The sequence below is a fragment of the Mesoplodon densirostris genome, chromosome 16 (assembly GCF_025265405.1).
Source record: "Mesoplodon densirostris isolate mMesDen1 chromosome 16, mMesDen1 primary haplotype, whole genome shotgun sequence".
NCBI classification, from domain to species: domain Eukaryota; kingdom Metazoa; phylum Chordata; class Mammalia; order Artiodactyla; family Ziphiidae; genus Mesoplodon; species Mesoplodon densirostris.
This window is the reverse complement of record NC_082676.1, coordinates 61,883,768-61,955,856: the sequence shown is the minus strand read 5'-3', so window position 1 is coordinate 61,955,856 and position 72,089 is coordinate 61,883,768.

The window sequence follows — 72,089 nt, the reverse complement described above, 5'->3', positions numbered from 1 at the left end:
TGCAAAGTATCTGAACTTTGCCTTTTGCTAAGCAGAACCTGACGGGTTCAGTTAATATAGCACACGCATGTGATTCACCAAGACCTTTTTTCTGGGTCGGCAACAGTGCTTATTAAAAAGTAAAGAGACCTTTAGTGCTAACGTGCCAAGCAGGGTTCGAGAATGACAAGCCAGCCATCTCAGGAGAGCATTTCCCAGAGGTTAGCCCTGGAAATGAAACAAATCATGGTGCGTTCACATATTTGTTGGATGCAAATACAGTGTGATGTTTAAATGTATCACATTGCCCTTTGGATGTTCATGGAAAATTTGGAATTACAATCTGTTTTGGTTCCTGGGTGACTGGGCATCCCACACACAGTAATTTGGCACTTAAGAGGCCAAAGAGTTTCTCCCTGGGAGGGCACATGATGACATTGGTAGTAGCGGATGGAAGAGACTACAGGGACCTTGACCCATCCCCTGTTGTCTTGGTCCTCATCTCTGATACCCTGTCTTTGTGCCCAGGTAAGGAGCCTTTGCAACCCACAGTCTGATCTGGAAGCTTCCTGGGGGATGACGTAGGTGGTGGGAGCTTCAAAAGGGAGGGTCAAGCTGACTACTAACAACGCAGAGAAGAAAATGCAAGTGCCTGAAGCATTTGACATCCCCAGGGACTCAACTGAGTGGGCTGATCATTTTCTCTTTTTCCGTTTCAGTGTGTCTTTTTTTTTAAGGAGATGATAAACTAATTAACATCGTTCTTAAGTGGCTTCAATTAACAAGGCAGATCTAAAGACTCTAAATTCATTAATTCATTTATTCCTGAAAACAGTCTTCTTGAGATGAGTGGTATTCCTACAATTCCCATATTACAGATGGAGACCTTGAGGCTCAGAGAAGTTGAGTAACCTGCCCCAAGTCACAAAGCCAGCCAATGGTAAGGCAGAAATAAAAGGCCGGATAAAGTGGTTTCAGAGACTGCATTTTCCAGTAGCTCCCTGAGCCTCTGTCTCCACCTTCTCACTTCCAGCCCTTTCTGTGCTGCGTGGCCAGTTATTCTCCTAAAAACACAGGTCAGAATATGTCCTACTCTTCCTCAGACATCCTTCCTGGATCCTTCATGCCCACCAGTTGAAGCCTAAACTCATTTATTTACAGTGGCCTAGAGCCTGGCCTTTGGGGTCTGATGGGTTTCATTTTTTTTAAAATTTATTTATTTTATTTTATTTATTTTTGGCTGCGTTGGGTCTTCGTTGCTATGTGTGGGTTTTCTCTAGTTGCGGTGCACAGGCTTCTCATTGTGGTGGCTTCTCTTGTTGCGGAGCACGGGCTCTAGGCGCGTGGGCTTCAGTAGTTGCGGCACGTGGGCTCAGTAGTTGTGGCTCGCAGGCTCTAGAGCGCAGGCTCAGTAGCTGTGGCGCACGGACTTAGTTGCTCCGCAGCATGTGGGATCTTCCCGGACCAGGGTTTGAACCCATGTCCCCTGTATTGGCAGGCGGATTCTTAACCACTCTGCCATCAGGGAAGCCCTGATGGGTTTCATTTAAGGGCACAGCTCCCCTTTATATCACTCAGGTGTCTTTCGTAACCCTCTGAGCTCGGTTTCCTCAGCTGTGAAGCTGGTGTTAGAAGCTCCTACTTCACAGATTTATTGGGGAGACTCCACCCTCTGTTAGTCTATGTAAAGCATTAGGCACAGTGCCTGGCACGTAGTAGGTGTTCCTTACACTGGTGCTGTTATTAGGTACATCCAGTGAAGCCTCCTCCATCTGGTCTCATCTTTCCAGGATCACTCCCCTCACTAACCTTCCCACATCCATTCTGGCTCCTGAAGATGGCTCAGGATCCCCCCAGGACACCGTGGAGTGCCATGCCTCCACCCGGGGAGCCAAAGGCTCTGTTTAAACTGCAGTATTTCCAGTTCTTCAGGCTCCCCTTGTCTGACCGCAGAATAAACAAAACCTAATTATTCTCCGTGAGTCATCTCAGTTGTCACTTTACTGTGTATGTTTCCTCCACCACCACCGCCCCCCCCGAGTCAGAACATGTCCCTCCACCCTTGCTCTGCTTGGAACCTGGTTTTGCTGTTGCTTTCTATCAGCTATTATTAATGTGAGCTCGTTTAGAAAATGGAGCATCACATTCATCTCCGAATCCCGAACTGTACCTGGCCCCATGCTTTGATGGTTTTCACAAAGCGGGAGCTCAGCAAATGCCGAATGGATTAATGAGTGGATGCACACATTTAAATGAATAAAAATAACTTACATTATGTTCCCTTTAAAAACATTTACTTCCTCTGAATTGTCACTGAAAAAATCCTTGAGGATTAGAAATAGAAGCTGGAAACTTTTGGAATGTAGATTTTTTTCCCCTTTTGCTTCTTCAAGTTGTAGACTTAAGATGCCTACATATTTTAAATCTGAAGGAAATTCTGTTCACCCAGACTCTAAACCCATGTGGAATTACCAGGAGTTTCATATGTATGAATGCAGTATTTTGATGGCTGTCACATGGTCTAGAAGAATACGGACCATGGGTGGAAATTAAATGAACCATTTTTTCCTGGCTGGGGGTTTGCTTTAGGATTAAGGACTATTTTCTTACTAAGTGATACAGACCTTATTAAAGCAAGTACCTTTCTTAACATGATCCTTTTCTAATTTTTGTGAAAGGTTGAAGCATTTAAGGTAAGTTGGAGCATTCTCTGTGAAGTGAGTCAAAGTAACGCATGACTATTGTTGTGAAGATTCTTCAATAAGAAAATATTACAGAGAAAGTTTAGAAGAGGGTCTGGAACTTATAGTAAATGGTCTATAAATGCTCCATCTGAGCCCAAAACATGAGGCTTCACATAATAGAAGTTGCTCACATTTATCAAAGTCGTACGTGTGTGCAAGCATTTTGTGAAGTGTCTTACAGGCATTATTTCCTTCAATCTTCAGACAAGTCCTCTGGTGTAGGTGCTGCTCACCACATGCCAGAGGAAGATGCTGAGGTTCTGAGAGGCCCGTAAATGTCCCAATGTCAGACACAGAGGAAAACTAGAACCCACGTTTTGCTCACTTTAGGTCTTGAGTTCCTGCCATTAGACGTTATTTTCTCTCATGACAAAAAGCAGAGAAGCAAATATTTTTGTCTTGAATACTTTGCCCTATATCTCTTGTGGCTGAGTCTACAGTATTTATCACTTACTTGAAATCATGCTGTAAAGAAAATATCACCCAAAACAAGTTTGGATAAGGTCTCACATTAAACACATAACTTTAGATGATGACCTGATGTGGCCCTCGGAACATTTACCAAACTTTTCGTGACTTCGGTCTGGTTTTACGACATCCCCTTTTCCCTCATGGAGATGCTGAGCGCTGTATTGATCCACCTTTCTGCCTGGCTGTTTTTCCTTCATTTCATTGTCTTTGTTTTTCTGGAACATTGTGCCACATGGCTTGGTGGTGCTTTGCTGTGAAGGCTTGGCTGTGGGGACTTTTCTTGTATCTTCAGAAATCCATTGCATTTCTTTTAAAATTAGACATTTCCTTCTGACTAGATGTATTTTCTCTATTTTTGTTTAATTTGTGTGTGTGGGGGGAGTTTCATACGAAGAGGTACACGCAGTATATTTTACCTCGCTATCGACTCCTGTTGAGACTTAGATACACTTTTTAAAAATTGAAATATAGTTGATTTAAATGTTGTGTTAATTTCTGCTGTACAGCAAAGTGACTCAGGTATACATATATATACATTCTTTTTTTATATTCTTTTCCATTAGGGTTTATCACAGGATACTGAATATAGTTCCCTGTGCTATACAGTAGGACCTTGTTGTTTATCCAGTCTACATCTACTAGTTTGCCTCTGCTAATCCCAAACTCCTACTCCATCCCTCTCCCACCCCCCTCCCCCTTGGTAACCAAAAGTCTGTTCTCTAAAGACTTACATACACTTGTAGGGTGTCTTTGCTGATGCACTCATTCATTTTCCTTCTCATGAGAATGCACGTGAACCAGATCATCTGGAGAAATAAAAAGAGCAATTAAAATCATGAAGATCCAAACCCTTTCTTTTGCAAATGAGGAAATTGAGGCTCAGAGTTTAACTAATCAAGGCCAAACAGCTAGTTAATAGCAAGGATGGGGTTAAAACTCTGTTAGTGAGTACTTGAGGAAACAATCTTTTTAAGCCTTGTGTTTTTCAGAATACCAAATTTAGGAGGCATTTTTAGATGGAAAGAAGGTAGCAGTGCATCTTTGAAAAGTACTCTCAGCCCTAGAAAAAAAATAAGTTAACAGTATTATCAGAAAAGGCATGTGATGTATTTTACATAGAGGTCTCTCCCAGACTTGGGAGCAGCCCCTGCCACAGTGCTTCTGTTGGAATCTGATGCTTACTGTTCTTACACATAAAGATAACTGCACCAAGCTTGCCTTGATAGTTTTACTATTTCCTTGAGATTACATTCTTGAGATGATGAGACCAGCTTGAATTTTCAGTGTAGTTGTGAGACCTTTCTGAGGTTGAAATGAATTCTCGTAAGCTGATTACCTCTCTGAAGAAAATATGATGTCCACATTTCACAGCCTAGTTCCTATCATGTTAGTGCCGTTTTTATTCTGAGACATCTCCCCTGGTCTGAATTAAATAAGGTAATAACGCGCTCTGGAGTCCCACACATATTAAATAGAATTTTTTTTTTTAATTGAGACTTACAGAAAAAAGGATGGATTTTCTTTATGGTACATTTTCTTGCTCCATGTTGAAGTACGTGTTTTTCTTTTATAGAGCAGTGAGTTATGAAGCTCAAAAATAAAGTGTTCTCAGTGGTGTAAATAAAGGAGTAATCTGAGCAAATATTTCACACCATGTAGTAAGGGTTTTTTCCTTACCTTTTGTTTTGGTTTCGGTTTGGGGGTCTCTTTTCCCCTCTTCTCCACGACAGGCTGGTTTATGCAATGGTTAGGGTTGTGTATTGTTGACACATTAATCATGATAATAGAAATGGAAAGCTACTTTTCATTGAGAAACAGATTCAAAATAAAAGGTGATTAATGAACAAAAGTGTCATGCATTCCCAATGACGTGATTCGTACCCCAGCTCTGTAAATCTGTTTGTATCTCAGCCTCTTGGGAGCTTTCTGATTCCTATATCCTTTCTCCATTTTACATCAATCGTTTGTTGATCCACCCCCCGCCCCCAAACTACCAGGTGTCTTGGAAGGAGCCCCATTCGAATCATGGGAGGATCTTTCTCGTGCTGCCATATGTCTGATGGGACTCCAAAGGCAGGGGAGCAGTGGTTGCCGTTCAGGGGGAGAGACTGCTACTTCGAATCACTATGTCTGAGAGACCTCCCTTTGTAAGCCCTTTGCTTGTACCTGCACAATCTCTCTCTCCAATGACAAAGATCAGCAGAATTAGTGAGAGGATGGATAGGAACCAAGGTGGATTGGTGGGGCGGGCATGGTTCATTGTGCTGAAGCTTCTTCTGTGAGTGACAGCCGATCGTGGCATCCTGGCCCATCTAAGCTCCCCTCTTGTAAAACCATATCACTGTCTCTGTGACATCACCCACCCACCCCCGCCCCCCGCCCAGGTCCTGAGCCATCACCAGCAAGCGATGTTTGCTTGGAATGGGGAACATTCTCTCTGAGAGCAAATACAGCATAATTGCCATTCAGATCAGGGTTGAAGTTCTAATTTCTCCATGGGAACTTGCACAAATTCTTAAGCTCTCTGAGTATCACACTTCATCTGAAAATTAGAAATAATGATGCCCACAGCATAGGGATATCATGGGAATGCAGTGGAATGCCGCGTGCAGATGGCTCATCACGGTGCATGGCTCAGAGGGGGCGTCGGATACTGCTTCTCCTCCTCCTCCTCTTTCCTATTATTATTATTACTGTTCTCCTGTTATTATTATTGTCTTGATATACACTCACATACGTATGTCTCTATTTGTCTCAAATCGATACTTACTGAGTTTCTTTAAGTTACAATATTTTTTCTTTTTTTTTTTGCGATAGGCGGGCCTCTCACTGTTGTGGCCTCTCCCGTTGCGGAGCACAGGCTCCGGACGCGCAGGCTCAGCGGCCATGGCTCACGGGCCCAGCCGCTCCGCAGCATGTGGGATCTTCCCGGACCGGGGCACGAACCCATGTCCCCTGCATTGGCAGGCGGACTCTCAACCACTGCGCCACCCGGGAAACCCTAAGTTACAACATTTTACATCACTTTACTTCTTTAAGATCATCTTCAGCTTGGGAGGAGGACTTGAGTATGATTACAGTAGGTACAGCTCTTTGAACAAACACCCCGTGTAATTACACTCTAAACCCTTTCCCTGTGTTATCTCATTTAATCATAGAAAGAATCTGCAAAGAGTCATTGTCATTTCCACCTTATCCACGAGGGAACTGAGGCCCAGAAATGTAAAGTAATTTACTCAAGGTCACACAGCTAGGAAGTGCTGAAGCCAGGATTTATACCCAGGTGGGGAAAACTGTCAACGTCAAAAACCCTTCCTTCATGCATACACTGGTCTCTTCAGATGTTGTCATGGGTCCTCTAGTGACCCGTCACAAGCTGGATAAGGGATCTATGGGGAAATTGGGCTTAAAGAAACAGCTTTCAGTGATGTGATGGTTTAGTGAAGAACACTTGGGTCTCAGATGGAGACCCTTGCAATGCCAGAGGAGAACGTGATTTCATACTAGAATTATTCACTCATTCATTCATCCATCCCACAGATATTTAATGAGCACCAGTTTTGGTCCAAACCCTGTGTTAGGTGCAGAGCATTCAGTAGGGGACAAAACCCTCTGTGTCTGAGTCCTTGTGGAGTATTCAGTGGAGCAGGAAAGGCAGATGCTGATCAAATGGTTATGTTTTGCTGTGTGAGTTATAAGTGATGATAAAGGAGCCGGTCCTGGATCTGCTGGAGAGACAGATGGAGGAGGCTTTGCTACAGAAGCGATATTTGAGCTGAGAGTTGAAACCACACAGGGTAGAAACCACAAGGGGATGGTCTCCTTTCTCTCTGAGCCCTGCTCCTGGAGCCTGGCGAGTTGCAGGTGACACTGAGCCCTCTCTCTAATCAGTTTACATGCCTTTGAAGTAGCAGAGTTTGCTGTATCAAATTTCTGCAGACGTTGGTCCTCTCTGTCCATCTCGAGTCTTTTATGTGTGAGGTTTGGTGGTTTGTACATAGATGAGATCCTTTGGTCTCCTTGATACCAAGTATGTACCAGGCCAGCTCCAGACACTGATGGATTTGGGTAAACTCAGTTCATGTGAACTCGTGAACATTTGCTGAGAAGCCTCATTCCTCTTGGTGGAATGAACTCGCTGGCTGTTGGTGCTGTGATGGGAAGGAACATTTTTGTCTCCCAGACAATTTTGTGCGATGCCAATAATCAGCTCGCAGTCCCCATCCATTTCTGCTAGTCTTTTATCATTCAACCCGAGTCTGTCTGCAGGAATTAAAAATCATTCCTGTCTCTGGTTTACTTTGCCCATCCTCCCCTCCAGTACCTCTAAGAAACCTCATGGCCCACAGTCCCCTTTAAAGGGTGGAAATGTGAAATTCTCTAGGTTCATGGTAGGAAGCTGCTCCACAAAGCTGATGGTCACACTTTTTCTCCTCCTGCTAGAAATGAGCCTCAAGGCCCTGCCAAAAAAGCCATACTGGGCAATTTCTCTACTTTTAAAAAAATGATAGGTATACCAAATATTGGTTAAAAGTATGAATTTTACAGCCACACAGAACTGGATTTGGATCGTGGCTTTGCTGATTACTAGCGGTAAGACCTGGGGCAATTTCTTTCAGATTCTTAAGTGTCAAGTTCATCATCATAAAAAGAGAAATAATGGATGTTGTGCCTGGGAGGGGGGTTTTGTAAGTAAAATGCCTGGTAAGTGGTAAATGCTTAGTACTGGATAATGATCATAGCCATATTACTATTTATTATTATTATTCATATATTTATTTATTTAGATCTTTGTGAACGTGTCTGTGAATCTGTGTAAGCTTCTATATCAAGGGTGGCAATCTTTCTCGATAAAGGGCCAAGTAGTAAATATTTTGAGGTCTGTGAGTCAAAGAGTCTGTCACGACTAGACAGTTCTCTTACAGCGTGAACACAGCCATGGATAATACACAGATAAAGGAGCATGGTTGTATCCCAATAAAACTTTATTTACAAAAACAGGCCATGTGTTGGATGAGACCCACAGTCCATCTGGTCCACAGGGCAAGCTTCAGTGGCACAGTTGCCTGGTCTTGCACAGCCTGCCTGTGTGGTCCTGAATAGGTCTCGCCCGGATCACCCAGTCACCAAAACATGAGCCGTAAGCGACAGAAACCCACCCACCATAGGCTCGGCCAGCGGGGCACCTTCTCAGGAAGGCACCCCAGTATCTCGTGCTCATCCTCAGTGTAGGATGTTCAGCAAGGCATCGGCAGTGAAGGCAGAGACACAAAGGTTGTCTGGAACCCAGGCGGCGAGCGGAGAGCTCCGGGTGGGTCCCTCTGCTCCCCTCTGCATCGGCTCCATTCTCCCTGCTTTCCAAGGGTGGACTTGCCCTGCTGTGCTGTCTCCTTGTCCCCCATCACTTCTCCCAAAAGGTGCCCTGGCCCTCAGTCTGTGTCCCCATCCAAGTGCCATGTCCATGAGCTGACAGCAGCATGTTGCCCTCATGTCCAAGTTGTAAAATCCTAAGATAAGGGTCCTAGTGCCCATCCCAGTGTCAGGCCTTGCCCTCTTCCAAACATCTGTCCAGGGAGAAAGAAGGTGAGTAGGAGCGGGACGAGACACCCCCATTCCTGAGCAGGTGCCCTTCTTAGAAAAAGGGATGTGGGTGCAGAGACACAACAAAACATCCCCCTCTTCCTTACTCCCAAACAAACCTTTGCTCAGTAACGCCTCTAAGTGACACTGTTTTGGCTCCGCACCATATTTCAACTGCCTATTCTGGGCCTGGCCACAGGGACGGCTCCTCTCTGCTTTACCCAAGAAGAACCTGGTGATATTTCCCAGCTGAAAGCACATACCTCTTTCCCTCACTCTACACCCAGAAAGTTTTAATTTTATAGAGATTGAAATAATCAGGTCTCATGTGTATATTTCCTTTCACAGAGTTGCTATCGCATGCTTTGAATGCAATGTCCTGTCTTATGTACTTGGTGGAAAAAAAATAATATAAATACACCTTGAAATTTCCCTAGAGTTCAGCTTCCCTGTTTCATACCGAGTCTAGCTAAAGTTTGGAGCAGAATAAAAAGCGCCTCGTTGCCTTACACCCTGTTATCTCTGGTGGGTTCAAATACAGTTTCTCCAAGAAGGCTGTGGTACTTTTGCTCTTTCTGGCCTTGATTCTGAGAGTCTGAGGATTTCTTTGGAGTACACACAGAAGCATCTTTCTGACAGACAGTGCAAATTAAAAGATCCTGTGCGGCCCAGGAACCGGGGACCCAAACGTGCCCCTTGGGTTTTCATTTACGGTTAGGCAGTGCAGACACAATTATTGCTGACAGGGAAGCAGAGGCTGGTGGCAGAGTGCATGTGACAGGAGGCTCATGCCAGCCCATAATTGGGAGGATTATTTTTAATCAGAACATACCCTACAGCCCAAACATTAGAAATCTCCTGTAATGCCAAGACAGGAAATTAAACACACCAACAATAAGCCTCAAAGCGGGGTGGCGTATAGGGTGTAATATCGTTAGTCTCTCAAAGGTCCCTGGAGCTTTAGGGGGAAGTTTGCTTCCCTGGGGAGGGAGACCGGGAAGCATCTTCCCACGGAGCAGCCACTGATACTGTACCTGAGCCCTAACTGGACAGGGTGAGTGCAGCCAAATTAAATGCAGCAGACAGACTAATTGATGCTTATTGCATTTAAACGTATGACAAGTCAAATATAAGCCTTGGAGCAGCAGCTACAATTGTATTTCATCAGTAAGGGAAGAGCCCCATTGGTTCTTTAGTTTGGGAAATCTTAAAGGACACCTACTATGTGCCAGCTGCTGTGTTGGCCAGTGGTCTACCTGGGCTCTGCTGTCAGAGTCACCTGGATAACCTTACTTACTTGGCACAATTTTGCAAAGCATGTTTCGACTTTATGTATTGGAAGGACTGTTGTTGACCAAGTAGGCATCATTGTTGGGCGTCTGGCATGATGAACAGGTATTGACTACCCATGCCAAGTAGTTATATTGTGTAATCCTCACACCAGCCCTCCAAGGAGCAGGGCATTATTATCCCCATTCGATAGGTAAGAAAACAGAGGCTCAGAGAGGTCAAGCAGCTTGCCCAAAATTACATTGCTAAATGAGTGGGGGAACTGATTTCGAACCCAAGTCTGTGTCCCAAATGGCTATAGCACCATCATTCATGAATAAGGTAAAGATGGCCTGGGGCTGTAAAGTGCTGATGATCCAATGGAGAGGACAGATCAAGCCACTGATGCCCGCGAGCCACGAGTGCTCAGAGGTACCAGTGGAATTCTGAGAGCAGGGAGGTGGGAGCTCTTCGCTGTGCTTGGCAAGGGCGCCCCAAGGATGTGAAGACTAGGTCCCTGTTCCCGAGGCAGACGAAAAGTGAACAGACTCCTGAGCAAGGGAACCAGCCAGGGCAAAGGCTGGTGAGGTTGGACTGGGGTGAGGATTCCATTTGAACTTAGAACTATTGGCTGCTGGCCTTTGTTCTTGTTCAGCTCAGTGACTTACATTCACCAAAGGCAAGAGGGGAAGAACAGGACCTTTGGGGGGAATACTCAATACAGAGACCAGGCATCGGATGTGGGAACGGGGTAGGATGCAAGAAGAGATGGTGTTGGACAATCAGCTCAAAGAGTGTCCCATGCCGGCCTTGCTGCATGGGTGCTCATGCGTGATCGCAGTGGGAGATGGTGCTTTAACCCACGGCACCCCTTAGAAAACAAACTGCAAGTTCACAGTAAAATGATGCATTGGTCTTGAGTCTGGAGCTCAGGTGCTTAGATCCTGCAGCGAATCCAGGGACACGGCAAATCATTTGCATGGCCGAGCATGGCTGGGCAGATCACTACTGCAGTGGCGGCCAATGGTCTGCAGCCTCATGTCATATAGCTGCGAGTCACTGGATTCCCTTGGGGAGGGTCACCGTCCCCACCCTAAGGAAGCTGCCGTGCCCTTCCCGTTCTGGCCTGCTTGCCTCCCATCCCAGGAGTGACTGGCGCCTGCCCCTCCACGCTCCACCATTGCCAGATCGCACATTATTAAGCCCCTATGGTACCAGCTGCATTACTCTGTGCTGATGCGGCTTCAGGGCCCCTTTAAGAACAGTTAAGGTCCAGACACCCGAATAAGGTCAGGGGCCGCTGAGAAGCTTGCAGAGAGCGCACGTGGTCATGATCATCGATGTGGTCAAGAGACAGCGGGCGTATTTGAAGGCAGAGCTGGTGGAGAAGCCCCCCAGCTGGGGGAGATACCACCCTTTGAGACACGTGACTCTTTTGTTGGCAAGTAACAGAGACCCACTCAAAATAGCTCAAAAAACGGGGACATTGATTACGCAGCCCAGAGTGAGTCTCAGCCGTGAGAGTCAGGAGGTGCGGTCAGTACCAGGAGGGTCAGGCATCCTGAGCAGCTAGGTCATCCGTCAACGAGGCAGCCCCCGCGCCCAGCCAGAGCCCCCTGCCTCGGGGCCCCTCCGCTCTTGCCTGTTTGCCTCTCTGCTCTGCTCTTCCTGCTCCAGAGCTTGGCTCCTTCCCTTCTTGCTGAGTACGTGGCAGGGAACAGTGACCCCACAATAAGCGAGTTCTCAGTTCTGGGAGCTGGTGGAAACTTCGCAGCGCTGTGCAAATTCCAGAAGAAAACTGAACTTGGATCAGGTGACATTTCATCCCTACTCAACACAGCCCTAAGGGAACCAGGGTCGGGTACCTCAGACCTGATTTCTGGACTGAGCTAGGCGGAGATGAGGTGGGGGAGGGGAATAGCTCTTAGAGAAGCTGGTAGTCACCGAAAGTGTGTCTGAAGTTAGCCACGGGGTGAGGAAGCCTCCCTCCCTCCCTTCCTTCCCTCCTCTCTTCCTCTCTTCTCTCCCCTCTCCCTCACTCACTTTCATCCTTCCTTCAGCAAGTACTATCACATGCCTTCCATATCCACTGCAGTGTGGTCAGAGGTAGAGTTAAAACGATGAGCAGACACACGTGGTCCCTGCCCTCATGGAGCCGACATGCTGGTGACACAGGCAGACTTGAATTAGAGCCTTTTCAGCTGACTGTGAAGTGACAGCTGTGAGATGCAGTATGAAGGGAAGACAATGGGCTCGTGAGACCGTGTGGCCGAGGTTTCCATGAGGAAGTAACGATGAGAGTTAATTGGGTGTTAAGAGCATCCCAGGTCAAAGGCACAGCCTACAAAGCATCCCTGTGGCTGGTGGGGAGTAAGGTGGGACCCAGAACTGGCAGGTCCCTGGGGCTGGTAACACAAGGGGTCTGGAGGGAGGGTGTGCCTGCTTACTAACTAACAAACAAGGCTGAGGCTGTGGCCAGGAGCACACCATGTGGGGCGTCAGCCTGTGTCCCCCACCAGTGTGAGCTCTGTCTTCAATGGAATGGGCAGCCATCCACCTACGGTTGTAACCATCAAGTAACGTGGGTACATTCATAGCTTGGAAAGATTGCTCTGCCTGCTCTCTCGAGGGCTGAGAGGGGCAGGTGTGGAGACAGGAGATCTCAGCAGCTCATCATGGTCACCCGTGTGTGGGAATCCATGAAGCAGTGCGTGGCCGAGTCTATGGAAGTAGAAATGTTGCAGTAGCCAGACCTGTTAAGAGAGTCCGAGTTAGAAGCTTAAACTACACACTGCCTGCCCAGGGGTCATCAACTTCAGCATCTTGGAAGTAATTGGTTCGCTGTCTGTGCATCCATTTGGATGGATTGCCGAGGTGACTGCAGCTCGTGCACGGAGCGAGCAGCTCTGCCTGACTTTGTTCCGAAGTCCTTTCTGTTCCCTTCACTCACAGCTCTTTAGCTGGTGCATAGTCTCAGTGCCATGAAAATTCCATCCAATTTCACTGGGACCCAAGATTCTCCCTGGTCACAGATTGCTCTTTAGGTAGTTTGTGAAAGTAATTACAAACTCAGGACAATCTTAGTTTTGTTTTGTTTCATTTTAAGTGACATCACTGCTTTGGAACTCTAGATCCTTAGATTTTCCTTGCTGTCTGGTGCCATTGCTAATGACCATTTCTATTCTCACCTTGTAACAATAGTTCTCAGCCTTTGTTTTTGTAAAACAATCCACCTAAAGGATTTGACAGATTCTTATTAGTGTAAAGGATGGGGGGGTATAAAATTCATTTCAACTGCAGGTTGGATTAAAAACAGATCCAAAAGTGTGGGCATGAAGCTGACATGGATGTGAAATTAATCTTATCACTTGCATGCCAAGTAGGGGAGCACCATAGAAGGCCATGATGCTCAGAGAAAACTTCTTTGTGGAGTAAAATTCAGTGCCTTTCCTTGGTGCTGTAGCACTTTGCGTCAGTGAGCTTCCTAGGCTTTCCAATGTGGTGAGCAGCTGCTAAGAGGCTGGGCACTGTGCCAGGCGGCAAGGCTACTGGGTTGGATAAAACATTGTCCTTGCCCTCCAGGAGTCCACAGCCTGGACAGGCCAATGCTGCAGTGGGTTAGAGAGAGTGTATGATTCTTGTTCAGATAGAGGAATGTGCAAAAGGCCATGGGACACCTAGAAAAAAATCAGTCCAGCTGGATGGGTCAATGAAAGTTACAGAGAGAAGTTTACATTTGGGTGGACCTTGAAGAATGAGTTCCAATTGGGCCAGGTGATGGGGAGCTCTGGAAGGAGGATGTGGCCACAGGGTTGGAGGTGTATAGTGCTACGTGTCTTTCAAAGTAGTTCAATTTAGCTGGATCTTCAATGTGAGTGAGTATCTTAGGGGATGGAGGAAACAACTGGAGAGGAGGAGGGGCAGGGGTTAAGAAGGTTGAACTGGATCGTAGGACCTATAATAAGTATATCTATGGATATATGATCAGTCTACCTAGGATCTACTACTACTACTATTTCTATTATCAGGGCACAGATAATTCTCCAGCTGAGACATACTATGAATTTATAGAAGACAACCGTATAGTTTGACTATTCATTTCCTAACTGTCCTAACTCTTCTTTCCACTTCTTCTGGTTGCGTTCTTCTCATCATTAAGATCTCAGCCCCACTGCCACTTCCTTGGCGAGGCCTCCCCCAGCATCCCTGACCAAGATCCATCTTCCCCGCTAGACTGGAGGCATCAGGAGGACAGTGTTAGGCATTAAAAGAGACTTAATAAATAATAATAAAATTTTAAGCGGCATCGACTTTGTACCAGGCACAATGCTAAGTGCCTTACAAATATTAACTTTTTAAAAAAAATAAATTTATTTATTTATTTGTTTTTTATTTTTGGCTATGTTGGGTCTTTGTTGCTGCGCACGGGCTTTCTCTAGTTGAGGCGAGGAGGGGCTACTCTTTGTTGTGGTGCACAGGCATCTCGCTGTTGTGACCTCTCTTGTTGTGGAGCATGGGCTCTAGGCGCGCGGGCCTCAGTCACTGTGGCACGCGGACTCAGTAGCTGTGGCTCACGGGCTGTAGAGCGCAGGCTCAGTAGTTGTGGCACACGGGCTTAGTTGCTCCATAGCATGTGGGATCTTCCCGGGCCAGGGATCGAACCCCTGTCCCCTGCATTGGCAGGTGGACTCTTAACCACTGCATCACCAGGGAAGCCTCCAACTATTAACTGTTAATACTCACCTCTATCCATTGAGGTAGGTACTATGTTTATTCCCATTTTACTGAGACAAAGAAAGGTTAAGTGACTTATCTGTGGTCACAAAGCTAGTAGGTAGTGGAGATGTGGATGGAAGGAAGCATGGATTGAATGAAGGAAAGAAGGATGGAGGGTGCTTGGATGGATGGATGTGTCACTGAACCAAACTTCGGTCCATTCTCCCACTCACAGTAAAGCCAATCTGCTGACACTAGGTTGTGGTGAAGGGAAGTACCGCATTCACTGTGGGCACCAGACAAGGAGGGCAGCTAATGCTCAGAAAACCCTAACTCCCCTTATGGATTTCAGGGAAGAGTTTTTAAGGGCAAGATGAGGGAGGGAAGTCACAGGGTGTGTGATCAGCTTATGCACAATTCTCTGATTGGTTGATGTTGAGGTAACAGGGTGGTGTCACAGGGGTTAACGTTATCAATTCTCAGGCTCCAGCAGGTCTGGGGGTTACATACTCATGGTCATCATGTAGTTAACTTTGTCCATTTGTTGGGGGTTTTAGTACCTGTAAAACAACTCAGGAATGGGCATCAGATACTATTATCTAGGTACTTCAGGGAGGAACTAAAGATTCTGTGACTGCCATGTGATTGATTTACTGTTTAAATTGTTTCTAGTGTTCCTGGCCCAACTCTACTTTTGTCCCAACATGTTTACAACCTTTCAAACATTAATTCTTAAGCCAAGCCTTTGTGACTCAGGGGAGACCTGGAAGACTAGAGCTTTTCTACAAACAAGAAGCAGGCAGAGGACATGGTGGGGGTCTATCCTGGGAAGGCCCCATAGGGTCCTGCTTGGTTACAGATGGATAAGCACTATTACCACCATCCTCAAGCTTCATAGCTGTCTATACCCTCAGGCCTCCCCAGCCACTGGTCTCTCTCTTTCCAGTATTTTGGAACCTATTGATGTTATCAGATATTCTAATTTATCAACACCAGTGCTAGTGAAGTTTAAAAAAAATGGTTCATATTAAAAAGGGGAAGAGTATTTTTTAAACATATATCTGCCAGTAATGTTTATAATTGAGCTCTGAAACTTGTGAATTGCATTGAGTCTGGGTATAAGTTATAACCCTACTTTACAGGAGTAATTGAAAGAGCACTGAATCAGGATTCTAGAACACTGAAAACCAGTCCCACCTCTGCTACTTAAGTTTCTTCCAGAGAGGGAGCAAGTCAGGGCCAACCCTCTTTGGTGCAAGGTGCCGTATACATCTTTCAGATTTATTAGTAAATTTTTATTTTTTAATTAATTAATTAATTAATTTTGGCTGCATTGGGTCTTCGTTGCTGTGTGCGGGCTTTCTATAGTTGTGGCGAGCAGGGGCTACTCTTTGTTGTGGTGCATGGGCTTCTCACTGTGGTGGCTTCTCTTGTTGCGGAGCACGGGCTCTAGGCACGTGGGCTTCAGTAGTTGTGGCTCACAGGCTCTAGAGCGCAGGCTCAGTAGTTGTGGCACACAGGCTTAGCTGCTCCATGGCATGTGGGATCTTCCCGGACCAGGGCTCGAACCCATGTCCCCTGCATTGGCAGGCGGATTTTTAACCACTGCACCACCAGGGAAGTCCCTCTATTAGTAAATCTTGATTTTTCTGGTTGAAGTTGACCTTTCCCCCTACTCACTGAGTTATATGATATTATAATGGCCATTTGCAGCTCAGGTGATATTTGGTTTATTTAAATATTAATAAAAATGAATCTTCCTCCCTCTGATTGGGTGACAATAGCCATGTTTATAAAATTTATTATTGATGGGACACCTTATATCACAATTTTATTCATTGGAAAATGAAGTCACTTGGAACCTTAGCTATCACGGGATTGAGCATTACAGAATCTTTGAGTTCTAAAACTGAAAGGAAATTTAGAGTTGGTTTCATTCTCCCTAACTCAATTCAGGAGATTCCACAATAATGTCTCTGAAAGATCAACCTCCCATCTTTCCTTGAACACTTCCTGTGACAAAGGGCTCACTGTGTAAGACAAGAGTATAGCAGAATGGTTCTAAACTTGGTGCCCAACTGCCCAGGTTCAAATCCAGGCTCCCCTACCTGTATGCATACTTTGTTCAACTTACTTGAGCTGTGCGAGTCTCAGTTTCCTCTTCTGAAGTAGAGTAAATAGTAACGCCTTCCTAATTGGAGTGTGAAAGCATGCTATGAAAATATATTTGAAGATTTGCTGTTAATCATTTTCATCATCATCACCACTGTCATTGTTAAATTTACCTACCGTATAAATCAAGCACCTATATTAGAGGTTAACCAGATATTACTATGACAAGAAAAGATACAGACACAATTCAAGGATACCTTCCTCAATACTAAAGTCTTCCCTTCTCTTACTCCCTAGGAAACTGCTCAAAGAACTCATGCAAGTGGAACTTACAGCTTCCTTGATCAGACTCAACATTCAGTAAGTGCTACCGCTTTTGGAAGGTTATTACAGAATTCCATCCATTGCTTTGATCCTGTTTGTGATGAAAAGCCTCTTCTGCAGGCCTGGGGTTCCCACAAACACTTTGCTGCCTGCCTGTGTCTTTCTTTTTTGCACCACTGCGTTGGATTCAGAGATGAGAAGAGGCTTTCTAGGTAGAACCCCGGAAAAGAATAGAGAAAATGTCTGAGAGTGTGGATGGGTTAAACCTACCATTACTGCCTGGGGGTTAAATTAAATGTGCTTTTTGTTTTCTTTTTGTTCCCTAAATTTTTCTCATCAGGAGACATTGTCCCCCTCTCCCAGTCACAGGACCCTGCAAAGTCAAAAGAAATGGCAGCAATCAGAGGAGTTAGTGAGACCATATATTTCTTGAAGCATTTAAGAACAGTTCATTTTGCTTTTTCTGAGCCAGAATATATTACTCCGATATAGAAATTACTTCAAAAAAGAAATTCTGTACTTTAAGATGCTGGGGTACATTTTGGAAATTTCATTTGTTTTTAGCAAGTAAGCACTTTCCGCCGTCTGCCTGTCTTATTGGACGCAAGGACTTTATTTTTGGTGAAGCTAGCAGTATTTTGTCCAAGTTCTCCAACTCTTATTTTTTCTGATACACCAGCATTCGGGGTAGTGGTGACATTGCATCTCCATAAAGCCTCTGCCATCAGCTCTCCTCTGCAGGAGTTCTGCTGGCGAGCAACTTCTTTGGGGAAGAAATCTGTAATAATGTAACCATAAATATCAAAATTGAAAAAGACTAACTTAAGGAAAATTTTAGTTTTTTCCAAGATGTAGCTTCCTTCATAGGTTTCAGCATTTCTTAACGTATTCTACTTCTGAGAGTGGTGCTGAGTAATTTGACACATCAAATATCATAAAGGGGCAGGTAGAATTGGAGGCTGTGGGACTGCAGGCCTGGGAGAGGCTGATCAAAGGGAATTCTTTCACCCTCAGTGGTATTTCAAGGCTCCCTTATTGCTATGGCATTTGCATATGCGAAGGGAGCTGGGGAGGAGGAGACGGAAAGAAATAAAAAGATGGTGTATTCGCCGCTCGGCACATCAGAATGATTTCCTGTAACCCTGATCAGCTAAAGCTTGTATCACACAGGAGATTAGACCCACAGCTTTTGTTCCCAATAAGAAAGGAAACTTCATGTCTAATTCCCTACATGCCACATCTATTCGTTAATGCCTTTGAATTTCAGGCTACAGCATTTCTTGAAAACTGGGGGATTTTGTAAGCGAAACAAGGAGGGGGCTGTTTGGCATGCAGTCTGTTCAAATCTATTTGGTGTGAAGTTAAATATGCATGTTGCTTTAGCTGTTCCTGTTTCAAGTAGTTTCCTTCTCCTGGATGCCTCCGTGGTGCTGGAGCGGGCGGGGGAGGGGTACAGGGAGGAAGGCTTTGAGGATGGGTTTTCTGATGATCTATGATCCTCCCACCTTTCTCTTTACCTTCTCGACATGATACAAGTTACTGCTCTTAGGAAGAAACCCATGTGCCTTTCCTAGATTGGAGCTAATGTTTCTAACCCAGGGGAGGCTCTAGTCCCTGAGATAATTAATACAGTGTTGTAAGGAACTCATGTTAATTTGTCTTTGGATATGGTATTTCCATATCTAGAACTGCAGTTGGAAGAGAAAAAAAATATTAATTTGCTGCTCCGAACCAGTGTGCAGATATCTGATAATTTTTTGAAAAATTAAAAAGGAAGAAATAGAGCACCTCCTCACTGGGGATATTTAGAGCTGTTGCCCAGTCTCTGTGCCTAATAGAGTCCCATGCTTTCCTTGTGATCATAGCTCCTCTAGCACAGAGGATCAACTCCCAGGGCCAACAAGTCACTTCTCCTAGAACATAGATGGAGTTCTGGGAGGTTGCTTAGTTACCAGGAAAGCAGATGATCTGTCATCTACGTTGGGCTATGTGCCTGGTCCTTGTGTCCTCTTCACCAGTCACATGTGTGGTACCTCGTGGGGTCAGGAAACTGCTCCAGCCCCTCATGGGATTTGATGGGGAGCAATGACTTTGCAGTTGGAATTTGCTCAGATCTAACGCTGTACCTGGACTCATGTTGTGGCTAAAATCTTCTCTTGCTCTGAGACAGGGTTTGATGTCTCTGTTGGCTTCAGAAAATCAATGTCCATTTCCTGCTTCGAAAGTTTAGCTATCGTGTGTTATTTATTTTTTTTCCAGAATGTTCCATCTGTACTGGGGCCCTTTGGACACAGATTGGCCAATGTACGTGATGCAGAGAGTTAGCTCACAAGACCCTACGTCTATGTAGGCTTCTAGCTCCCCACATCCCTTTATGACCTGTGTCTAGAAGGAAAGCTGCAGGAGGCTGGTGGTAGTAGGGTCATTTGTTGAACTTCAGCCTCAGAGTAACTTCCTACAACTTCATTTGTTTTTGTTTTTTTTGTTTGTTTTATTCGGCTGCGTTGGGTCTTAGTTGCAGCACGGGGGATTTTCATTGAGGCACGCGGGCTTCTCTCTGGTTGTGGTGCGCAGGCTCTAGAGCGCACAGGCTCAGTCGTTGCGGCGTGCAGGCTTAGTTGCCCTGTGGTATGTGGGATCTTAGTTCCCTGACCAGGGATCGAACCCACATCCCATGCATTGGAAGGTGGATTCTTAACCACTGGATCTCCAGGGAAGTCCCAAACAACCTTTAAATTTAACTTGCAGTGGAAGCCTTCCTTTGACCTCTGTCTCCTGTCAGATTACACTTTCATGGCATGCTATATCAAAATTATAATTAATTCCTTAACTGAGCAAAAATTAATCAAATGTTTGCCTTTTTCTTTAGTCCAGTGCCATCCAATAGAATTTTCTGTGATGTTGAGAATATTCTTTATCTGTGTTGTGCAGTACATTTACCACTAGCCAGATATGGCCATCAAACACTTTAACATGTGGCTACTGCAACTGAGGAACTAAGTTTGTGATTTTACTTATTTTTAATTAATTTGAGTGTAAACAGCATCATGTGGTAGTAACAGCCTACCATGTTGGATGGAGCATCTCTAGATCATAGGCCCTCTGAATACAGGGGCCAGGTCTAAATTGTCCATTCTTGCACCCAGGCTGATAGTAATCAGCTGTTATAGCTCAGTGTGGACATGGGTTGGTAAACTCCTTCTGTCCCAGAGCCCTAAGCATCTTTCACACCCTGCAATTCCATATGCCTTATCCCCCCACATGGACCCTTGATCCAGAACTAAAGGGTTAATGACCCTCCTGCACCATCCTCCAGCATGCATCCATTCTAACTGGTTGGTCTGGTGCCTGACTTATGCTGGTTGTTAAATAATATATATGCTCTGACTATGTCCATAATGTCTACTATAGTAACGGCCATAACAGACAGTCAGTACTTGTTGGATATAGTGATGGGTGAGCACATGGAGAGATGGGGGGATGAACAGATAAATGAATGCATCTCACCTTCTGATGGAGCATTAGGTAAGTGGGAGAAACAGAACTGACATTAGAACTGGGTCACCCTAATGGCTATTTTTTGTTCTCTACTTACCACTCAATGTTCTTCTTCAAAGCTTCTACCTCTGCTTTGTCAACTGCTAGACCTAGAACAACTGGCTCCAGATCTATCACTGAATTCCAGTGCCACGTGCAGCACAGATTGCTGTATCTCTCCACTTACTTCTGGCTGTCATTTCTGACTCCAAATGCCCAACCGTACAATCAGACCAAACCCCACTCACTCACCCAAGGACACCATTCTCTCCCCAGGTACCCCAGTCCCAGGCTTCAGTCACCACTGACTTTGTCTTCTTCATTCACCACCAAGAGAGGGATGAGTCTTTGATCTGGGCCTCCTAAAAGCCTCACTTCCACCCCCTCTGTTGGCATACCACTCCACAAACTCCTTCTTTACATGGTCATAAACTCTTCCTAAGTGGTCCTCATGCTACCTTCCCCTGGATTCCATCCTATATATTGAAGGACTAACATTCCTGAAGCATGAATATCATCTAGTTACTTTTTCAATAAGCTAGTTCCTACCTAACACTTCAGGGATCTCTCCAAGGATCTCTAAAGACCTTCTGTTCCAATTGGGCAAGTTGATCTCTTGACTTCTAAATGTGTCTATTTCCCAACTCCAAGCATCTGCTATCCTTGGTCTCTCACCTGTGCTCTTAGTATAGAGACATCTATACTTCTGTATACACTTCTGTTAAGACCTCCTGGTGAAGGAAATTTTCCCTGTGTGCTTGAGTTCCTTGATTCCCCTTTGTAGATAAAGAAAATACGAAGTCTCTTTTCTGTGTAGAAGGATGACTCCCATGAAAATATTTTTAGAATCTGGAGCTCAGTGGAGCAGACAAGAGTAGAACAGTGCAAGGGTGAATAGGAAGAGACAGAGCAATGATTGTCACCCAAGGAGGTGGAATTCTCTCGAGTTAGAGAAGTCAGCAGCTTGGCTGGAAATGGGAGAGGTCATGCATCATTTGGAATTCAAGAGGGGGAGGGGAAGCAAGAGCAGGAACAACATAAGAGCATTAATTTAATTGATGGCCAGGCCTAGGGTGGGTTTCATGCCAGTTGATTTGGAGTCCCATGGTCTAGAGGGCACAGAAAAAGATGCTCACTGACCTTCTCATTTGCTTTGTCGTTTGACCAACCACCAGCTACCACCAGACACCCTTTTTCACACATTCCGTATGTGTCTCTTGTCTTTCTTAAGCTGCTGCAAAGCAGAGCTCTGATAAATTCTTCCTTCTCTCCCTATCTCCCCTCTGCCAGATTGGGAGTAGGAACTCAGCGGATATTTTTGATTTAATGAGTATATGCAAATGGGAGGCAATAGAGGAGAGTATAGGCAGAGAAAGAGAAGAAGAAAAACATCTCCTTCTGCTCCCTTATTGTTGGAACAGGGGAAGGTAAGAAAGAATGAAAGTTACAAGGAAGATTTGTGTGATAGTAGGATTTCAGGACCATGGATAGAGAAGAGAGAAGGCTGAAGTGGCACCCGCATCCTGCCTTGTGATTCTTCATCATTTCACCTAGTTTAAATCTGCCATGGCACTCATCAGGACTCCAATTCTCAGATTTATTACTTGTGTATTATCTTGTCTCCTCCATTGGGCTGGAGGATCTAGAAGGCATGGTGTGTGTCTGTCTCACTTACTGCTCTATCTCTAATACCTCCCAAATGAGAAGTACATATCTATTTTGAATGAATTTTTGAGTTGCATGGATTAATGCTGTGCAAGATGATCAGCCTATTTGAACTTTTAACCATTCTGTCATCCATAATCCCCCACAGCCCACCTCCACCCCACATCCCAATCTAGACCAATCTTTGAAAAATCAAGAGAGCCAGGCTCGTGTCCTGGCATTATTAACTGACTGTGATTTTCTTTTTAAGACTTTTTTTTTTTTGATGTGGACCATTTTTAAAGTCTTTATTGAATTTGTTACAATATTGCTTCTGCTTTATGTTTTGGTTTTTTGGCTGCGAGGTAAGTGGGCTCTTAGCTCCCTGACCAGGGGTTGAACCCGCACTGCCTGCATTGGAAGATGAAGTCTTAACCACTGGACCACCAGGGAAGTCCCCGACCCTGTGATTCTTAACAACGCATTTGACCAAATTTAAATTTCCTCATTAAAATAATACTACTAATAATGAATTGAACCAAATAGTCTGTAACTAAGGCCCCTTCTAACTTGGAATTCAGTGAAAAAACAAGAAAGATAAAACTAGGCCACAGAAGAGAAGGCTGAAGGGGAGTGTCATTATCTCAGCAAGGCAGAGATTGATGAGTTATGACCAGCAGTGGTTCTTCCCTGCCCCCACCTGCGGGCAGAAATGAGCCCCTTGTCTCCTGGACAAGCAAATGCACCAGGTAGGTTTGAGACTAATGCAGTACTGATATTCTGCTTTCTCTTTACTGCCTTAATAGGTTGATATAGTTTGGTCCACACTCACAGGGTGCATTAGAGGAAATAGAAGCAGGTTTTGCCTGCAACCTCTTATACTGGCTTGAACACCTAAGAGGCAGAATCTTTGTATTCATCCTGATTATTCATCAGTTCCCAGCTGACTGACCCAAGGAAAACAGTGACTTGGGATTTCTGCTAAATCCCTTTACTTAAGCTGAAGATTAGATCTACTTGTTGTTTCTATTCAACATTGTAATGTGAGGTTTTTTTATGTAAGACATTGGTGAACCTGTAGTAATGGTTGGAAATTGCAAAGGACAAACAAAAAGTTTGGTAAAATGGCTGGTTAATAAATTATGGAAACAAGGAATTTGGTTTCTCCAAATGGAGGAGGCTACCGATTTCTTCAACTTTTGAGAAGCTCCAAAACAGAAAGATAAACTTTCTCCAAGTGCTGATAGCCAGAATATTTTTTTAAACATGTGGCTAGTTTCTTTTGAATTCAGGTAATTATTCCCACAAATGAGGATTCTTGCCTCAGAAAGTACCAATCCCAACTCTGGCCTGGCATACAGTCAGCACTAAATAAATGGTAACAGTGATTACCATTTCTGTTATTCAGAACAATTACATATCTGAGAAGTTATCTCTTCTCCTGCTGACTGACGTGTGTGCATGCATGTATGTGTACATTGGCAGGTTCTTTAATTCACTGGACCTCAGTCCCCGTATTTAAGAAGGATATATCATCTTGAAAAACTGTATCGTGGTACATTGCAGATCAGGATGCTAAGACAGTGACATATAAGTGAACATTCTTACCCTGCTAATGTCATTATGCACTCATTCATTGACAGATAACTGAAAAAATTGGATTCTTGCTGGGTGCTAGGGATATTACAGTGAACAGACAGACACAGGGCCCTGAATGCATGATAAAATTTTAAGATAAAATTTAAGTAAATAAAACAATCTAAGTTATATTAACTATCCTGGAGCAGCCAATCACAGAGAAGAATAGATGTTGGACTCAGAACGCAAGGGCATGATTAGATCCATCTCAGATGTGGGAGAGGCCAAGAGTTAGCCCTGTTAGAGGGAACCTCTTCTCTTCCATCTTCCCTGGCCAGGTTTGTTTGTTGTTGTTGTTTGTTTTTTCCTTTTGGAGCTGGCTGGCCTTCCTCCTGGGCCTTCCTTACCCTTCCCCAAAGTATCAATATGATGCCCTTGCAGGGTGCTTGCTCCCCCAGAAGTGACCACTGACACTGCACAGGGCTGGGCTTTCCCGACCAGTAAACCATAAACCTCCGTATGCAGAATCAATGCCCATTTACAGCTGCTAAAGCATTAATAACAGAAACGTCCCTGGCCATGACCTACCTGAGTCATTACACACTAATCATCGGAGGCAATTTCAAGCAGATTGACTAGTGATCGGTGTCCTCCCCAGTGTCCAGGCAGGAGGACACATGGCTGCCTTCACAGCGCCTGAGCAGATGGCCGAGAGCGTTGATCGCTCACCACAGCCGGTGCGGCTCTGGCTCCAGGAAGGGGAATCTCCACGTCTTGCATGCAAAGCTGGGCTCTCTCACCCAGGGGCTCTGTTCCAAGTGCCCGCCTTCCATTTCAGAACAGAATCCAAGCTCTCCCTGACCTTCTTTGTGCCCATTTGAAACTTATCACCCAAATAACTCTCTAAAGATGGCGAGGAAACAAGGTTTACCTGCCCCTCAATCTTATATGCACCACTGCCATGAACCGTAGCAGTGAATTCCTTCCCCACTTTTCTGTGTCATGCCTGTCCAGATACATGGTCCAGTGCCATGGCCATCATGGGCTTGTGAATTGGTGTTATGATTTCTTCATTTAAGTTTTAGCTTGGGCATTTGTTTCCATGTTGCTCTATCACTTCCTACAATGGTAACTTTGAGGGTTACACGATGTATCAGCAGGATGATGCTTTACTTTATGATGGAATATCTGGAGGTTTCTGTTCTTTTCCCTAACACCATTATTGCCAGAGTTAATTACTTAGGATCTATAGAGTTTTCTTCCTTAGGATAACTTCCTGGGGATATACTCCTGAGGGGAATTACACAGTCAGAGGATAAGAGCATCTTTATGACTTTGGATGCATATGGCTAAGTCTTTTTTTGTTTTTTGTTTTTTTTTTCGAAATGGATGGTGTTAATTTACAACCAGCTCATTGTATTTTGGGCTTTCTACTCTTAGCTGCCTATGTTTTATTAGCCCATAAAGAAGATTCGGATTATATTTAAGAGGAGCTAGGCAATGGAGTTGGAAATGTGAGTTAGATCAAATCTTTACCTTCAAGGAGCTCACAGAGTAGAGGGAGAAGCCAGATTAGGAAATAACCCACTACTCTCTGACACGGGAATGCCCCAAGGAAAATGGAGCTTAGGAATCCATGGATTCTGGCACAAGACATTACTTCTGAGGCTAGCGTAATTCAAGAACTTCTCCCTTTGAGTAATCTGAGATGAATGTCATGTTATTTCTTGACAAGGGTTTAGAGATTCTGGAAATCAGGAGTCTGATCGTTCTCCAGTCCCATGTATCCTTGTTATATCCATAAATTCATTCATGAGAACTCTGTTACATGCACTGTGTTCTCAGTCTAATTTTATGGGACATCCACACCAGTACACTCTGAAAATTCTGTGGGTAGAAGTTCATAAAAGTTGTACATTGCTAGGCCAAATTGTGAGCCTTTTGGCTGTGTGTGCTCAGTAGACCCAGTGGGTTACATCCAGTAATCTAAGTGCATTTCGATTCAAGTAAGGGAAGCAGGAGTCATGGTGGAAAAAGCACAGATTTTAAGACAAATAAATGGGGATTCAAATCTTGGCTCTCTAATGATCAGTTCCGCAAAGTTGGGAAAAGTTACGTAATCTTTGTCAGCCCCAGTGTCCTCTACGATAACGAGGACAACAATAGTAACCCATAGGTTTCTTGCGAAGATTAAATAAAAATTCCTCTTGCTGGGGAGAGGGTGTCTGCTTGGGAAAAATCTTTGGGCTGGGGAGTGGGATGCTGAGAGCAGAATCCTGGCAGCCATCAGTTCAGCAAAAGATAGCAGCAAAAACACTGCTCTGTTTTAGTTGGGGGAGACCTGGTTGTGGTCTGATGGGCAAGAAGCTGGGAGGAGAACTGAGGCACAGGATCCAACCAGAAAGCATGCGGGGAAGGCCCCCAAGGAAATCAGTGGCTCGTACAAAAGTTCAATTTGAAGTCGTTTGCTTTGTCATAATCCAGTCGTCCACTCTGTCTGCCCCGTTCCCCTGACTCCAAAGAGTAAAGCTAACCTCTCCCTTCATACACTTATATATATATATTTTTTCTTTTTGTGGTATGCGGGCCTCTCATTGTCGTGGCCTCTCCCGTTGCGGAGCACAGGCTCCGGATGCGCAGGTCCAGCGGCCATGGCTCACGGGCCCAGCCGCTCCGCGGCATATGGGATCCTCCCAGATCGGGGCACGAACCCGTATCCCCTGCATCGGCAGGCGGACTCTCAACCACTGCGCCACCAGGGAGGCCCCATACACTTATATTTAAAATGTTTTTGAGAGCGAGATCTTTATGGACGTTTCATGAAGTGCTCAGTTCCTGCCTGGGTCCTTGCCGAGGAAAACAGGTATTGTCCTCAATCATTTTGAAGGTAACAGCTAAGGTGTAGGACATTTGCTTACATGCCAGGCCTTGGGCTAAGTGTTGTGTGTGCATCACCTCATTTCATCCTCGTGAGGACCTGTGAGATGGGTTCTGCTAACTTCTGCGGTTTCGCACATGAGGAAACCAACCCTTGAAGAGGTTGCTGGTACTCAGATGACCTGCCAGTGGTGGGGTTGGGTTGGACTCCAGCCATCTTGAGTCTGGAGTCCACACTATTTTTTTTTTTAAGCCTTTATTGAATTTGTTACAATATTGCTTTTTTTTTTAATGATTTTTAATTTTTTTGGCCATGAGGCATGTGGGATCTTAGGTCCCTGACCAGGGATCAAACCCACACACCCTGCATTGGAAGGTGAAGTCCTAACCCCTGGACCACCAGGGAGGTCCCTGGAGCCCACACTCTTGGCCACTGCACTAAGTTCTTTCGATGTGCAGGACCCTGGGTCAAAATTGCCAATGGGGCTGTGCATTTTCATCCAAGAAATAGTGACAAGGACTTTTGGCTTCAACAGGGATTGGAGGCTTGTGGTGCCTGAAGATCTCAGCTAATGTTTAGGTTGTTTGTATAATTCTATAAAGTAGGTGACGTTGATGACTGGTATGATTAAAGATAAACTTCTGTGGAGCTTTCCTTCCTCTTCCTCTTTCTCTCCATGCAAAGAAAGAATGAGAAGCATCAAGTATACTACACTGTGAAAATAGAAACTGAAGCCTTCTCTGTGGTTACCCTGTGGTTACCAGGGACTCTGCATTAAACAGAGACTCTTGTTAGTCAAGGAAAAGTAGAGCCACCAAGAGCCACAAGCCTAAGTCCTTCTGATGCTCAACCTGCTTGTAGACTCAAAGTGGTCTGACTCTCCCATCAAAGTTTTCACTGGGTTGCAACTGAAGTTCTATTCTGAGAAAAAAACAAAACAAAGGTGGAGGACTAACAAGCAAGGAACTGAATTGTGCCTTTGAGATGTTATATGTAGTACATATATAAAATATACATATATATTGTTTAATACCATGAATATTCATATGTGTTCATAAATATTTTAAAACAGAATTATGGGGATGGGGAAGTAAAGAAGGATTACATCTATTTCAGTCTAAAGTAAAAAAGACCTTGTTATTCAGAGCACATGGTCCTACCTCCGCATGGTGGTGGCTGACACAGGTTACAAGCTCCTTTCTTAAGGCTGACTCTGCAAATGTGATTTTGAAGAGCCAGGAGGTGCCACATCTGCACAGAGCTCCTGAGAAGTCTTGTGCATCTTAGCATCCTCCTCAGGAGCCCTCACAGTGCTGAGCTCAGAGTTGCTGACGGTACATGTCAAGCCCTCTATTCCCCCTGTGAGAGCTTTGATGAGGGATGTGGTCAAAGGAGAGGCATCAGAACTGGTGTCCCACTGTCCCTGTGATCCTTGTCCTCATCTCTTCCCTACAGGAATTGCCATCTCGCTGTATTAAGCAGGTGGCTGGAGCCGTGCTTTCATGCACTTCGACAGATACACCTTGAATCCTCTTCTATGCCAGGCATGGTGCTAGCTGCCAGGGACATAGTGATAAACAAGACAAGCAAGTTTCCCAGACCCGTGGGAAACAAATATAGACAAACAGCCATACAAATAAATGTATAAGTATAAATGGTAGTATCTACTGTGAGATCAACACACAGCATGTTTTAAGCGTCTGTACAGAGTATGGTAACTTAATTTGAGTGATCAAGGAATTGATATTTAAGTTGAAATATTCTAGGGAAAAGTCTCTGGGGGTAGGGCAAGACATTTGGGGCTTTTGAAGAATTAAAAGAAGGTGTGGTTGGAATGAAGTGCTATCAAAGGGGCATTTGATGGTGTTGAAAGAGTGGACAGGGAGAGAGATCCATCAAAGTACAGATTTCAGATTTTATTCTAAGTGCTGGGAGCTGTCATTAAAGGATCTGGAAAAGTAAGGAACACGATTATACTTGTGTTTTTAACAATATTGCTCTGGCTACTGTATTGAAGATGGCTTGGACGGAGGCAAAGTGGAGGCAAGGACCACAGTTAAGAGGTGTGTTGAAATAGTCTAGGAGAGAGGAGTGACCTTGGCTTGTCATGGGGTTGTAACTACGGGGATGGAAAAAAGTTCAAGGATCCTGTCCACCTGTCTATCTATTTATTTGCCCATCCGTCTGTGTATTTATGCAACCATCCATCCATCCATGCATCCACCATCATCATCATCTATTCCACGTTGCATAAAATGCATTTGCTCAATTCTTTCCTGCATCAGTGAGCAGCACCACTATATTCTAAGTCCTGCAGAAATCACAAAGCTGTTTTGTTTTGTTTTTGTTTTTTTTGATTTTCTGTTTTGCCCCAGGAATGGGTAAATAGTTTCTTCTTCCCCTATTAAAGTCTGCTTGGAGGCAGTCCTGCTGGCTCCTCCATTTCCCTTTGCCGCTGTCACAGGTTTTACCTCAGATGACACCATTTGCTTTACATAAGTTCCTCGTGCATTGAAGGCTGACATTCTTAATCGTTCTGTCACCTATGTTACAACAGGCTGCTGAAAAGATACAAGCTATGCCTGCAGGAGATAGGGCTGTCGCAGCAGTTTGTGTAACACCAATGGAATGTGACGTAGCAGGGAAATAATTAGTTTAGTGAGATGTAAATGGAAGAAGAATGAAGACACTACTAACATGTGGATTCCTGGGAGGAGGGGTGGCCAGCTTCATTTCAGATTTGAGGAAGAATAATTGAATCAATAGCTATGAAAATGAAAGCAGTATTTAAGAGACTTTTATGGCAACGTATAAGGCAGGAAGAGCTAAATTCAATCAACTTGCATTTACTGAGTGCTTATTATGTACCTGTCACTGTGTGAGACATTTTAGCCAAACAAAGGGGAAAATAATTGCAGGACATAAATAAGTCTTTACACTCCGTGGGAAGTCAAGATTTCTGAATGTGTGGATGCTTCAAGCATGTATTAGAAAGGTCGAGTAGCAATTATAAGCTATGTTAATAGGCAGCATTGTTAGAGATAGCCTTGACTATAAGACTCTGTGACTATGACTAATTTACTTAAGCTCTCTGAACATCAAGTCTCTCCTTTATAAAATGTTCATATGACAACATGGAGTGCCATAACATATATACATACACACACAGACATGCACACACATACACACACACACACAGATGCTGGTTAGGGCTCCTCAGGACTGCATGCAGGTACTGGACCAGGAAGGCAGGTGAAGAAGATACCCTTCACCAGCCATTTGGTTTTTCAGAGTCTACTATTTTAGTGATTTATTTAAAATATTTCACTTTTTTAGAGAAGAGTAAGTCAGCATAAACCTTGACATGGACTAGAAAAGTTAAATAGGTGTTGAAAAACATAAAAATAAGGTTTTTCTGAGGATGCCCATTTCTTTCTATAAAAGTTATGGAGTGTAGGGCTTCCCTGGTGGCACAGTGGTTGGGAGTCCGCCTGCCGATGCAGGGGACACGGGTTCGTGCCCTGGTCCGGGAAGATCCCACATGCCGTGGAGCGGCTGGGCCCGTGAGCTGTGGCCACTAAGCCTGCGCGTCCAGAGCCTGTGCTCCACAACGGGAGAGGCCACGACAGTGAGAGGCCCGCATACCGCAAAAAAAAAAAAAAAAAAAAAAAAATGGAGTGTATACAAGTCAGTATATTAGCTGGACTTTTCCAAAGCCTGGGCCATTCTAGTAGATCTTAGTAGTTATGTGAAAACATGCTAAAGTGTTCATTGTATTCCATCATTGACTCCATTGCCACACACTGAGGTTCTCAAGGTCCTAACTTGTCTTTCCTGTGGTGTGTTCTTGCATGTTGCTTAAAGCTGTTTTTTCTGTATCTGATACTTCTCTTTTTTAGTCCTAAGACTTCTCCATTTCTAGTCTGCTTTTTTATTCAGTTCCTCTTAAAAAAGTCTCTCTTTATCATCCTAACTTCTCTTTTGTCTCAGTCATTTCTGTCATTTGTCTAATTTTTCATTAGCTTTTCATTCTTGATTTTTTTCATAATTCTCTCTGTAGAATGGGTCCAGTCATTTCTACACACCTGAAAACTCTTAAAATTTTAATTTAAAAATACAGACATTTTCTTGCATGTCTTAAAAATAAGACAACAGACCCTAAATGGAGTCACTTAGCTAAGCTTCGGCTCTCCTGGAAATGGAACCTTAAACAAGTCAGTCAGAAATTGCCTGATCAACACTTGTTAAGTCATCTGACTGATAGAACCCCATCCCCTGAAGGAAGGTAACTTTGCAATAAGCAATCCCCTTTTTTGCCTAGTATAGCTGCCTTGTTTCTGCTCCCTCTGCCTATAAAAGTCTTTCATTTTGTACAGCTCCTCAGAGCTCCTTTCTGTCTGCTACATTGGATGCTGCCCAATTTATGAATTGTTGGATAAAGCCAATAAGATCTTGAATGATTATTCCATTGAATTTTTAAAATAGTTTCATTAAGTGTAAAATAGGTGACACATATTTAAACGTATAATTTCATAGGCATTATAACTTGGTTTCTAAAATATATTTTATAAATGAATGCTTAGAAACTTGGAGTGTTTTTCTTAAAAAAAACAAACCTACATATCACCTGTCAGTTTCATTATTTATCAATTAATAGAAAAGGGATTTTTTCACATCACTAGATGATTTTCTACTTCCTCATTTGTTGGAGAAATAAAAGAACACCACCTTATGCTAATCCTCAGAAAGGCATAACTCCTTAATAGTTATGAAGGCTAAAGAAAAATTTAAGTGAATTAAAATTACTTTATTTTTAGAATGGTGGAGTAGGAAATGGAATGGTTGGACTCAGAAGGATTTTTCTAGAGGTAGATTTTAACAGTTGAATAGATTTGCCTTGATTAAAGAAGGAAATAAGAACTTGGAGAGGAAATGCAAGTATTACTTTAGGGTTATTGAGAAATACTGGCTAGGGGTGCTGAGGAAGGTAAGAACAATTTGTCAGCCACTTGAGAGAAGTAGTTTTATTAAAAGTCAACTGAATGTTTCAGAGTGGTCATTATACAGTGAGAAAAGGTTCAAGATCCCATGGATTTAGGCACTGAGTATCTGGATTGAGTCATAGGGAGTTTTGTGTCTAGGCTTAGTGAAATCAAACTTTAGACAGAGGGCAGGCAAATAGATTTCTTCTTGCTTGCCAGTTCTGATTAGGAAAGGCACCCTGTAGTTTTGTTGAGAAGAATGCATCTGAGCTCAGCAGGAAAGTGCTGTGATTGATTAGCAATGTCTTCCAGGGGTACAGGAAGCGGGAGTGGTAGCACGTGTGCCAAGTATTACCATTCTACCCTAGACAGGAGAACATTTTCCCCTGTGGTCAGAGAGGGGAGCTGTTTGCTTCTGGAGACTGTATCTACTTGACTTGGGGAGTAAATATTAAGATGATTTCATTTCATATTACTGTCAAGCAAAAGGGAGCAATGTCATCCTAGAGCCTCATGAGGAATGTGACAGTGCCGTTGGCGATACCTATTAGGATTTCTAACCAAATTCCTTTTCAACACAATGGTTTAATTGCAAGAAAAGTTGTTTAGGGAATACCATTTGATGGGGTTTAATCAATTTATGCTCTTGGATCCTGTTGCAGATTATACTGTTCAACACACAGGGCGGACTGGGAGACTTGGTTCCATTAATTTCAGGGAAAGGCAATTTAGAATGGAATATGATGGCTTTGAAGCTGATGTTCTCATTTTCGAATTTGTATGGGTCCCAGGTGGAAGGCCTTGGCACTGTGTGCTGCTGAATCCTTCCTGAATCTCTCTAAGCAGATGCTTTATCAGAGAACAGAGCCAGCAAAGGAAGTTGTAGAGATGTGCTGTTGGTAAATGCGTCTGGGGAGACATTTTCTTAACCACCCCTATTAATTATAATAAAAATGGAGTGAATTTGAAAATTTAAAAATAAATAAAAGTGGAAAATATGTCATAAAAACATGTAAACTGCCTTGTGATATTTTACATCTCTGTCATTACTCTATGCGCATCACCTGGTTTTCCAGGTGCATAATAAGCATCAGTGGTGGGTGAGGAAAGCAGGGAGAGCCAGGGGAGGAGAGCTGATGGACGGTAGAATCAAGCTGCCGTCTTTGAAACCAGCCTCCAATGGTTGGCAGCTTCTTGTCCTCTCTGAGCTTTGCTTTTCTCACTTGGAAAATGGATCAACCAATCCGAAGGCTCAGTGACTGTTATTGATCCTTAGTTCCGGTTGCCGATGAGGACACTGGCTCAGAGAGGTCAAGACCCACAGGTAGAAAGTGCCAGAGCTGGCTTTGTCCTTCGGAGCTCCTGAAGAGACAGTACATCATGAAGTGCTGTAGAGAGGACTGGATTTATAACCCACAGATGGGCAGGATTTTGAGTCTAAAACTGTTGCTCCGGCTCCAGCCTCAGCACACAGTACCTGTGAGATCTTTGCCAATTCCAAACTTCCCTCAGCCTCAGTCTCCTCATCTATGAAAGCCATAAGGTTTTCGAAAGAGCTGGTGTGAGAATCAGATGATACAGTAGAGGTGACAACAGTTTTCCTAGCAGAACACACCATGCAAAGGGAAGGTAGCAATATATAAGCAAGACCAGATGCGTAGCTGCAGCAGAAGGTCAAAGCGGACGTAGAAGATCCTTTAGCCCATTAGTGCAGGTGATCTAGAACAAACATTTCAAAGCTGCTTGGAGCCCAGCCAGTGTTATATCATATCCGATAAATATCAGATTCAATAAATATCATTTATTGAAAGTCTACTACGTGCAAATCACTGTTCCCATTTTATTTTGTGATTAAGGGCAGCTTCTAACATAATCCCTATCTTAAAGGAACTTAAAATTGCATTGAGAAAAGCATTTTTCAATCTGACTCAGTTTTTGAAACTTAAAAGCTTAGAGCTCTTCTTATTACTCAACAGTTTCTTTCCATGGGGGCTATTCTAGAAATGCTTTATATTTATCTATATAATGAACTTGCACGTTTCTCAAGAATGTACGCTCAGACACATTGATCCCCCTTACCCTCACTCCCCAAAATACCAAAAAAGGATGTCCCTATGATGTCTAATGGTCTTCTTAGTGATGCATTTAGAGTCAAAGATGGTGATGCCAAGTCTTGTCTGTATCCTGCTTTCCTGACAGGGATAGTTTCTGAGAAGGGAATCTGGGGTGAGAGAGATGAATCACTGCCATTTTTGTGAAAAGCCAAGGTTGTACCAGGGCGACCCAACCTGAAGCAAATCTAAAATATAAGCAAATGATAGAATGAGGATACAAATATATGCTGTGGGCTGAGAGAGTCAAGATCATAGAGAAGTTGAAGTGTATGGATGGATGCAAACAAGTGATTCAGAAGTAAGTCTCTGAGCAGAGTGTATAGCGGATACCACTCTCCTCCATGCAGCCCGGCGGAGGTAGGCATGCAGGCTAAAAGGACACATGCTGTAAGGCAGCCAGTACCACTTATTTTTTCCATTTTCTCTCTAATTAATAAATGTCTTAGAAAGGACTAAATAAATATTTGGCATCATGCATCTTTATAAGACCATCTCTGTGAAAGATGTTTTAAAGTAGCACTAGCAGAGACCATCATAGTAAAAGCGTCCTGCATTAAGAGGAAATCTCCTCCTTTTGAATATCCCTACAAAGACATCTTTATATCTTCCTGGTGGGCCAACACCCTTTGGGTACGAGCTAGCGCTTATAAGGAAGGCAGAATGCTCTTATCTCAATCCCAATTCATGCCAACTCACTAAGTGGGTCAGAAAACAAGATTTTTATTCTCACATTTTGTTTTTATTCTATATGAGGGATGGGCAACACTAGACATTTTTATTCAGGAGGCCTCTATTCCACATATCAGATACCTTTAAGTAATATTATCTAGCAGTGATAATAGCAGGATTTTTTCTTTTGCCATTAAATATAATATTTTATGAACATTTTATTATCTCCACCCCCTTCCTTGAATGCCTTCCCACTCCAATCCATAAACATATACATGCATCTTTGCCCCATAATTTTAAGCTTTTAAAGGGATTTTATCAAGATTACCTATCATTTATACCATAATGCTCCTTTGACAGCTTTCCTTGCTTTAAAGTTTATTAAGGTGCTGTCCATGGCAACCCCTAAAGCTACTTACTAGAAAACCAGTTTACAGATTCTAAAACAAAAACTCCAGGGGTGTGGCTGAGCAGGAATCTGAATTTTGAATAGGCACATAACATGATTTTTATTAACATTAACATTTGAAAACCACAGCGTTATACAGATAAAGCCAAGACTAGTTCTCATACAATTTGGACATTGGAACCAAAAAAAAAGTAAAACTTGGTTGCTGGGTGAAACTTAAGTTCTTGCTTTTTTTAAAAAAGGAGTACTTCAAAGGTTAGAAATCCCCAGTAGAGAATACCTGGCCACATAATTCTGAATTTATTACTCTTTTAAGATACAAAATAGCACCCAAGAGACCTGAAAAAATTCATTCTTCTCCAAAAAACCAACTTTTCAAAGATGGTACCATTATCATAATTTCTTTTCTTTTTTTTTTTTTTTTTTGCGGTACGCGGGCCTCTTACTGTTGTGGCCTCTCCCGTTGCGGAGCACAGGCTCCGGACGCGCAGGCTCAGTGGCCATGGCTCACGGGCCCAGCCGCTCCGCGGCATGTGGGATCTTCCCGGACCGGGGCACGAACCCGTGTCCCCTGCATCGGCAGGCAGACTCTCAACCACTGTGCCCCCAGGGAAGCCCTATGTTCATTTTTGAGAGCACAGAATATTTCAAACGCTATAGAAATTTATCCAAAGGTATTTAACATTTGCTTTTGAGGTAGGTACACAATAAAGATTTGTTTCATTGAATGATTGAGTCAAGAACCCATTCTCATCACACAGGAGAAGGAAGCAAGATTAGCTGGGAAGGATGGTATGTGGAGACATAGCCCTTAAGGGACTGGCGTAATCACAGAATTGGGTAACACTCAGGATGTAGTCACTGGGTGCAAACTTAGATGATCAGATAGAAGTGTAAGAGTGGAAGGGTATAGACTAGAAACGTGTGTGCCTGCAGGAAAAGGTGATGAAAAGTGAAATCCATTTATTCATTCATATTTTATCGAGTATCTACTATATGCCAGGCCCTGTGCTGCTGAGGAAGGCCGACTTGATAAGGGGATCAGATGTCCCAGAATTGAGGGATTTCCTGAGAGGTGGGACTTTTACACTAAAACCAGGGAAGTGTCATAAAAGCAGGGTGAGTCCGGCACTGTGGACTTGAAGAAGTGCTAACAAGTATGATGGCTGTTATGGGTGCTAAGGGATCATGAAACAGGGGTATCTGAATCCTCAGTGAGGAGTCAGGAAGGATAGGGCTTGTGAGAAAGTCAGGCATCACTCACCCATAACTAAATTATGAGCAGAAGGAGGCTGGGAAAGACGGGGAGGGGAGGCCAAGGGGGGCAGGTCACAACAGCTTTGGGGGACATGTGACAGCACGAGCATGAGAAAACCAAGAAGAAAAGAGACAAGGGGTGAACAGAAAGGGGTACAAAATGCAGGTGCAGAGCCGGGCAATGTCCAGCCTCTGTAGGGCCTTAGAGAGCAGGTATTAACTTCTTACTGCTGGTAACAAATTATCCAAACCTAGTGGCCTAAGACAACACAAACTTATTATCTTCCAGTTCTGGAGGTCAGAGGTCTGGGCTAAAATCAAGGTGTCAGTAGGGCTGTATTCCTTTTGGGGGCTGCAGGGGAGAATCTGTGGTTTTGTCTTTTCCCAGCGGCTGGAGGTGGAGGCTGCCCGCATTCCTTGGCTCCTGGCCCTCTTACATTTTCAAAGCCAGCAATGGAGGGCTGAGTCTTTCTCACATCACATCACTCTGACACTGACTCCTTCTGCCTCTCTCTTCTACTTTTAAGGTTTCTTGTGATTACACTAAACCCACCTAGACAATCCAGAATAAGCTTTTCATCTTTTTTTTTTTTTTTTTTTTTTTTTTTTTGCGGTATGCGGGCCTCTCACTGTTGTGGCCTCTCCCGTTGCGGAGCACAGGCTCTGGACACGCAGGCTCAGCGGCCATGGCTCATGGGCCCAGCCACTCCGCGGCATGTGGGATCTTCCTGGACCGGAGCATGAACCCGTGTCCCCTGCATCAGCAGGCGGACTCTCAACCACTGCACCACCAGGGAAGCCCCTAGCTTTTCATCTTAAAGTCAGCTGATTAGCAACCTTAATTCCGTCTGCAACCTCGATGCCCGTTGCCATGAGAAATATGAAATATTCACAGGTTCCGGGAATTAGGATATGGACAGCTTTTGGGGAGGAGAGAACATTATTCTCCCTACCATGGGGCATATTAAGGATTTGGTGCTGGATTTGAAGACGATTTTGATTCGGAAAATGATCAAAGCCTTTCTTGATGGTAGAGTGATGGTGGTGGCCTATTTGCATTTTAAAGGATCACCCTGCTGCAGTGTGGGAATATAGAGCAAGCCTGTGTAGAGGACACCTGTTGGGAAGCTGTTGCAGGGCTGCTGGTGAGAGGTGGTGATGGTCTGGACTAGGATTAGTACGGTGGAGATGGACAAATATAAATAAACTACAGCCGTATTCCACAGGGAGCAATAACATAAATTATTATTATTATTTTCTTTTTTGCGGTGCACGGGCCTCTCACTGCTGTGGCTTCTCCCCTTGCGGAACACAGGCTCCGGACACGCAGGCTCAGCGGCCATGGCTCACGGGCCCAGCCGCTCCGCGGCATGCGGGATCTTCCTGGACTGGGGCACGAACCCGTGTCCCCTGCATCGGCAGGCAGACTCTCAACCGCTGCGCCACCAGGGAAGCCGAGCAATAACATAAATTAGAGATAGATTAAGGACAGGAGAAAATGAGGAGTCCCATGCTTTTCCGTGTGTGTGTGTGTGTGTGTGTGTATGTGCGCACATGTGTTTTAATGAAGAAGACTATTCCCTTTATAAGGGGCCGATTTGAGACCTTGCTGTGGAGGAGATAATGAATTCAGGTTGTCTTTGCTGAGAGCATCAAATAGACGTCCATTTGGGGTTAGGTATACATGTCTCGGCTTCAGAATGCACATTCCCATCTATTTCCTCCAAATATAACATTTATTCCCCCAAATGCTTTTGAGAGACATGTTTGGTATTTGATAAATCTCTCCTGTGCGTATCTTCAAATTTAGAGATAGGAACCTTATCAGAGCCGTTTCTGTTCGGTGCTACTCATGGACCAGTCTATGCTAATCACCTTGACATTTTGTTTTCATCAGGTGTGAGAGGAACGCTTTATCCTAAATTGATGGGGACACTTGTTTCTAATGAGAAATCTGATGAAATCAGGTGCTTTGAATACAGAACATCTGCAAACTTTTGTAGCTGTAGAATTCTGAAGTTTGTCTCTTCCCTTTAGGAGAAGACCATGGTTGGTTTCAAGGCAAAACTACATGGGATAGTGATGTAGTTCTTCTATCTGATAAGGATTTTACTTTCAAACCCATCAGACAGGAGAAGTGACATTTTCCAGTGGGAATGGGAAAATGAGTCTTGATCTGTCTCAAGGTCTGATACCTCTCTTCCATTCTGTTTTGTGTTTTTTTTTTTCCACAAAAGATCATCTCATCAGAAATTCTGGGGGGAAAAGAAGGCTTTTCATTCTTATTCTCATTTCCTGACATTCTTACTCTAAAAGTCATTATTCATGGAGAAAACTCTGCCTATTAGGTAATCTGTGTCTTGCCCTAGCCTGGTGGTATTTCATTATCATTTAAATATGCCACCCACTGCTCCTTCTAAAACCTTTTGAATGGAGGGTCATTAGCAGATTTTTTCCCCCTAAACTATGCTCAGCAGTTGTTAAAGCAAGATGGTCTCCAGTGAAGCTCTTTCCACATTGAAAAACTGAAGTGGGGATTGAGAAAATTATCTGGATAATTCATCCTCCTATTATCTCTCTTGAAATGGAACATATTTCTCATCCTCTTTCTTTCCTCTCTTCTTTCATCCTTTATGGGTTATCTTTGCCAAAGAAAGGCACTCATGTTTCCGTGCTGCCTATAGAATGTAGCAGGTTTTTAAAAAAATGTTTTTTGAAGGGTTAGCTATTTTTTTAAAGGCATGTCAAACTTGTAATGATCCATTTTAAAGCAGGCCTCATCTTGTAATTTGGACCAGCCTTCTTTCTCAACCATTTCAGGGGATTAATTCTCTGTTTCCATCATCAGATTCCCTCTGGACTGAGGATTACTGCAAACCTGGACTTTGTCTTTATTCTTAAGAATCACAACCACCCTGAGAATTAAAGATGCTTCTTTTCATGTAAATTGCTGAAGGTTTTCAGGGAGTCTCTTGCCATTACAAATGTCAGATGAGCACATTTTAATTTTTATTTATTTATTTATTTATTTATTTATTATTTAACTATAGTTGGTTTACAATGCTGTGCCCATCTCTGCTGTACAGTGAAGTGACTCAGTTATATGCATATAGACATTCTTTTTTCCATATTCTTTTCCACTATGGTTTATCATAGGATACTGAATATAGTTCCCTGTGCTATACAGCAGGACCTTGGTGTTGATCCATCCTATATATAATAGTTTGCATCTGCTAATCCCAAACTCCCAGTCTTTCCCTCCCCGCCCTCCCCCTTGACACCCACAAGTCTGTTCTCTCTGTCTGTGAGTCTGTTTCTGTTTTGTAGAGAGGTTCATCTGGAACACACTCTTAATTTTATCTTAGCAGAGGAACCTCTTCTGGGCACCCATGACTGCTTTGAGTGGAAGTGGTCAGTCATTCTTGAACTCCATCTCCCATACCCAGTACCAGGGAGTGGTGACACAGAATATGGAAACTGTCACTGGAGGACCTACTTCTAGGGCAGGCATGTCCCTGTCTTAAGCAATTTTTCTGAGCCTCAAGTTTTCATCTGTAAAATGGGAACAACAAATGCCAACATTTAAGCTGTTGTAAACATAAAATGTGATGAAGAAAATGAAGAAACTGTAAACATGTGACACATTCACCTGTTTGTCTTCCCGTCTTGAGTAGACCCAGACGAGCAGCTTCTGTCATCCTCTTTACACTGAGTCCCAACGATGTGGCAGACATAATCCTAGGAGTTGTCACCTACAAATTGGCATTTGCCACCTACCTCTACAAGGATCAAATTATGAGCCTCTGCAGCTCTGACCTTCAACACGCCCTGAAAGGAGTTCAGAGTGGAGATCAGGAATGAAGCACTCTGTGCTCTGGGAAAAACTGGCAGAACAGGCCTTCAGATAGATATTTTCAGGAGAAGATTTTATGAGCCCAATTTTTGCATCTCCTCGAATCTAGAAAAGCACTAAAATCCTTCACGGTGACGTCTGCTCCTCGTGACCAGCAGTAACCTTCTTGAGACCAGCAGAAACCTTCTGCAAAAACTACATGCTGATTGCATGCACTCCCCCTTCACCAAAATCACATATATACTGACCTTCCTCCCCTAGCTCTTTGGAGCAGTTTCTCAGGGCTATCTGAGATGCTGTCTCCTGGGCTATAGTCTTCATTTTGCCCCCAATAAAACTTAACTCACAACTCTCACGTTGTGCAATTTTTTTCAGTCAACCGAGTGAGGACCTATTGGGGAACAAAACAAAACAAAACATGGGTCCCTACCCTCATGGAGTTTACACTCCAGGAGAGGGATCAGAATATAACAAATAAGCAAGTGAATATTTATTAAAATGCCAAATAGCGATAAGTGCTCTGAAGAACGGGAAATCAGGGTGAGAGGATGGAAGTGTCTAGAAGGCATTATTTTAGACAGTATCTATTAGTGCAAGTTCATGTGCCCTACGCACAGTGAGGCCAAACACACCAAAACATCGGCGTTTGGAGCAGAGAAAGGTTTATTGCAGGGCCATGCAAGGAGACGGGTGGCTCATGCCCTAAAAAGCCCTGAGCTCCCCGAAGGGTTTCGGCAAAGCATTTCTAAGAGCCAGGTGAGGAAGGGGGTCCACAGGCTATGTGGTCAGCACGTGCACAGTTTTCTGAGTGTCTGATGGTGAGCTAATGGGGTGGTGTCACTGGGGTTCACATGATCAGTCCTTAGGCTCCAGGAGGCCCGGGGGCTGTGAGCTCACAGTCATCAAGTAGTGAACATCTTCCATTTGGTGGTGGCAGGGGGGTCACATCTGTAAGACAGCTCAGGAAATGTGCATCAAATACTGCTGGCTGGGTACTTCGGAGAGGAGCTGAAGCAGAGGATACGGGGGAAGGCTGTCCCAGGAAGGCCCCGTGGCATCCTGCTTGGTTACATATGTAGAGTGTGTCAGGGAGGGCCTCTTTGAGGACATGGCATTTGAGAAGAGAGCTGAAATAACTCCATAACCGAGGCCCATCTTGAGACTGTTGGTATTAATCACGTCAAATGCTGACTTTTCCCAGGCATCGCCAGAAGAACCTCTCGATAAGATGAAGCTAGGTTTACTACTTAGTGAATTAAGGAAGAGCATAAGCTACTACTTAATGAATTAGGCAAGAGTATAAGCTACTTATAAGCTACTTCAACAGAGTGTTAGTTGGAGATGGGCAAAGTCACAATAGTTATTGAGATTTAGAAGTGTGTTGAAGGTGGGTCTTTCCATGCAGGGACTTGCTTAGGAGAGAGTGAGGATTATGATATAATAGTTTAGGATTGGTGGACAAAACAAGGCAAGGATACTGGGATGAGGAGTTCTGAGTGTCTTGGGGTGGAAAAGGATGTTTGATACTTCCTGTTGAAAAGCTGATGGGTCTTTCAAAAAGTTCCTGAAACGAGCCATAACGTTATTTGGACTTCTTACTTCCTAGGCAAGAGTTTCCTGGAGTGGTGAGGTTATACGATGACGATAGTTACATAATAAAGTTACGACAATGTAGGGAGCAGTAGATGGCTCTGATTCTCAACCATCATCATCATCGTTACCTGTTAGTGTTTACTGAAGGCTTACTATTTCCTGAGTACTATGCTTGGTACTAAAGGTACGGCTGTGAACAAATAGGCATGTTTCTTCCTTCTGTCCATGAAAATAGACGCAACTATCCATGGAAACAGACGCTAAACAAATACTCATGTGAATAATTAATTACAAATATGACTTGCAGATGCTGTGAAGGAAGAATGTTGCTTGCTAGGACAATGAAGTGTAAATCAGAGGGTCCTGAAATGGTCTGGGGTGCCTGGTAAAACGCTTCTTGCATAGATGCTGGCTGGGTAAAGGAGGCAAGGCGAGGGTGGGGTGAAGGAGACTGAAGTATATCTTAAGAGCAGGGAGAAACAAAATGTCCCTGTATGTCAGTAAATATTATATCCCTGTGTTCACACACATGTTGGCACTAATAAGATTCTAAGATATATTCCCAGTACACAGTGACAGTGCTCAGAGCCATCCAAATTGACACAGTCCATCAGCAATTGCTTGGCCCATTCGTCTAACTAAACAGCAGTTGTTTGTTGAAAGAATGAGTGAATGTTGAATTAATCAGCACTGTTTAGTTCCTCGGTGACCTCCAACAGATCATTTGCTTATGCAAAGCATACAGAAGCTTGATAGCAGACAAGTTTGCATCCCAAACTAGCCCACTCAGGAATGCAGGGAAGCAGGCACCTCTTACAATCAGGTCTAAAAAGCAGGATGGATTCTACATTCCAATTCCCACTCCTACTAATTCAGTAGATCTGGGATGGCACCAGGAAGCTTGTATTATTTTTTTTAAAAGTTCCTGGGATGATTCTGATATTCAGCCAGGTTGGGAACATTTTCTATTTGGGATTTGTCTTCAGCGACCCCTGATGGACTTTTCCTGACATCTCTGGATATTCCTAAACAAACAAACAAACCAGTGCAAGATGGAGATAACACAGCCTATTCATACCAACTGGTCCCTTTTAATTGGGGCCTGGGAAGGGGGAGGAGCTGGGAGGACTCTGAGAGAAGTTATATCTTAATGGATTGCTCTGTGTGGTTTGAGGTCTTCGCTCTTTGAGTACAGTTGGAGATGAGCTTGCCTTGTGATGAAATACAGGGCATGCATGGGGTTAGACTGTCTAGGTTCAAATTTAGTAGCTGTGCAAACTTGGCCAAGTTCTTTCACTCCTTCTTGCCCCACCTGTAATAGAGAGGTGATGTCAGCAACTCCATATGGTTCTTGAAGGGTTAAATGAGATACTACAATGAAAAGCACTTAATACAGAGCCTAGAGTATAGTCAACATGCTGTCCACGGCAGGTGCTGCCCTCCTATCAGGGGAGAGCTCTCTGCCCTGCTGTAGCCATACACACACCTCGTGAGAAGGCAAGCAAGGAAGAACTGATTTCAATTGTGTGGTGTGCATTGCCAGGCATAGAGATGGGCAGAGGCAGATTTGCTTGTATTTGGAAATCAAGCACTTGAAAAGTGATTCTTATCTTGAGATTTGATTCCTGATTTTATCAGGATCTTACAGCAGGTTCTTCATGGAAAAGAGTAGCAGTTGGCATGGATAGCTCATGTTATGCTGTGGGTTATTGGTTTCTCTTTCAAATTCATGTCTGAAGTAACTTCTGTCTCTCTAAGGCTGAACCAAACACATCTGACTTACATATTAGACAGGTTTAGAGCAGCCAGAATAAAGCAGGAAAATGCACTTCGGGACTCAAAAGAGATAAAACTTTTTGTCATTCCCTACCTTGCCAATGAGTTGAGTGTGGAATTCACTTAGCCGATAAGGATGGTGACATTTTTCCTCTTTGAAGTTTTATCAGATAAAAGTCTTACAAAGCCATATTTACCATCCACTCTGAATTTCAAATGTTGGATAATGGATTAAAAAAAAAAACCCTTGAAGATGTGAAAATTGTGGTGAAATAAGAGTTTGGAAACTTTTAATGAGTGTAAACCATGATATTGGTAAAGCTACCCTATAGAATTAAAATAATGAGGATGAATTTAAAATGCAAACTGTTCTAAATCCCTTAAGAGAAATCCTTAGAGAAAAGCTCACTGCTTGGCATGTGTCATTAATGATTGGTAAACAATTTCGTATCATTTACCAGGATGATACCAATATTCCTGATACTCAAACTCCAGATGACAGACAGTGTAGGTGTAGTCTTACTGAGAGCACACCTTTGTCCCTGGAGCACAACCCTGGAGTTAACAACGAAGCAGAAAATCATGGCATTTCCCCTGAGAAAAAGAGAAACATGAGTTGTGGACCGATTGTTGAGTGTAGCCTTGGAGACCTCCATAATTTCTACTCATTGTTTTCCAGTACTTTACAGAAGAGAATGATTAATGAGATTTCCAACCCAAAGATTTCAGAGGTGCATGGAGGTTCTTAAAAGGAAAGAAACTTTATTTTCTTAACTAGAGTTCTTGTCATCTCCAGAGGATGGCATTGGGGGCAGTGTTGAGTTCAACTACCTGATATCTCCATGGTGAAGTTATGTGTGTCCCTCACTGACAAAATAAATGGAGAAATGACTTTAGTGTTAATTACATGGGCATCCTCAAGTATCTTTTTCAACATCCTTACAAATTCCAGGAAGTCCTAGATTCGTGAGAAGAATCATGCAACTGATACTGGATTAAGTTTATTTGTGGCATACAGCCAAAACTCAAATGTGGAATTCTTCCAGAACATAGATAATCTAGAATATAGTCTCCACTATCTCTGTAAGTACTTGTTTTGATTTAATTACTCAGGGAATGTTTGCTTAACTAAGGTGGTACTTGTCTGCCAAGAATGACACCGATATAGTTATATCCATACCTATCTAGCTATGAACAGCCCTTTCCTGCTGACTTTCTAAATCCCTTCTCTGTGGTTAATCACCACCATTTTGTGAGTACTTCATGGGCGCCAGAGCATTTATTCATGTATTCTCGTATTTAATCCTCATTAACAACCCTAGGAGGTAGGTGGCATTAATTCTGTTTTACAAATGAATTCAAATGAACTTTACGAATGAATTTGAACCAGGGCCTGCAGAACACTGAGGCCCACGCTTTCCAACCGTGTGCTATTCTGCCTTCTGTCACAGCTGGTTCCACAGCCCCTGGTCCTCCCAAGGAATCGGCGGCTGACGTGTAGGACCAAAGCAGAGTTACGTTGTGTCGTCTTATGCCTCCCCTTTTCCTGTTGCCTTTCAACCACACTATTGGGCAAGCATTTGTGAAGGAGGAGCGTTGTGGTGAAAAGGAGGAGGTGACAGAGTTCCCATCTTCTACTGGCAGAGTTTGCTCGCATGGGAATATATGCAACCCTAATGAGAGAATGTGCGTGCGCACAGAATTATACACAACCATGCGTCGTGGGCATGCGGGCACATATGGTTGAACTGCACTATAGTAAATTAAATCAGTGTTGGTGTCGTTCAGAAATGGGAGGAAAGATGCGGACATTAGCACCTCTTGAAGCCTACAAAATGCCTGGTTCTTTGCACACAAGAATTCATTTACTTCACAGAACACCTGTAAGATATGTACTATTTTTGCCATTATACAGCCGGAGCATACAAGACAGATTACGTAACTTGTCCAAGTTCACAGAACTCATACATAACAGAGCCATCATTTGATATCTTGGCTGTATTTTCTCAAACCCACCCCGTTTCCTACTATACTTCTCTGCCTGCCAGGCAAGGAGAGACATTAGAATGATCTAGAATATGGCAGATAGATCAGGTGCAGTTGATAGTTGATAGAGGTTTTCTCCAGTCAGTCTACACAATAAAAGCAGCTGGGTATCTGAAGGCTCTGTACTCCCTGCCCTGTATTCTCTGCTTTGTGTTTCTCCTTAGCTCCTACCACCACCTTGCATATGATGTATTAACTTGTTCCCTCCCATTGGGATATAAGTACTATTTAAACAAGGCCCTTGTTCCCTTCACTGCTGGGTTGCTTTTGCCTAAAATCATACTAGGTATTGAATATGATGTTCACCAGCTATCTGTTGAAATAATAATCATATCTGTGATAGAACGGTTTCTTGACAAATGACCAAAATTTAGTGTTTATGCTTAATGATGATGACCATTCATGATCAGTCACAAATGATGATGACATTAGAACTTTAGTCTGAAATTTTTCCAAAGACTTTTTTTTTTCAGCCCACGGAACGAAGGAGAGGGCTGTGAGCTGTGAGTGGAGGGAGACAAAAGCTTCAAAAAAATAATCATCTATTTATCCTGTCTGTGCTTTGGGTTAGCATGCAAAGTCGACAGTTACTTTGAGAAATAATTCATACAATGCTAAAAAAATGGATATCCTGTGTGTTTGGAAACGAGGGGCATTCATCATATTGAAACAGCACAAACTTTTCAATGCCATCCATTAACTCACGAAGCTGCAAGTTGGTGCAACTGTCTATTGCCTGTCTATTAGTATTTCCAGACAATGACGGTACAGTACAAAGCAATTTGCTTTTATATAATTTTTTTCATGCTTGCAAACACAACAAGCATCACAGGGAGAGCCAATTTTGAGCTAAAGAGAGAAAGGGATGATTTAAAGCGGGAGAGTGGTTCGTTTGCTTTGGGGTATGAGAAACAATTATTTCAATAGGCCGGGGCTTCTTCAGGAAATCAGGTGAATAAGAATGCTTGCCTGGCCTGCTGCTTTCTCTGGATTGCTTTGCCTAAGTAAATTTTTCTATTTAAAGGATTTCTTATTGAGCGATAAATGCTTTTAACATGATGAAGGCTAGATTTGCCTCCTATAAACCTGGAAGCAGTAGTTCCATTTCCCCCCACTTTTCCCAGAGATCATCTGCTCTAACATTGAACCACAATGGGAAATACTGCTACTTTTATCATAGGTCCTGCAGTTGAAATGTGCTTGGATTTTAGCCACATTTGAGAAGCCAATCTTCAAATAAACTCCTTTTCAGCTCTATGAACAGTTTTCATTAATTAATTAATTAATTAATGTATTTGCTTGTTTTGGAGAGGATTAGCTTGCTTGCCTTTCTCGAGGTATATATATTTTTATAACTATTTATTTTTTGCTGCGTTGGGTCTTTGTTGCTGCATGCGGACTTTCTCTAGTTGTGGTGAGCAGGGGCTACTCTTCGTTGCGGTGAGTGGGCTTCTCATTGCAGTGGCTTCTCTTGTTGCAGAGCATGGGCTCTAGGCTCGTGGGCTTCAGCCATTGTGGCGCTCGGGCTCAGTAGTTGTGGCTCACGGGCTCCAAAGTGCAGGCTCCGTAGTGTGGCGCACGGGCTTAGTTTTTCCGCAGAATGTGGGATATTCCCAGACCAGGGCTGGAACCTGTGTCTCCTGCATTGGCAGGCGGATCCTTAACCAATGTGCCACCAGGGAAGACCCTCTTGACATATATTTTTTTAAACTTCCTTTGTGTTTTAACTCACAGATATAACTAGGCATTTATTAGGTTTCTGTAATAAAGCTGCAAAGTAGTAAAGGTCCCTTTGAAGTGTCAGGTGTTTCACTAGGGTTTAGAGCTTGAGAGGAAATAGACACAAGCATGGCCTCAGGAAGCTTCTTGACCCTAGAGAGCTTAGGAAAGACGGGTCCTTGACCCCAAATCCATTGCTTATGGGAGATTCAAAGCCTTCTCCATGATTCCTTTGAATTCAAAGGGGCTTATGTCATGTGATCCCTTATGTCCATGGCTCCTTGTTTTCTGCAGTGTCTCCTGGGTATTTGAACTCTGACATCCAAATTCTTTGTGACACTGGATTCCATGCAGTTCAAACACACTGATGATGAGATGAGCAGATGTGGATGAAGATCTGAAGGACACTGGGGGGCTTGTGTCTCATGAGGCAGAGGCCCCATGACACATCGCTGTCCTCCCAGCTTTTCCTCCCTTCAATGAAGAGCCCAGTTGTATGGTTTTCCCTTCTTGCCTTCAGTCTCCTTTTCCAGAACAAAAAATACGCAAACATGCAAACATCCTCCTGCACACACTGTGGAGAGGTTTTGCCTTCTGCTGTCTCCATACTCAGTCCACCTCCCACCTCCATTAGGACCCACCTACTCCCCACCCCTAGCTTCCCTCACCTGAATTTCTTCTCTAAACATTCGCCATCTCTCAGCCTCTACTCTGAGTCTGCTGCAGGCTCTTCTCCACTCCACAGGGAAACTGATGCTCCAACAGGCAGATCAGGTCAGGTTCATGTCCTTGATGAATAGCCTTCAGAGGCTCAAGATGAAACTCCTTTGAAAGGACTCAGACCACACTTCTCCATATGACCTCTCAGGTCTCTGTCCACCTCTCCTTTACTTCTCCTCTTCTCTGTATTCCAGCTGCACTGGTCTTGCAGTCCTTCAAAGTACCTTGCTTACTTCCATCACCGAGATTTGCACAGGCTGTTCCTCTGTCTGGAATATTCCCCACCCCCATCTCACCAATCTCCAAATCCAGTGGTCTCTATAATCTGGTGGTGCATCTTCAGTGTTTAACACAAGGACCGGCACCTAGAAGACACTCATTAACCTCTGAATGAATCAGTACATGAATGATCAATGAATGCATGGAACGAAGTGAGTTCTGAGGTTGCCATAGAGATAGCGTTGTCTATCCGATGAGGTGCAAGTGCTCTACAGATTCATGCCCCCAAAGCCATTGGATAACCACAGGTTAGTTTATGCACACGTATTTCCTTCCTCTGATAGCTGTGGGCACCTAGGAGCAATGGCACCCTGCTAGCAATGATCACACCTAACATCCAGAGCTGGGTTTCTAATACCATTTTCCAGTAACTCCCTGAAGAAATAGCTCTCTCCAGGACTAGGAGAGGAAATATACAAGGTGAGCCAGGAGGATGTTATACTGCCAAAAAGTAAGCAAGTGCTAGAGAACAGAACAATGGGGATTTGTCAAAGCAATTGAGGAGCCTGAGAAAACTCCCAGTGGCCAAAGCTGGAACACTTTGCACAACAAAAATAAAGTAGTATTGGATTATAACCCGAAGTATAAAATAAATATCCATAAGTTCATACTGATATAAATAAATGCTTGAATAAACTAATACATGGGAGAGAAGAAACAAATCTCCTGGGCAGAAGAATTCCAAATAATTTACTTACATACTCCATCCTTAAAGAGGTGAAGCAGAGCTCTGCACTCTTGAGCACTGGCCACGCACCGTGTTTTTTTCCCAAAAAGAGCAGTGTGAAAAGGGAAAGAGGAGAGAGCAAATTTACAGTGGAGAAGCCTGACAGGCACCTCCTCAGCCAGGAGATCAGAGTCACATCAGCAGCGAAAACTCAGGTTGACTGTATGTCCCCTTGATCGGAGGTGATGAAAATAGAACTTTCCTTGTGTGATCTTCCTCCCAAGACCTATAACCCTAGTCTAATCAGGAGAAAAATGTTAGACACATCCTGATTGAGGGATGCTCTACAAAGTCCCTGAGCAGTACTTCTCATAACTGTCAAGGTCTTAAAAAATAAGGAAAAACTGAGAAACAGCCACAGCCAAGAGGAGCCTAAGGAGACATGATGGCTAAGGTGTCATTACTCTGATATCTTGGGATCCTAGAACAGGAGAGGGACATTAGGTGAAAACCAAGGGGATCAGTCCAAGTGTGGCCTTTAGTGAATAATCACGTGTTGATATTGGTTCATTAATCTGACAAATGTACCCTACCAATATGTTCATAATAAGGAAAATTATTAATGGGTGTGGGCTCTATGAGAACTCTCTCTGCAATTTTGCTATAAATCCTAAAGCGTTCTAAAAAAATTAACTCTGTGAAAGGAAACTAAAAGTCATGGGCAATCACTCTTCTAGCAGCTGGTGATGGATTCTGCCTTCCTGGTGCCCTGGGCCAAGACTGAACTGTGACTCTTCCCTTCTGCACCTGGGGGCATGGGCTTGGGGCAGTGCCCACACAGCAGCAAAGTCACTCTCCCTATTCCCTCCCCTCACACCCTGCCTGCGGATTTTATTTTCCTTTGCTTAAACAACACTCAGCGGCCGCCACGGGCAAATATCTGGCTGCCTGGCATGCTGTTGTTCAACACACTGGGGAAAAAATGAGACTTCTTGCTGGAGACTGGGGCTCTGAGCAAATAAACAGAAAAGAAAAATGGTGCCTGTGGTGGGGTGACCAGGTCATGAGAAAGAGTGGGGACTAGGTGATGGAGAAGTCTGTTGCTGACTCTGCTCAGCTTTTGGGAAAATCCTGCCCTTCTCCTCTCTCCATTTATACTATTCCCCAGACTCCAAGCACCACCACCACCACCACCCCCAACCCACCCAGCTTATCAGTGATTGTAAGGAGGGTGTTGTTGACACTGGCAATTTCCATTCCTAGGATATAAGAGTTGGAATAAGCTGTCTCAGTCTCTAGCTTTCATGCTGGTTTTAGATGCTCTGCATAAACTCTCCCTTGCTTCTTGCTTTCTGAATTCCGTACTGGGCACTGGAAACACATTGGAACTGAAAGTGATGGTGCAAAGACCTTGGGGGAATCTCAACGGTGGTTTAGTAGCAATCAGAGGTTTCAGCTTCCAAAACTTCAAGGTGGGCGCTGGGTCTGCCTAGTTCACCCTCCAGCTGTGCAACTTTGGAGAAACCATTTAACACTGATGAACCTGACCTGCAGAATGGGGAAATACTAATAATAATACCTGCTTTGTAAAACTGTGTGAAGATTAAATGCATCAACACAGATAAGGGACTTTAACAGTGCCCAGTATCTGGAAAGCTCCTAATAAATGTTAGCCCCCCTGCAAATTAATTGTGTATACTTAAAATGTGAAGCAGTAATATTTCCCATTTCACCTCCTCTTGATCAAGCCTTGTCTTATCTTAGAAAAAGGTTAGAAATCCTCAGCCTAAATGTAATAGTTGTAATTGAGCAGAAATTTTGTCCAGATTATTAATTCCCTAATCAATTCCATAGGTAAAGTTCAAACCGAGAAGTCTCATTATTCTCCATTATTAATAAGTTGAATATTCCATTTACTGAGTGACTATTACATGCCATACTGTGGTAAGTGCTTTATGTGCTTAATGCCTTATCTTCCCAATAGTGAGAGGTAGATACTGTTATTCATTTTACTTAACCTAACATCAGAGAGGTTAGGGGACATGCCAGGTTCGCAAGGCTTGAAGCTAGGTTTCAGAATAGGGCTTGCAGATTCCAGAGATAACCTCTCCATTGCGATGCTCTCTTGCCTCTGTTTGTTCAATAACTTAGAAAAGAGTGGTTAGAGACCTCTTGTATCTCCCTGTTTTTATGGAGAGAGGGGATGAAGGAGAGAAGGTGCTGTTTGCACAGGTATGAAGGTGATTCAATGCCAGAAGAGCATGGAGCATTTGAAATGTATTCAGGCCGCAAGTCTAAGACCCTGGAGTCTCTTTTCTTCCTTGTTTATCCCTAAGCTCCGTTGGTTTCCATGGAAGGTGGATTGTTTGAGTTTTCACTACGCCCGGGTCTGAGTCGTCAGTCTCTAATAGAAAAATGTTCAGCTTGTGGCTGAGAAAGATCTCTGGAATGCACATGGGCTTCATGAATCACTAAAGATGGAGATTTTCAGCCACTTAATGGGAAGATTTCCGCGACGTGTTTTATGGTATTTTTAGGGCTAGAGTATATTCTCAGAATGAGAGAAGCCCCCAAATGTTGTCACTCGTTAGCCCCCTGCTTTATTAATTATGCCTTGCATTGGTGTATGAATACAATGAAAATCACTTCATCTAGAAAGGATCATTCCCTCACATCCTGTTGACTTTTATACCTCTTGCTGGCTGCTTCCATTATTGAGGTTTCACAGACCTTCAGTCTACTAATCTCTTCTACCCCAAATGGATCTGGTGTGTCATAAGCCATCCAGGATTTGACAACCTACTACCTGTGCCTCATGGCATCTTCAAAGTCAACAAAAGCTTTGAGGATGTTTAAAAAATACACTTGACACAATTTAGTAGTATTTATGTGAATTATAAAGCTTCATCTGGTGCTTAAAATTAACACTGGGATATTAGATCATTAAATTAATGGGATGTGATCTGTATCTTCCAAGATTTCATTCTTTTAATTGTTAATTAGGGAAAGTACTGATCACGGAGCATGAGGAACAATTTTGCTTATTTTCGATGTGTTGTGTGTGATTATGTGAATTATTAACTCTGAGTGGCATTCAATTTAGTTCATTTCTGTGGCTTTATGAACTATTTCCAGTCTGCAACTGTTCTTGTTTTCAAGTTAAAAATATGGCATATAGATTTCAGCCTGTACCTTGTAATGAAAATAAGAAGGAAAAAAGCCTTTCTTATACTTTTACATAATTGTGTAATATTTCTTTATAGGATTTGTCCCACTGTGTACCTGCCTTAAAGACTTGCCTTTAAGAGATCGTGATATGCCAAAATTTTGGCAAAAAAAAAAAAAATGGGGCTTTTATTGACCGTGTAGTTAGTCCTATTATACCTGCACTGCTGGAACAAAAAGTTCTTATCAAATTTACTGAGATTATTTTAACATTCTGAAACAGATTGTCCACACTATATTTGGAAAAAAGTCCAAGTGAAAGATAGATACATTTGCAGCTTACATCTCAAGTTTTATTATAGTCGTCATTGGATGTTTTTGAAACTCTCTACTCTTCTGTTTTATAGAAATGGCAATGTCACTCAATTCCATCCAGTATTACAATGCACTTGTAACATTCCAGGGAAGGATGGACCACCTGTTACTTGACAAAGGCTTTGTAAAATAGATGATGCAATTTCAGGAGTTTTGGAAATAATCTTCCCAGAAATGCACTTGCTCATTATAGGTTTTAATAAAAATATGTTCTGGTGTTAAGACTATTCATTTGTGTTTCTAAGATGAACAGGGAAAGGGCCACTCTACCGCACAGTTCCATGATGCCTTTACATAGACCGCAATACAAACAGCGCCCCCTACAGTTGTGCAGTGTATAGCCTGGGGTCTCCACAAATCCAAGCTTCCCCAGGTTATTTAAGCTGAAGACCAGCATCTTTGCTTTAATGGGGTCCTGCCACATCCTGTTGTCTTCTTTTCCTTTAGGCAGGTATAGCTTGCATTTGAAAGTACACTGAGAAGACCAGGCTGAGCCCCATGTCTAAAATTTTCATCTTTAGGCATTCCTCTCATCAAAGTATTTTCTCCTTCTCATGTATTACAAATATGTAATATTGGCCGAGTAACTGATAACCACATCGCATTGTCAGGTGAATTTCAGTCACTTAAACAGGCTCAGGAGAGATGGGGCATGGTGTTGAAGACCCCACTAAAGCAAAGATTTTGACACCCAATGCACTGCTCAGGTGGGCAAATTTGGTGAAAGGGTATAGACACAGAACCTCAGACACTGGGGACAAGATCGGGGTGCTGAGAAAATATACTGTTCAGTGGTTCTAAAAGTTGGCGAATCAGAATGACTTGGAGGCCTTTACAAACTACCAGCACTTGGAGCTGCCTCTACTCCAGGCCAATTGAATCAAAATGTCTAGGGTGGGGACACAGGCATGTATAGTTTTCAAATATCTCCAGATATTTCTTATGCACAGAGTGGAGAACCACTGGGCAAGAGAAGCACTAAGAAAGGAAAATGAATACAGGGACACTTTCATCCATCCATCCACCCATCCATCCATCCATCCACCATTCATTCCATTTATCCATCCATCCATCATCCATCCATCCATCCATCCAAACACCATTCCATTCATCCATTTATCCATCCATCCATCCATCCATCCATCCGTCCATCCAAACGCCATTCCATTCATCCATTTATCCATTTATCCATCCATCCATCCATCCATCCATTTAACAAACACTTATTAAGAACTTCCTATGTGCTACCCACTGTTCTATGAGTTGGAGATAGAGATGAGAACAAAACAGACAAAAACCCCTGTCTTTAGGAGTTGCATTCTAGTGTACTTAATCAAATCCTTCCTGATTCACTAGAAATCAAGTCTGGGGGGTAATTACAATATACAGCCTTTCACTGTACAGCAGGCTGTACACAGCAGAATCATTTTCATCGTAGTATTATTTTAATCCACAAAAAGGAAGTCTTGCCCCCCCACAAAATCCAAAATTTAAATAATAAAAAACTTTCTGTAATAGATTCATTCCACTTCTATTTGTGAAATTTGCCTCTTTTGAAGGCCCACCTGACCCCCATGCACTCCCTACTTTCTTTTGCCTAATTTGTCAGGGTAAAACTTGTACCAAAAGGCAACACTCTTACAGATGCCCTGATGCTTAGATCTGCTTCCCAAATGCTTTGGGAATTTCCATAAAATTGAATCTACATAAAGAATACATGGTCAGGGGTTCCTACACTGAGGCAAGGTGCTAAATTTGTCTGATATGAGGCCACCTGCTTGTATGTCATGTGTTGGCACCAGCCCATGCATTTGTGTGCCAGGACTTGTGAAATTAAGTTTACCTGATGCTCCCTGACAGCAGATTTCTGTTACAACGTGCAAATTAGATTAGGTTAAAGTAGAGGGCAGAGTAAATGGATGGCCTCATAGAGTGATACTAGAATAGGGATGGCCTTAACCAGAAGGTGACTGGTTATGGTCCAGCTTGGGTCACTGGTGATCACAGCTTCCTGTTATTGATGCCCGTGCAGTGACCTGTGCAGAAATGCATGGTTTATTCTTTATTGGATTTTCCAGTACAGCCAAACATTACATTATTGGTGGGTCTTCACTGACCTTTACTCTGGAATTTGAGGAAGGAAGGTCAAGAAGTGAATAGGTGATGGATACTAAATAAACTAGTTGTCTCTTAAATGTTGCTTGGTCCCCAGTCTGAATGTGTGACATGAGTTAGGAGACAAGGGTATACGCCTCTGCCCCGCCCCCCTGCCCCGAGAATAGCATCCCTTGGACAAAAGCTGACATGATCATCTGGGTATCTCAAGGTGTGTTTGCATAGGATTCTGTCCATGTGAAATGATCTAATACAGACTTGAAAATTTACTAGAAGAATCATTTTTTGAGTTAAAGGAAGCTAAAGTTGCCTCTGCCTCATTAAATAGTGCAATTGACTTCAAAAGCAGTTTTTACTTGTATTGAAGATGCAGAAATTCTCAACTTCATCTGATTTTTGAAGATTATTGTTCATAATGTGGTATTCAGTTGAGTAATAAACTTTAATAAAGCATCTATAGTGCAACTTAATGACATCTTATCCAAAGCTATGGTTCATGGCATAAACAAAGGGCCAAGGGGAAATAAATTCAGATATTTAAACATAATATACACACAAACCTAAATCTTTCATCGGAAAGTTGACCAGTGATGCACAGAATGAAACAGAAATAGCTGTCAAAGGGATTAGAGAGTGATCTAGAGCTTTTCTAGGATGGAATTGTTGGTGGGTTTATTAATTTGCTTAAATAATTGTTTCTTTTGGAATTGTCTTTTACATTACTGTCATTTTAAGTAAAGTTCAGGTTGTTTCTGGCAAGAATGCGTGTTACATTTTCGAAGGGACAACAACAGAAACATTCAGAAAACATTTTTAAAGTTTTTGAAGATTAAATAGGAAAACACTTTGGGGCTTAGCTAAGAGGCTAAAGGGAGAAACGGATTTCACATAAAAATCAATCGCTCTGTTCGCTGACACCCAGTGACAGAAATAATAATTGTGTCCATGTAAAGTCAGACCCCCTTGTTACTTTTTAATGAAGTCTGTCTGATTCTGTGATATTTTTGGCCTAGGAAATGAAAGAGATGTTTTATTAAATGAAACTAGGTCTATATAGGTAAAGTATCTGAACACGTGTGTAATCTTATACCATATGCCGAAAAGCAAATACAAAAAATTAATTAGAGAAACACGAATGTAGTTCAGATAGACTTATTCCCCCCAAAAGCCTTATCTGTGTTGTCAGTGGCATAGTGGCCTGTATTTTGCATTTGAACAATGGCAGGAAGCCATTGGAAGGGAAAGAAAGGTTGTGCCTACCCCCTCTTGAATCCTTATGCCACAGCGTCTGTTGCCTGCTGTAGTGAGAAGTCCCACTCTCCTTTGCAAGCCAAGAAAAATAGGACCTTTTTCAAATTACGTGCTGCTAAGATGCTGGCAGACTTCAAACGTGCTTTCCCCAAACAGTATAAAGCCCTTTACCTGCTTGAAGCTGTTAAAAGCTGGTTAAAGCGGTTTGCCAAGGTGAAAAGTTTTCTTAAAGTCTTTCTTGCTTTTTCCCTCTCGGCCTCTCTCATTCCTTCTCTCTCTCTCTCCTTTCCTCCTTGTCTTCCCCATTCTTTCTTTCTTTCTTTTTTTTTTTTTTTTTTTTTTTTTTTGCGGTACACGGGCCTCTCAATGCTGTGGCCTCTCCCGTTGCAGAGCACAGGCTCCGGACGCGCAGGCTCAGCAGCCATGGCTCACGGGCCCAGCCGCTCCGCGGCATGTGGGATCTTCCCGGACCGGGGCACGAACCCGTGTCCCCTGCATCGGCAGGCGGACTCTCAACCACTGTGCCACCAGGCAATACCCACCCCCTTCTTTCTTTCCCTCCCACTTTCCTCCCAAAATGAAGGCATTTAGTGTAACCTCAGCATTATTATTTTTAACACTCACCTTGCCAAGGGGCATGTAACTCCAAGAAAGCTTCTTTTTAAAGCAGACCTCCTCTCTTTTAACCCTAGTGGGAACCTTCAGCTGACCATTTTTCCTAGTGTTCATGTGAATGTGTGTGCACGTGTGTACACACACTTTCATAGAGACATCTGGTCATAGGGAGGGTCTGTATGTTCCACTGAATTCTCAAGTTTCAAATATAATGCGTTTAGTCAAATGACTGAAACAGAAACATCCTTGTGTGTAATTCCTCACCCTGAATTACACACTCAACCCCATAGTTATCACAGGACATCTAGCAAATTCCTGTGGGTTAAGAGGCTAAACCTTTTGTTTCTCTCTGCCTTGTTTGTTGACCTGGCGAGAGAGGAGAGGACAAAGAGAGTGGCCGCGTGTAGACTATCCCCATAGGAACTGGTGCGGGGTGGGAGGTAGTCCTTTTATAACCATCGCCCAGTTCTGAGTGTCCCCCTTCCGTCCAGAATGGTGAGAAAAAATATCAGTGTGGGTGTGTGAAAGTAGGAGTGGGAAAGCTTACCTCCTGAGATTGTAGCCTCTCACAGGGAGAGATCTTGGCAGGGGCACAGTCATCAAAATTGATAAGCCTAAAATGGGATCCACCTTTTAAAAGGAGAGGTTTTTGAAAAAATTAGCTTTCCTCCTAACAGTCTGGCTGTGCTATCAGAATAGGAGCTATAAATCTGTCTGATAGGGTCCTCTGTTCTTAAAAGAGATAGAAGAAGGATGGATGGATGGATGGGTAGGTGGATGGATAGATGACTAGATGGGTGGATGTATAGACACATGTGCACACATTTACATGCTTCAAGTAGGTATGTCTTTGTTCTTCAAGTCTCCTGCCACTGGGGAGTGGGCATGGGGGTGGCAGCATATGCAATATTCTCTTGTAATAAGACCCAGAGAAGGATGCCACCTCACCCCCAGGTTCTCCTAGGCATGTTTTGATGCAACATTGTTCAGTGGAAATAACACAAAATTTTGAGTCACTGAAGCTAGATTTAGATCCTGGCACCACAGCTTCTTAGCTTGAGTAATCTTGGTCAAGAGAGTTAACCTCAGTTTCCATGTCTGTAAAATGGCAGAATAATTTCTAACTTGCTATATTGTTAAGAGAATTAAAGGATATCTATCTATATCTGTATCTATATATCTATATTTATATCTATATCTATAAATATCTAGTGCCTAACTCACTGCCTAGAATATAAGAAGGCACAGGGATAAATGGAGCTGCAGCTGGTACTTCCACTGCTACTAACTGTCTGTCTTATGCTCCCTCTTTCCTCTTCCTCTTGACATTTTTTTGACAGTACTCTTTGGAAATAAAAGTCACATCCTAACTCCATTGTCTCCTTATACAACTTTCTCCCAGTGTCTGGCTGTCAACAGTGGCCATTCTCTCTCTCTCTCTCTCTCTCTCTCTCTCTCTCTCTCTCTCTCTATATATATATATATATATATATATATATATATATATACACATATACATACATACACACATATATACACATACATATACACACAGACTTTGCTTTTGGATATTGAACTATAAAGACTGATCTACCTTCATAATTTGCAGAGTTAGAATTGCAAATATTTTAATCAAAATTCCTTTGACATTTCTCAAACACTATGTCACCAGCCCCTTTCACTGTGGAGATATATGAGACCATGATGAACAACCCCAAATTAAGCTAGAATTTAAGGATATAAGATAGACTTGTTATCCAAGGAACAAGGTTAAGTCATTTGTATGCATCACCCTTCAGGAGGGTGGACATGGCAAGGACCACTGATGCTTATGTTGGAGCACTAATTATTTTTGTTGTTAATTTTTTATTATGGTATAGTTGATTGGAGCACTATTTTTTAATTAATTTGTATTGGAGTATGGTTGCTTTACAATGTTGTGTTAGCCTCCACTGTGCAACAAAATGAATCAACCATACACATACAGACATCCCCTCCCTTTTGGACTTCCCTCCCATTTAGGTTACCACAGTGCATTAGGCAGAGTTCCCTGTGCTATAAGGAGCACTAACTGTTAACAGTAGCTTATCATGGGCTGGATTCTGCTGTAAGCACTTTACATAGATTATTAGATCTTCACAGCAAACTTAGGATTTAGGTACTACTGTTATCCCCATTTTACAGATGAGGCAGCTAAGCCGTGGGTAGCTGAAATACCAGGCTCAAGTTTGCAGAACTAGCATGAAATGGACACCAGTTTCTTGGGGCCCCAGGAATCTGCCCTCCTGCCCTTTTCCGTCGTATAGGAATATCAAAATGTCTTCTTGTATGGTACATCATCTCTGCATGCCACTTTGGGGTCTTGTCGCTGTGTGGGTACTGTCAACGGTAAGCACTTCCTGCGTCTGTCCTTTCAAAGTGCACGTGACAAGGATGCACTGCTTCCTGGGGCATCTCCTGGCTTTTCCATGCTGTCCGTTGGTGCGACCCGCTGCTTCCTTCCTCATTCCACATCAGCAGCTTGGGGCTCCCGGCTGAGCTTTGGAAGTGAAACCTGAAGTTTCATCTCAACCCAGGTGATAAAACCAGGGCAGAACGAATAAAGCGGGGACCCTGATGTTGGCAGCTGGGACCCAGACTTGGGTTGTATTGAATATCAGCACGTCCTTATGTCACTGCAGGCTTAGCTCTTCTTGGATTTCCTTATGCATTTGAAATTAGTAGGAACAAGGGCAGGGGAGAGGGAGCTGGGGTGTTTTGCTTTCATATGATGGAAACCAGTGCCTGCGTGTTGTACCTTTTGGACAGGTAGGGTGATTGTAATAACAAAAAAGGGAATATGATGCTGGGAACAGAAAGCAAAAATACTTTGAAAGAGTCCGAAAGACTGTTCCAACCACAAAACCATACCTGTTTTCCCCAAGCAACTGGGATTGCCTAAATCGTCAACTCCTACTTAGAAACACAAACTCTAGTTGTTCTAACTTTTTCCTGCAAAATGGCTTAGGAAAATCCAAAGTCAATGTGGCCCATAGAAATAGCCCAAAGTAAGACTTATTTGTGTATTCTTTTTGGGAACACACACACATAAAGATGGAATGGTCCACCCTGCACGACCTCTTTGGGGTTGTTTCCAGCCATCTTGCACCCTTTTTCTTCTTCTCTTTGTAAATTTAACATTTAGATTCACTGACTGTATTATCTCCGAGGGTTGATCTTCAAGGGATTACATGTACGAGGCTTCTATTATATACCCTGGATGATGAATACTGAAAATATCTCACAGCTGTCTGGAACCCTCTTAATCCAGCATGCAAAATGGTGCTGCGGCTAACCCTGGAAACCCAGCCTGTCCATGCCATGTAGATTTTCAGTCCGCTAGGGCAGAGCCAGGGAGGGGAGGTGGCATGTTGGCAGAGAGTAGTTCTCTGATCCAGTCACTGCTGCACAGACCAAAATACTGCATGTTAGATCTGGGATTTTTTTTCTTGTGGTCACTTTCATGGAGATGGTTCCTGAATCGAGCTTTCTGGGTGTACATGTCTGTATCCATATCTGTATTATTACCTTCTTTAGTTCTTCCATGCTAATAGTGTCCATGCTCTGAGGGAAGCTTCCACTCATATACTTGCTCTTCAGATCTTAAATTCCTGGAAAACACATGTTCGTCTATTTTACTACTTTGAGGGCTATTGCATGCCATAGGTTTATTCACTGTTTATTCTACAGATATTTACTAATTAGTCATATGTGCCAGGCCAAGATTATGCATAAGCGGTACATCAATATATAAGAGAGAAAGAGCCCTTGCTTTTCTTTTTAATGTTTGTAGTAACGTAGCTTGTAAAAATGTTAAAAAGTTAGAAACAACTTGAACTGTCATTAGAATGAGAATGTAAAAATGACAGATGGTAAAATAACTAATAGAATACCGTAGAGCAGTGAAAAATAAACCAGTAGATAAATCTCAGATTTTAATGTTGAAGAAACCCACAAGTAGCAAAAGGGCATGTTACCATTTATGTGAAATTTAAAAACATGAAAAATGGTGTGAAACAAATTAATATGTCTTAGGAGTTATAGGATGTATAAGTATATACATATATATATACATGCATATATGCATATATGTGAGGGGTAACTAGGGGGCTTCTAATCTATTGATAGTATCTTATTTATTAAACTGGGTATAGGAAACAAGTGTTAGTTGTATTATAATACTGCTTGTGTGTCTTAAATATTTTATATTAATTTTTTATAAATAAAAATGTATATACTCACTCCAAATTCACACAGTCTTAAGGAATTCATGGATTATTTTTCTCTGCTGAACTTGGGTGGGATAGTGGAAAGGTTGATGGGATTAATTAAAATAATGGAAAAGGGGTCTGAAAGGAAAAGAAAGCTGGGGCTGTTTCTAGAACTTTTGCCTTAGACACATCTCTACTCAACATGCACCTCTTAATTAACTCTAGCAGTTGGGGAAGAATTGTTAACTTTGGTGCAAGTTCTAGTTTATGTGAGTAGCTCTCTTTAGACCTAGTTTTTAGGAAAGAATAGATCCTTCCATGCCCTTGAGGGCTGGTAGGAAAACTCAGGTCTTGTATTGATAATTACCTAAGACGGTCATGTTCCTCCTCCTTCCTTCTTTATAGGTCTTGCTTACCCTCCAAACCTACCTCTCGTGTGAAGTTTTCCAATACCATTCATTTTCCTCCACGAATCCTTGTTTTCCAGGATCTTTGTACTTTATATCATCCTAAACCACAAAACGGTAGAGCAAGAAAAAGCCTGGAGGTTATACGACCCGGTTTACTTCATTTTATAGGCAAGGAAACTAAGGCCTAGAGAGGATGAATGACTTGTCTTCTGGTTCACATTTACATCTTGCACATACTTAGATAAATCTTTGAAATGTGAGTGTGATTTCTAACTTATGGCAAGATTTCAAGAATGGTGAAAATAGCTTCCATATACATTTTACCTATTTTACCAGTTGTTTAAATTTTCACTATTTGCTTTATCCTTCCTTCTCTCTCCCTGTCTATCTATCTATCTATCTATCTGTCTATTTATCTGTCTATCTCTCTCTCTCTATCTACTTATCTAGCCATCTGCTTATTTAACTGTCATTTCCATCTCCATGTCTATATTTATATACATACATACTTATTTTTATTCTTAACTATCTTAGTGTAAGTTGCAGACATGGTGCCTCGTTGTCCTTGAATACTGCAATGTGTCACTCCTAAGAACAAGAATATTATCTTACATAAGCACAATACAATATCAAAATCAAGAAATTTAACACATTTAATAGTCATCTTAACTAATCCACAGTTCATTTTCTAAATTCATCAGTTGTCCCAAGAATGCTCTTGATAGCAATTTTTCATGGCCCAGAATCCAATCCACCATGCATTTCATTTAGTTGTCAGGTCTCTTTCAATCCAGGACACTAACACAATGTTGCTCTGTCTTTCATGATCTTGACATTTTTTAAAGTGTACGGGCTAGTGATTTTGTAAATAGCCCTCCATGTAGTTTTCCAGCTGTTTCCTCCTGCTTTGAGTCAGGATGCGCGTTTTGGCCAGAGGTATCCCAGGAGTGCCCATGCCCTGATTTTCCCAGTGAACCATATCAAGAAGCACGTGATGTGGGTATGTCCCATTGGTGATATCTTCAATCACTTGGTTCAGATGGGGTCTCCCACATACCCCCCGCTGAAAAGTTTCCCATTGTCATTAACAAGTAGTTTGGAAGAAAATACTTTTAGACTTTGTAAATATCCTGTTTGCCATCAAATCTTCCTTCACCAGCTTTTACCATTCACTGGTAACTCTTGCCGGAGTCAGTTAGGACCATGATGGCTTCAAATGGTGGTTTTTCTAACTCCACCACACTCACATTTATTAGTTGGCCTTCTATTTCTTTTCCCTTGTATATTCATTTAATCATTTATATCAGTGTGGAGTCATGAACTCATATTTTATTCAGTGGATTACAATCTGTTGCTGTCATTATTTGTTTCAATGCTCACATTGCCCCCGATTTGGTCACTACGAACCCCTTTAAACTGGCTCCTGTGTCCTTTTGATATATCCCCCCTCGTTCTTTGACAACATCCTTATTTATTGGTACCACCATACGATGTTCCAGGCTCATCTTGTACCATCCCTACCCCAACTGTGGAACCAGACATTTCTCCAAGGAGCCCTCTTTCCTTTTAGTGGAGAATGGTATTTAGAAACAAAGTCCTGGGTGCTCATGTTTTCTAGGCTCTTTAAATGGACAATGTGGACAGATTCAGGTAAAAACACACACAGGCACATTAACATCTATACCTATCTATCTTTGAAAATCCATGAACTTACTTATGTGAAAGCTCAAATTCTAATATTATATAATAACCCTTTCCATATTCTCAGCTTTCTTCTCCAACAACGAGAACCTGGCTCTCATAGTTACTTATTTGCTTGATTCTAGAGTACCCAGAAAATCATTTCTGAAATGTGAAACCCATGCTACTTTGAAAAACAAACCTACCAACTAGTGTTCAGTATTTGTTTACAGTTATTTTATCTTCAGTATAAATGTACATAGTCAAAATGTTCTGTTCTGAAGTTACATGGATTCGTTTATTTTTCCTCTCTCAGTGTGTTGTATTATTCGTTTGAAATACGGAGAGATTCCGTTTTTTCTGCTTATACTTAATATGAGTACCGTTTCCTTCATCTGTGTAGATTTTATTTAAGTTTGATTTTTGTGTGTGTCAAACATTGCCGTCATTCCAAACGTCAAAACCATTCACAGGTTGCGCTCACGAAGTGTCATTCATCCATTCCAAATGCTTCTACTCTGTTCCCACTTAAGTGAACATTTTCATTACTTTTTGATTTACTTTCCTGTGCTTTTTTTCCCTAAAATTAACAGATGTACACCTTTTCTTATTTCTCCCTCTATCTTATGCAAAGGGTGGTATGCTGCATATACTTTTTTATACCTCTTTATTTTCCCTTCTAGCATGCACATTTATTAGCAAGCAAGCACAAACCAGTCACATGATCTGTGCTTGCTCAGCCCTATAAAATCTCAGCACCCTACACTTAAGGCACTCCATCTAAAGCCTTGCACAAGAGGTCCACCTGAGGCAGATGTGGCAATACTTTTTGTAGGACTAAGCGTTTCTTTTAGTTTAGAATCAGAATATGCACCTTGATTTTATCCTGGAAATTATATCCTGGAAATCACTCCATGTCAGTCCACGGAGATAGCTCTCATTCCTTTTTTTTTTTTACAGCTCCATAATACTCCATTCTTTGAATGACCGTCGATTAATGAACCAATCTCCTATGTATACACGTGTAGGTTGTAATTGTAAACACTGCTGTGATGGATCATCTTGTCCATATGCTTGTTTGTTGTTTTGCATCTCGTTGGGGGATACCTTCAAAATACATCCCTAGAATTGGGTTGGGTGGATGAAAACAAGGTAAATGAATACATAGTTTGTTAAATATTGCCAGATTTTCCTCTATAAGGATTGCATTCCATTTGTAACATATGGGAGTGCATATTTACCCAGAGCATTCCCAGAATGTATTATATAGGCTGAAATGTTTTTCTTTGCCAATCTGATAACATTTATTATTCCTAGTATCTTTTGTCAATCTTACAGACTGTGAAATCATTGAGGAAAGAGATTCTATTTTTTTAGTCATGTTTGTATCCCCATTTCCTAGGACAATGTCTGGTATAGAATAGATGCTCGAATATAAGTTGGTAGGAATGTTGGGTGGCTGGTGGGAGGGCTGTTAGCTGGGTGGGTGTTTAGTTGAGTGGGAGAAAGGACAGTTGAGTGGAGGAGGTCTGTATGTCTGTTTTATCAATATATGACTTTTTTGTTATACTTCTGTGCTCATTGAGACCAAATACTGTTTTATAATACCATTTTAGTTCCATTTGGTCTTGCAAATAGTATTCACTCAAAATCTTTTGATTTTCTGAAGATGACAGTCAGGACTATGACCATCACCTTTGAATTCATACCTACCATAGTGCTGGGCACTTAGTACATAGTGCTTAGCACTAAGTACTTAGAAAGTACTTAGTATTCAATTTGTCAGTCAGTCAGTCAGTTACAAGAGCAAAAAAATATTATCTCCTCCAGCTTTTCATGGAGAGTGAAGCTGCTTTATCAGTTTTTTCAGCACTGAGAATAGGCTTGATTCATTCTCTCTGGACAGACATTTATTTGCTCTGAGATCATTTAAGGAGTATTCTACTTAAATTAGCAGGTATTTTAAGAATGGATGGGCGTTATGTAGTCTTGTAATTATTCACTGGATCATATGATCAGGGGACAAATTTTGCTTTGGAATCAATGTCTAACACCCCACCTTTGCAGGTCGTTTCATGATCAGGCAACAGAACTGGCTGGAAGGAATTCATCTAGGAGTGGATAGAGGACATACTTGTTAAATGACTCACATCCTGAAATACCTGTTTTTAGCCATCTCTTTTTATTTTCTCCCACTAATGAAATGAATAGCAAATTCTTCTCACACTGATATTATAAAAAGAAAGGAATCCTAATTTTTAAGATATGTTTTCTTTTTTTGTTTTTTCCTTTTTGGGTTTATTATGCGTTTTGGGATATTCAGAGAAAATGTTCGTAATGAAGCTGAGACCAGAAGACAGGATGCTGTGTCATGGGGATAAGAATGTGTAGAGACATAGCTTCCACTGAATAATGTCTTTTCCCAGGTCATTTACATCCTGGTCATGTGTTCTTGTGCAAAGGTAACGTGTTCCCATCCAGATCCTAGACACAAGCTGTCGTTATCGCCGCTGGTTGGTATTAAGGAATCATGCCCGGGTGGGGTGGGATGAAGGCAAGCTGAATCATAAAATGCCTTCCTTTGAAGTCAAATCAATTTTTATTCTTAATCTGTGAGCATGAGATGGGAACAAATAACCTCTGAGTGAAATAAAGATATCTTAGGCTGTCAAGATTTACCCTATCAGTCTGAAGAGGTGGGATTCTCGTTAGCAACTGGCAGTTTTTTTTTGTTTGTTTTGTTTTTTGAAATTTATTTATTTATTTTTGGCTGTGTTGGGTCTTTGTTGCTGTGCACGGGCTTTCTCTAGTTGTGGTAAGTGGGTGGCTACTCTTTGTCGTGGTGTGTAGGCTTCTCATTATGGTGGCTTCTCTTGTTGTGGAGCACGGGCCCTGGGCTCACAGACTTCAGTAGTCGTGGCTCGCGGGCTCTAGAGTGCAGCCTCAGTAGTTGCAGCGCACGGGCCTAGCTGCTCTGCTGCATGTGGGATCTTCCCGGACCAGGGCCCGAACCCGTGTCCCCTGCATTGGCAGGCGGATTCCTAACCACTGTGCCACCAGGGAAGCCCAGCAACTGGCAGTTTTAATAATCCATTCACTTGAGGAAGTGTGAAAACAGCCTGCAGAACAGAGACTTGGAGCTCTGGCTGTGTCGAGTTCCTATTTGCTCCTTTTCTTCATTCCCTTCTTGAGACTCTGCCAGGTCCAACTTTAAAACATTTGCAGGCCAATAGGTGCGTATACAGGGAGTCTCAGAAGTCATTTCTTTGGGGAGGAGGAGTTTTATGGTGCAAAATAGTTTTTCTGTTGCCAAAACACCAAAGGAAATAGGGTATTTTCTAGGAACTTTACAGGGAGCCTTCACAGCAAATTCTCCATGTCAGTCTCCAAAGCAGAAGCCTTTTATTGGCACTGTTTGGCCACTGTGGAAGAATCCACCTTTCCCAGGTTAATTTCTCCTTTAAAAATAAAGCCAAAGTAGACAGTTCTGTGAACAAATTGAATAAACCTTTGAGTTTGGGGTATAGCACTAGAGTATGTTTTCTCCCCTAAGACAAAGCCAAAGGAAGAGAGCCTGTGCTATTTCTTGGATATCTTTGGGCAGATTATTACTTCTGGGCAGGGAGAAGATGACAAGGCCTGTGCAGTTTTGGCTCACTTGAAAATGCTTTAGGAAACACCATTGTGTATTCTCTGCCCGTTCTCCTGGAATGTGTAGAATCACACCATCGCCGGGCAGCCCCTTGGAAGCTGGCCAGCCCTGCCTCCTCCTCATCCAGATGGAAACCCGGAGGCTCATCTCACAGGACTGTTGATGGACCCAAGGTCACTCGGCTTTGATTGGTGGTAGAGCCGGAATGGTACCCAGAGGTTTCCAGCATCTCAACACCAAGGGCATCCATTAAGAACAGAGTCCTCCCTACTACCTCTTCTCCCTCCCGTCCTGCAAATAAACCGTGGCAATACACTGCCCCTGACTGGCCGTGTCCAGGGAGAGATTACTACACAGATGCCTTTCTGTGGTTTGGGGGACCAGCAGGTGGGCCTGGGCCGAGGATTCCCTTTCCTGCCACCCTGCCTCCCCCAGCACCCACCCCCCTTGCGTTAATGTGACTCTATCTCCCTATTTGAGCTCAGTGACCCCACTTCTATGGGGATCCATCCCGTGACTCCTCTGAGCAAGCCACCTCCATAATGAATTCTCCTTCTATGGTGAACTCTGTTACCACAGTTATCCCGGCTGCAATTTTATATTGATTTCTGTGATTCTTTGAGTGGTTTGTCTCTCCCACTAGACTCCGAGTTCCATAAGATCAGCAGCTTTGCACTTTATGTTCTCTACCGTGTCCATGGCATCTAGCCCGGCACTTAGTGGGCAGAGGTATTCACTTCCTAGGGCTGCTCTAACAAAGTACCTATATACTGGGTGACTCAAACAACAGAAATTTACTCTCTCACACTTCTGGTGGCCAGAAGTCTGAAATTAAGGTGTCGGCGAGGCCGTACTCCCTCTGAAGGCTCTTGGGGATGACCATCCCTTGCCTGTTCCAGCCTCTGGGGGTTGCCAGAAATCCCTGATATTCCTTGGCTTGTAGGCACATCACTCCAGTCTCTGCCTCTGTTGTCACATAGCACCCTCCCTGCGTTTCTTTACATTATCTTCCCTCTGTGCATGTCTCTGTGTCTAAATTCCCCTCTTCTTGTAAGGACACCGGTCCTTGGATGAGGGCTCAGCCTCATGGTTTTATGACTCCTGTATTAGTTTCCTTGGGCTGCAATAAGAATGGTCACATACTTGGGGACTTAAAACTATAGACTTTCTCTTCTTACAGTTCTGGAGGCCGTAAGTTTGAAATCAAACTGTTGGCAGAGCCACGCACCTTCCAAAGGCTCTAAGGAAGACTCCTTCCTTGCCTCTTCTAGACTCTAGTGGTTGTTAGGGATCCTTGACTGGTAAATGCATCTCTCCAATCTCTGCCTGCACCTTCACATGGCCTCTCCACTCTGTGTCTGTGTGTCCTCTCTTCTCCTGTAAGGACATCAGTCATTGGATTAGGGCTCACCCTAATTCAGTATGACCTCATCTTAACTTGATTGCATTTGTAAAAATCCCATTTCCAAATAAAGTCACATTCTGAGGTTCTGGGGGCAGGGCGTGAATTTTGAGGGGATACTATTCAACCCAGCATGGTAGGCAATTACACATTTGTTGAATAAATGATAGTGCCTTGGCCTCTGGCAAGTCTCAGCCGAGGAGAACTGCATGGTCACGTCTGAGCAGAGGCGAGTCTGACATCCACTCCAGTGGCGTTTCGGGGGGTCAAGGTCTGTGTTGACAGAAATGAAAAACCTCACCAGAGCACCTCACCCCCTCTTAAAAGACTCCTCAAGATTGCTTTGCTGTCCGTCTTCCCTCTGCAGTGTGTTTCTAATGTCTATTTAAATGCAAATTTTGACTTTCTGTCTGTAATCATATAAAATGTTTGGTACTAAATTTTTAATCAGGAATGTAATTTTATAGAGAGGTGGTAAGGGAGTGGTAGGCCACACGTAACAGAACGAAGCATCCCAGGCCTGATTCCTAGCGCACAGAGCTTCGACCTCTCTGCTTCCCCTTGAGTTGGAAAACCCCTGTCTAGCTCAGCAGGCTGCTTTTGAAAAGATGTGTCATGCTTCCAGGCGTGCCCTGTGTATTGTCCCTAATCCTAGCACTTGATTGTCCTTTAACGCTGCAGAAGGCCATCAGGTACTGTCTTCCTGTGTCCTCTGGTCTCCTCTGAGTCCCAACAGACCATGGGTGTGGAAAGAGGGGCTCTACCCTGTTCTAGTCTAAGATGATGGCTCATTTGTCAAGATGAGGCTGGAGGCTCGGCCACCAGAGCCTCTATTGTTTGGGACGGCGGCCGCCAGCAGCAGATGTCTGTCAGCCCCTCAGTTCCCTGCAGCCTTTGAGCTCCATCTGCCCCGAACTGAAGCACAGCTGCCAGCTCATCCCCCTCTGCCCTAGCCTGTTCACCTCTAAGGAAGCCTGAGGCTCCACACACCTCGGCCTGTTTGGGAGAGGGCTTCCCAGACCCGGCAACCCTTGGTGCCACAGTCCTTCTCAACAGCTCCCTGGGCATCTTTCTGTATTTTCCCGATGGTGTGTTTAAAGTAGCCCTAATCATGTTTGTTGAGAAAGGTCGGAACTGCAGTTCGTCACTTTGGTCTTAATGTCCCCACTCGTCATGTCAGGGGTATCAGACTGCACACAGCTGTCTCCTAGGTGGGCCATCTGATGGTGCGGGTGTGTGTACACACTCTCCCATTTCTAACTAGGCTACTCAGCTGCCTCAGGGCCTTTGCAATGGCTGTTCCCTAGTCCTGGAATGCTCTTCCCCATGGGTCAGCTGGCTGCTCATCCTTCAGACCTCAGCACAGATGTCACCCCTTCCAGGAGGCCGCCCTTCCACTCCCTGATTAAAGCATACAGCCCCCGTGTCATATGTGACCTGAACATCCTCTTCATTTCCCTCCTTGCCATTATCCCAATGTATAATCATCAGATTTATAAAATCTCTTGAACGGTTCTTTAGGAAGCCTACTCCTCCTAGAGTATGCAGAAGCATTCAAGGGTGGGGAGCGGGTGCGCAGAAGTGGCAGTAAGGGGGCAAGGTTGGAGTCTGTAGCTTTGATCCTACTGAGAGAAGACTGGCCCTGGAAACAGAAAGTAGCAGCTGAGAAAGAAATAATTAGATACATGTGAGCACTTCTACACAGTAGATGAGAAGAGCTGGTGATTGCATGTTAGGACTGCGGAAGAGCGAGCGCGACGCCTGGTTTCCCAAACTGGATATGTGAGCAGATCGGGGGCGTTTGTGCTGAACATAACGAATAGGTTGGGGCTTCCCTGGTGGCACAGTGGTTGAGAGTCCGCCTGCCAATGCAGGGGACACGGGTTCATGCCCCGGTCCGGGAAGATCCCACGTGCCGCGGAGCGGCTGGGCCCGTGAGCCATGGCCGCTGAGCCTGCGCGCCCGGAGCCTGTGCTCCGCAATGGGAGAGGCCACAGAAGTGAGAGGCCCGCGTACTGCAAAAAAAAAAAAAAACCAAAACAAAACAGAATAGGTTGGAGTGGGGAGATGATGAGCTCATTATGGAAATGTTGGGTTTGGCACCCCTGTAAGAGACCCAGCTGAGGTTTAGATATAGGTGTCTGACTGAGAGTTCATCAGAGGGGTGAGGGTGCTTGAAGCCATGGGAATGGAAGGTGCTTCCCTGGGAGAGAGGCAGAAAGAAAAGATAAGGTCCAAGAATTCGGGTTGCTGTACATCCCAGGGAACCGGGCTATTCCCGCCATATGCCTGTTGCTTCAGCATCCTTTCCAGTAGCTCCCCTTTCATTGTCAGTCTGTCCCAGTTTGGAAAGTAAATTATGTGATTGCCCTACCCAGAGCCAAAGGCTGGGGAAATTCAGAGTTTCTAGGAGGGCAGAGAAAGAACCCATTAAAAAACAGAGCATGAGCAGAGGTGTAGGAGGAAAACCAGGGGCATGTTATATTGTGCAATGGATGTCAAGGGGATAGCATTTACAAGAGGAGAAGCAATAATTCATGTCAGATATTTCACAGAGGTAGAGTCATGTAAGGATTTGGACACCGTTGGATTTAGCTACAAGAAAAGTATGGGTGATGTTGTCATGATGAGGACAGGCAGATGCCAGATGGTGGTGGGTTTGAGAAGTGAGTGGAAAGTGATAAAGTGGAGACAGTCGGTCTCACTAAGCTTTGCTGTGAAGGAAGCGAGAAACTTCAGAGGAGCAGGGAGACGTAGGCATGAGATCAAGAGGAGGCCATTAGATGGAGATATTTGGGTGTCTCCATACTGGGAAAAGGCCAGCAGGGGTCTGAGGGTTACTGCTTCAGGAGGGAGAGTGTTTATCTGGGGCTCGTAAGGGACAGAGAGGATGTACGAGAAGGGACACCTTCCCCCGTGTGATAGAAGAAAGTTTGGGTATGAGGAAGTCCATAGTCTTTAGAGCAGGGATTTGGAGAGTGTTCGTCTCCGTTGGCGTTTATTATCTCTTTGGCAGTAGGAGGCCTCTGACAGGTCTGGGAGACCAAAGATGTGAGGAGAGCAGGCAGTGCTTTAAATATCCATATGGAAAATGGGGGAGGAAATGCGCTCATTCAGAAGAGTTTTCTTGGGTGCCTTCTGTGCTCTAAGCCCTGGGAATCCAAGTGTGACTACAATGGTCAAGTTGGTCCTTTCTTCTCCTTGGGAAGGGGCTGGTAGCCATGGTGAAGGCAGTGCTGGGCACAGAGGAGGCTGTGGACCCCACGCTCAGAATGATGTGGTTCCGCGTGGTGCGTGGTTTTCTTTATTCTGATAAAGAACAGCTCAGTAGCTTTGGTCTAGACCCAGAGGAAACCAACAGCTGGATGGTCTAGTAATGGAAGCACAGAAGGGCATATGAGTTGAAGTTTCTAGGGGGAAAATAAATCGTGGTTAAAGTTATGGACCATTAAATCAAATCTGGATGTGGAATAAAGTGCCCATTTAGGCCGTTTCTCCCTTTCTTTTTTCTTTATTCCTTTGGACAAGCATTGCTATAGTGAACGTCCTTGAACGCATCTCTTTGGGGGTTTAGACAGGTATTTCTCTAAAATACATCCTAAGGAGAGGAATGTGGGGTTCGAAGGAGAACATATAATACATTTCAATAAATATTGCCAAGTTGCCTGTCACCCATGCTTCACCACTGTGCACTCCCACCAACAGCACCCGGAAAAGCCTCTCTGAAGGCACCCTTGCCAACACTGGATGGTATCCATCTTTCTAACTTGAACTAGTTCAGTGAGGAAACAAGAGGCCCTCACATTCTAATGTGCATTTCAGTGATTGCTTGTCATTGCAGGCATCCTTCTGTGGGCTTGCAGGGAGACTTATGGTCACAGTGATGATGGAAGACATATTTTAGAGGACACATAAGAGAGAAGATGTGATACCTGCAAGGTTGGGGTGGGGGGCATGAGGGAGGAAGTTATTGGAGGAAATAGGATGGGAGACAAGAGGAGCAATATAGTCAGATGGAGGGGGTTAGATTCTAGAGACGTGTCAGGAGTGACGCATGGGGGGCTTGGTAATCCTTCGGGGAAGCAGGAGAGAGAGGTCAGAGCTGGTGGAGGTTGGCAGCTTGCTGGTTTGAGTGACTGTACTAAACTCTTTTCCCAGGAGGGATGATGCAGAAGGAGATGCAGGTTTGGGGGCGGCAGGGTGTAATGAGCTCTTTTCCAGCATCTGGGCTCCACCTGTTGGATGTCAAATTCTATCC